This window comes from Dermacentor silvarum, chromosome 9, assembly GCF_013339745.2.
Source record: "Dermacentor silvarum isolate Dsil-2018 chromosome 9, BIME_Dsil_1.4, whole genome shotgun sequence".
NCBI lineage: Eukaryota > Metazoa > Arthropoda > Arachnida > Ixodida > Ixodidae > Dermacentor > Dermacentor silvarum.
In genome coordinates this window covers 85,723,439-85,795,527 of record NC_051162.1, presented here as the reverse complement: position 1 = coordinate 85,795,527, position 72,089 = coordinate 85,723,439, and the positions used below count along the sequence as shown (strand labels likewise).

The 72,089-nt window shown below is 46.6% G+C and overlaps 2 protein-coding genes across 2 annotated transcripts; both read left to right on the top strand.

Moving 5' to 3' along the window:
• Positions 1-18,700: 18,700 nt before the first annotated feature.
• On the top strand, positions 18,701-34,906 carry LOC125940433 (uncharacterized). Its single transcript, XM_049656583.1, has 3 exons — positions 18,701-18,833; positions 31,674-31,856; positions 34,721-34,906. Exons 1-3 carry the CDS (start codon positions 18,729-18,731, stop codon positions 34,826-34,828), a joined length of 396 nt encoding a protein of 131 aa, XP_049512540.1. The 5' UTR covers positions 18,701-18,728; the 3' UTR covers positions 34,829-34,906.
• Positions 34,907-50,201: 15,295 nt separating this feature from the next.
• Positions 50,202-70,760, top strand: LOC119464827 (uncharacterized). The gene is made up of 9 exons (XM_037725731.2): positions 50,202-50,391; positions 55,843-55,889; positions 60,294-60,341; positions 60,972-61,007; positions 61,694-61,796; positions 64,715-64,869; positions 66,647-66,700; positions 69,715-69,750; positions 70,582-70,760. Exons 1-9 carry the CDS (start codon positions 50,331-50,333, stop codon positions 70,627-70,629), a joined length of 588 nt encoding a protein of 195 aa, XP_037581659.1. The 5' UTR covers positions 50,202-50,330; the 3' UTR covers positions 70,630-70,760.
• The last annotated feature ends 1,329 nt before the right edge of the window (positions 70,761-72,089 follow it).

Here is a 72,089-nt window from a genome sequence, read left to right as displayed (position 1 = left end):
TCATCATTCACCTCGTGGATCTGCTGTCATTTTTTTCTCCACTGTGAGTCAATGTTTTGCCTGTACAAATACCTGAACACTCTTGGGCCCCATCTACTTCCATTTTCCTCAGTCGTTCTTCAAAATCAATTTTACTCTGAGCCTCCCTTGCTTCAAAATTTGTCCAGCCCGTATCACCCTGTACAGCTTGATTAGCAGTCTTCCCGTGGGCGCCCAACGCGAGGCGTCCCACTCACCTTTGGTTGCCATCGAGTCCTGATTGTACCCCTGACTTCAAGCAAACAACCGCAGTTCCAAATGTAAGCCCTGGAACCATGACACCTTTCCACATACCCCGGAGCACCTCGTACCTATTGTATCCCTACAGCGTTCTGTGTTTCATTATGGCCGCATTTCTCTTCCCGTTTGCTGTTATTGCTTTCTCCTATGTCTCCAGATATCTATCGCTTTCGTTTACAAATATACCAAGGTATTTGTATTCTTTTACCCGAGGTATTTCCTGGCCCTGAATCAACACTGTCAGTTCACTGTTTTTTCATTCACAGATTTTTCAACGCGAAATTTTAATCCTAACTTCTCACACTCTTCTCCACAGATATCATCCAGACGTTGCATATCACTTTGCTTGTTAGCAAGCAACGCAAGGTCGTCCGCATAAAATAAACCTGGAAGCTGCTGCTCAAGTATTGTGCCGGCTTGTTTGTATGAGAGGTTAAACCCGATATTGATTCCTTCTAGCGCTTATTCCATCCTTACCACGTACATCATAAACAGCAGCGGGGATAAAGGGCAACCCTGTCTCAGTCCCTTGTTGATATCAACTTTATCCTCGCTCGTCATCCCTTCTCATTCAACACAAACAGTATTTTCCCGATAAATCTCCCTCAATAGCTGTATACAGTCGTTGCCTATACTTTCCCCTTCTAGAATATTCCACAAAATGCTGCTATCTACGTTGTCATACACTCCGGTAATATAGCGGAGCGTATAGCGGTTTCCTTTCTTTTCTGCATATTTCAATACACTGAGTAAGGACAAATAAGTTATCATCCAGCCGCCTACCGATTCTGAAACCATTCTGAAGTTCTCCCAATATGCCATTATTCCCTGCCCATGTTTGCAGCTTCAATTTAATCGCCTGAATTGCTAACCTGTATATTACCGATGTAATGGTCAGCGGTCAATAAGAGTAAAATTTATCTTTTCCCCCTTACCTTTATAAATTAATTTCATCCTACTTCGTCTCCAACTGTCTGGTATTCGCCTATGTTGTAAGCATTTTGCTACTGCTTTCAACAGAGCTTCCTTACTTTTTGGTCCTAGCTCATTAATCAGTCTAACGGGAACCTCGTCTAAACCTGTGGCTGTGCGTTTAGGAATTTTCTCTTCAGCTTTCTTACAGTTGAAATTACTCAGCACCAACTCCTTTTCCGTCTGGTTTTCGCTCATTCTCTTTTTTTTCCCTCAGAAACCACCTCGCCCTTTCCCTTAAATGATTCGGCTGTTATTTTTCGAACATACTTTAATGCCGTGTCCCCTTCAAGTTTATTTCCATCTTCGTCAAGGATATGTTGCTGTACTGCTCTCAACTTCCTGCCTAATACGTTAATGTGGTTCCAAAATATTCTAGGTGCGACTTTCTTATTCTCACATATTTCTGACAACCGACGTTCACTTTCACTTTTAATCTTTGCTTGAACTAATATTTGAACCATGTTGTTTTTTTTTCGTTGTATATTTCCCATTTTCTGTCTATTTCATCCTGCGGCAACTGTGAATGTTTTGCCTGTCTGTGTTATCGTGATGCTTTCTTTCGTTCGTCGATCGCCTCCCGTATCTCCCTGTTCCACCAGCTTTCGGCTTCCTTTTTCCTTTCCAACAAGCATGTTGCTTCTCTTTCCTCATTTCTTTCGTCATTACACTTACAAGCTCACCATATTCCCATTTCTTGCTTGGCAATTTGTCAAGTTCTTTCTCGACTCTTGTGGCTATATTTGCTATTTGTTCATCGTTCAAATTGGGACTGGTCATTCTTCGTTCCTTGCTTTCTTTCCCAATTACATATCCCATTTTCAAAATGATGTGTTTATGGTAACTACCTATGCTGCTATCCCCTTCCTCGTCAATGACCATTTCTTTCAAGTTATTATAAATTCCTTCGGTCATCAGACAGTAATCGATGGTCTATTGCCGCCTTCTCATGTGATCTGGTCACCACATTTTGGCCCCGTGTTCCCGATAACGAGTGCATGTTGCTCACAGAGACCTAGCATTAACCTCCCGTTGTTGTCGTTATAACCGTCTAGATCCTGTATGTGGGCATTCATGTCACCCAACAGGATAATTTCGCCCTCCATCCCGAAACTGTTAATATCCGCGCTTAGGCATTTTACTAACTCCTGTTTCTTCTCTTTGCAATTTTTCCCTTTCCATAAATACGCCACTCCCAGCCAAGTTTTCTTTCCACTGACTGTGCCCTGATAGCCAAAGATGCTCTTGACACTTTCAATTTACTGTTTCCCACTTGGCCCCCTCATGTATGTGCATTCCCAACTCCCCCTCCCTTTCATTCCAATTTGGTTCGGCTGCACCCTTCCCAAACATGATTGTCAATCATTGGTGGCTCTTCTAAGTCTCTAAGGTGCGTTTCTGTAAGCGCGTACACGCCTATTTGTTATCTATTTAACTACTCCTCAATCTCTAACCACTTTTCTTTTCTTCTACCGCCCTGCATGTTTATATAACCTATTGCACAGCGAGCTCTTTTCTTTCTCGTTTTTCTCTTGCTACCGGTGCTGTTAGGCAGAAGTTCCTCTAAGGAACCTTCTTCATTTCTACTTACCCCGGCCTCCTTAGCGTCCGTGGGCCCCCCAAAAAAAGCAATTGCACGACCAGCGAGTCGCCAGCCCACATCACGTCCAAGCCTGTGATCGAAGTGGATTCCGTCACTTTGAACGCCACCATACCTTCTCACTTGCCTGTTCACTTCCACAACCTCGAAAACTTTCTCGCGGCTGACTTGCCAAATTGCCTCATTAGTGGCCGCAACTGCTCTTTGTACGTTAATGTCACGTACAGGTACCTCCGGCACGGTGCATACCACAACCTGCACCCGTGGAGACACTTCGCGTAAGTCGTCTACACCCTTTGCCAAACGCTGGGCTATTTCCGCCCCGTTCCTGCTCAGCACGTCATTTAGGCCGCCCGCTAATATTACAAGGTTGCGTGCCTGGGCATTCTCCGCGAGATTTTCTCTAGCTCGCTTAATGACATCGGCCAATGTCCTGCCTGGAAACGTCCATACCGCCACTCTTTTGTCGCCTTTCACCCACTTGAGTCACCGGTGATTATGACCTTTTCACTCTCCCCTACTGACGAGGTGTCACCCTGCTTTCCTTTGTCCTCCTTGTCCGCGTGATTCGGATGCGACACAGGGCATTGACCCCTGCGTTCCTGCTTTCCCTTCGCTGCAGCGTCACTGTAGATGACCCTCCTTCCAGCATGTTCCACGCATTCTATGTGCGTTGTGGGCACTTCCGGTCCTGTCTCGCTGGGAGCCGGTGTTTCATCGTCACTACCATTTTCGTTCGTAATGTCGGCGCTGTTAAATTTTTCCTCGGCTGCTTGCAATCTTTCTTCCACTGTTTTCCGGGCATCACGTTCCATATTGAGTTCATTTCGCAGCTCTGCGATCCGGTTCACAAGCTCAATCTGGACATCCTCCATTTTCTTTAGCCTAGCATCGACATCACAGTGTCTCTCGATTGGCTCAGTTTCCACGCTATTCTCATCAGTCCCCTCGTCTACCTTGAGAAACCCCACGCACCCTGCTCGCCTTCCCGCCCTTTTCGCCATATGTTGCACTTGGCCTTCTCAAATGCTATCACCGAACCTTCCGAAGCACGTACCAGCAAAAGGCCGATACGCACAGAACCTAAAACCTTAAAGTGCCAGAATTTATTTATCCGCAATTATTCACAATGTATCAACACAAAATGTCGAGCAAACTTAATTCATGACACACGTTCGCACGTGTTCGGACACGTGGCCACGCTTTTACTGTCCTTCAAAAGCAATATTCTCGATACAAATACACACACACGGACTAAAAACACTAATGGCTAATATCCCTGACACTTCCAACCTACTATTTCAAGACTAAAGGACTTAACGCACCACGCGGTCGCACGTGGGGAAACACGTGTCAGGAAACGACGTTCTGACTGTCCTAAAAAACGAAATACAGCCGATACACACACGAAGAAGTAAAAAAAAACAATATCTGATAGCCCTGCCGCTTCCCACCTATTTAAAGGCTAAAAAAACCAGCAAGTCTAACAACAGAAGCATGCTCAAAGCTTGCACAAAAAAAAAAAACTTATGTTTTCGTCGCCACCACGGAGCCCCGGAGAAACACGCCCGTCCACCACGGCATGCCACACTGCAGCGCGGATGGCGGAAGGGGTGGTAGACGCAAGAGGCAAACAAACTATGGTCTCCGAGACGGCACGATGCACAATGTGAGCGAACTCGGTGGCCATTTACAAAGCGAGCTTCCGGCGTTGCCGTCCGCGAGTGCCTCATCCGCGTCCTAAGCAGCCGATCGCTCGCGGGTGCTCCGGCCATTGCAAATGGTGCAGCTTTGTACGGTAATAATCATGTACTCTTTCCAGACAGGGGCATGCAAGAAACGCCGAAGTGCATACTTAAGGCCCGTCCACGTTACCGGCACGCCAACTCGCCGCACGCCGTTTGCCGTTCGCGGGCCGCCGTTCCACGGCGGTTTCGCTCGTGAGCGGCGAGATTTCCTTGCCGTGGACAGGATGGGACCGGTACCCAATTGTGCGGCAGCCGTACAGCGAAGTGGCCAATCAGTGATCGAGGAGTGGTCACTGTGGCACCGACGGCAGCCTCACCGCCGCTGATCGTTCGGCGGCGCCGATATCGTCGCTAGAACTTCTCCGGCTCACTCGAAAGCTAAAGCTGACAGCGTTTCGGAATGAACCACCGACGCTTACAAGCCGCAATATTTTCTTACCGTTGTTGTCGCTCTTCCCAATAATTATACACAACGAAGAAAATGCGCTGATATTAGCGACGCCATCGACTGCGATGCGGGCACAACCAAGCCGGTCGTCTGCCTTCGGTAGCCGTGCACTACAGCTGAGCTCGACAAGTATCGGAGCTCACGTTCGTGCTTAACGTTCGACAGTGGATATCGTTTTTCATACAATGTACAATTTACGCGTCACGTTATCTAGTGGAAAGTATTTTGCTAGGAACAGAAGCTGCTGGTGATGCTATCTATGCCATGGCACTAGTGCTACGTTTTTCAGTACAGACAACCAGCAAACACTGTATATGCTTGCACTAGGGCTACGGACAATTTTTAAGAAATTTTAAAACTACGAGTCCTTATCAAGTAAAAACAGTTGCTCTGTTAGGGCTACATTTTGCAAAACTGGCCGGCTAAATTCGCGGCCAAGGTTCTGGCCACATTGCGCCACGCTTGAAATGTGTCGAAGCCAAGAGTCTCTATTGGTATAGAGCCGTCAATAAACCTCGTTGAGCATGCACGCCGCGTGCCACCCGCCGACGCCGAAAATCCGTCGAAAATCGGTTCCTTGTGGTTGGGCCTTAACAGTGTCAACAACATGCGTTTAGCCGTTCCGTCACGTAGCCAGCGTTTTGACAGCGGTTGTGTGCGGTCACAGAAACAACGCGCACTGTAGTCGATGGCGGCGGTGTTTTGCCCGCTTTCCCACCGAAAGCGTGCGGCGTTGGTGACGTGTTTATGAAGAACGTGCCAACCTTTCCCGTACACCCCTTGGCGGTGTACCGTAGCGACCATAAGACCATGGTCCCTGCGGTCACTAAATAAATGAAAACCACCGGATCATATATATTTCTCACTCTTTTATAGTTGAAATAATGAATTACACCATCATATCTTAATAGTCATAACTGGAAATACATAATTCCCACCATAGTAAAGCTTCGCTGGTGTTCCATCTCCACCCAAGTGGAAGGGTTGACAGTTTCTTGTACATCAGATATGCCTGCGCACGTGGTTAGACAGGTACTAAATCTAGGGGATACATTCACTGACGGCTTCAGCTGGAAGGAAGCAGCCGCTGATGCTAATATGAACACATCTTGTATTTGCAAGTAGTTTACATGAGTTTGTCACAAAGTGAATAGTCGAGTTCCCTGGCGTCTAGGGCAAGCTATAATGCCTAGTTGCGCATTTATCCTTGCGATATTGAATCCTGAGGGAGTTGGCGTGCCATTATGACGAAGCGCAGCGCAACACACGTAGGACAAAAAAAAAGAAGAGACAGCACAAGCACGGAACTATTATCTGCGACTTTATTTACACAATTATCACACACAGTTGTTATTTCAGCGTCTGTCTCGCCTGTTTCGTGCCCTTTGTTATGCACTGGCTTTCCTCCCCTTGCGAGATGTGTCCTATAGATAATTTGCACTGACCACCATCTTTTGGTATATTTGTGTAAACAAGAATCGTGGCAAGGAACCTCTCGGGCCGAGTCACAAATCGATATTGTGTGTGTGTGAGAATGCGTACACTGACGTCATCGTGGCCACCATGTTTGGGTACTAGCACGGTGGGAAAGCTGCAACGTGACGTCATGTGGCAACTACCTGCCCTATATGTACTATGGAATGTTATCTCAATGACTTCAAACCGTAATGAGCTTCTCTATCTCAGTGCTTCAAGCACAGCTGGCCCCGCCACGCATGAACCCCGATTTCTAGCTGTTGAATAATAAAAGCTTACAGCTAAGATATCACTGTCGATATTGCTGTCTCTATCATAGCTGTGACATTATGATAGCTTTAGCAATTGCTATTTCTTCGGGTTAATTTTTTTTTCAATCGCCGCGCTGAGTTAATGGCTCTAGATCATAGCAGCGTCCAGCAAGAAGTCTTGAGTGCGAAACTCCCTTGGACTAGCGCACCCCCGTTGCGGCAGAAGGCAATAAAAGAAACACTTTCTCGGAGAATTCGGCTTCTAATGCGATATGAATCCTGTGTTATTCCCTATAAAATGTTCCTAAATGATAATTTTGAAACCTGAATACCTAGCGGCCCTGAAAAGCGGGAGCGATTGGCAAACAGGTAGGCAGTAGAAATGACATAACTTCAAAGCAGTGCAGTACATAAATAGAAAATTTGCATCAGAATAAATTTGTTACCTTTGTGGTGCATAAGCATTGGATGAGGTTACACGCTGAACAAAACGAAAGAGCACAATTGTACGCATGGCCGTTAGTTGTGCGTACAATTTAACGAATTTGTTCACCAAAGCTTCGCTTCATATATACTTTAATATGTGCGTTTGATCTTCATAATGGTTTTCTCTCTCCGCATCTCGACGTAAGTGCTTCCTCCGAGTTGGACTGCTCACCTGCCCACGTGGCAGTGAACGAGAGGGACGTCGAAAGGCCTTACTCCAACTTCACCGCGGCGCTAGTATTCCTCCTTCATGCGACTCTATACGCGAGACCCCGACGCCAAACCCATTGTAAGAGCCAAGTAAGATAGGCCCACATACTCATTCGTAGCGACTCTAATTCGATAGAATCAACACAATTGTGCCCGCTTTTGAACCACACTAAATCTACAGCGAGGACACATTTATCGTGCGCAGCTATAAGGATGAGCCCAACAAGTGCCCCTTTGATTGCACTGCATGACTGATTTGGCCCCGTTTACTTGGCGAGGCACCTATGCCAAACCCGAAGACGCATTGAAGCTTGGCTTGAAAGTGCGATAGACATGGCGCCTCGCCAAGCACGACGTCATGTGGAACCGCACCCGTAAGACTCTCGGCGAAACGTTGCAAACTTTTCTTTCGCATTTCTGCGTATGATTAATTGTATTTGCAATTTGGTGCATGTCGTTCTTATAGGACGTAGCCAACGCTGGAAGAAATATTTGCGGGCAGGCACTCTACGGGCTTAACGAACGGAACGTGTGTGCTTTGGATATTCACGAGGCACTAAATAGGACAGAAGAATTGATGAAGTCCTGCCAGTTCACAGAGTGTGACGTGGCGGTGCTGCTTACCAGGTATGCAGGTTTTATAGAAAATATTTGCGAGCGTCCTTTGCGTGTCATTTTTTTTCGGAACGCGCACTTAAGCGATCGCGTTTCCTGCACACGCCTGTCATCTTTTTTCTTTGCAGCTGTTGGTTTGTACTCCATCGTCAGTAATCTGAATGGTCAGATGTTAAAACTGTTAGGCTTCATTTAAAAATTTCCTACATTTAGGACCCTGCAGAGCAGCCTGCCGGCAGTAGAAGGCGATGTCATGTATTATTAGCGCACTCAAGTATTCCTTTTTCTTTTTTTTAAGGCGAGCGGCCCACTCACTGCCTGGAAATAACATCGATTCTATTACGGGTATCGCAATTCCAGAATATTTAATATGTATCTCTGATGAAATAATTTTGTTATAATTTATTCACAAATCATAACAAACGTATGAAAAACAACGTTTGAATATCAAATCAAATAACCAAAAAATTTATCACAACTAAAGAAATGGAGGTGAAAAGCCAATGAGTCAGTGCCTTGCGTCCCGTGAAAAAGCTTCTTTAGATCATTCAATACGTCGCATGTAATTAACAAACAGAAGTAAATCAACGTGTCGCTAGTAGATAGCACGTACGTAGTTGGGCAATGAAAACAACAGCGAAACCCCGGGATATGAAAAATGCTACTTCCGTCGTGTAGAAATACGCAGAAGGCTTTGCAGCTTTTACAGCAATAAATTACGGAAAATTGCCATCCTTGTCACTCACAAAAACAAATTAAATGTGATGTTCCTCTGAAAAGACCACGACATGGTTCAACGTGGCGATTTGGGTCAGCGAAGCCGCATTCATATGTGAAAATAACGGTTATGCCATCAAATAGCAGACATGCCAATGTTTCCTACCAATGCAATTCATCATAGAAAGTGAGCCGCTGCTAATGTTTGTCCTTAGAAAGTTTTACCTTATCCATCATAAACAAGTTAGCGTTTGTGCAACACGGGTTTACCGAAGAGCCATAGGGCAGTATACAACACTGGTCGCGGCATTTGTGAGGCAGAGTTTGACCAGAGAGCACACCAAACCTTGTTTGTTCCATTCGTAAGAGCTTTACTCTTTAGGCTGTAAAACGTTTATACTGTACAATACAGCGACAATGAGAAAAGCCGTAATTGAAAACTATGCAATCATTATGACCACGTGGGTCGCACGGAAACCTCAGACATGAGATTTTCACAAAGACAACAATGAAAGTTGTCTTTGTGATCCTAATCCTAATCTGTGAACATCGAAAGCTTTACACCGCGTAAGAAATTGTCATTTCGAACATTTAAACAGGAGAGGATAATATTGTCGTAGAAGAAAGCAAAATCTTCTAACTTCGAACGCCTGTAGAGGTTAAAACGAGGTTGTTTACATCATTAAAGGAGCACTCCGTGAATTGTTTTTTAAGTGTGCAGTGTGCGAAATACAGACGTTTTGTGCCTTTACAACAGCGATAGGTGACAGAAAAATTTCCCTTTTTCTAGCGAAGACCTGGCGGTGAAAGTCAACGACACATTCGTCAATACGAAAATCCACGGTAGGTGGTACTCTTTCTCCGATGTCACACTAAAAATAGCTGCTGCACCCGTACCGTAACTGTGCGGCTATAGTGTTCTGATTGTGAGCAGGAGGTCTTAGGTTGTATTCACGTACGCGCCGACTAAATATAGAGGAGGGAAGAAATCTACAAAATACCGCCCACAGCGAATTCAACCCACAATGAGAAGAACGTATAAACTGAACACACTCTATGCGCGTGTTGCAAGAATTGCAGAAATGGCAATATTATCCCCATTCAACGACCAATATGCGCAGTGGCGTAGTTCCATGTCATCGTGCGGTTAGATATGGCACTAGATGAGTTTATGTAGAGCATCCTGTATATTCTTATTACAGAAATGTTTCTCACGACATGCAGTAGCGTGTCATTATACACATCTGCTCTAAAGGCATTATTTGCCATTTTTAAATTGAAGCAATATGTAACTTTTTTGGTAGCAATAATCGCGCTTTCGTGTTTGCGTTATCTTTGTTTAGTTTAGTTTAGACACTTCTGCTGAGAAGTTACCCACTTTGTGTGTGCGCGTGTGTCCGTGCCTGTGTTATTCAGTTCATTTCCTTCAATTCACCTTTCCTACTTAACCTTATTGAGTTCTGAGGTTCTCTCCTGGTGCTTTTTTTAATGTACGCCTTCTACCTTGTTAGTGACCCCCTTCTTTTTATGTTTTAAAGCAGTAGCTGCTATGGCCTCACTTTCATAGTCGTTTTGATGTCTGCCGATTCATCCCGTGTCCGTTCCTGAAATGGGGAACCTATGTTAAGGCAAAACTTTCTTTGCCTCTTCCACCAACTTGCTTCGCTGCTGCTGGCTGCTGTCTGGTCGAATAACTCTTGCCGAACACGTGTATCATACTAAAGATAATATCATTGACACACCCGTCATCCCCGTACTATTTTCATTCGTGCTGACTGCTGGCTAGAACCCTGCACAGTCGGCCAGTACTAGACATAGTGCAAACAAACCCCGTATATAGCACGAAGGCCGCCCGCGGTCCGGAGAAGAGTGCAAACAAGCACCGGATATATGTGAATAGTGGCGGCCCGTGACCGCATGTGAGCTCCAGCACCAGCACACCTTCGTTATTAAGCCATCGTCATTTCCTCGTCTTCATGCCACTGTGATAATTTATTCGTTGCCATGTCATCGCCATCTCTCCACTGTTTTCCCTCTGTCACTGTCGTTGCGTGGTCATTTCATCGTCATCACGCGGCCACCTTCAAGCCATTGTGGTCTTTGCGTCCTAATCAGTCTGTCGCCATCATTCTATCGCCGTGATACTATCGCCGTCATCGCGTCATCACAGAGTCGCCGTCATGCCGTATATGGGTCGTGCCATCGTGGTCACTTTGTCGCAGTGATTGCACCGTCGTCAACCCATTGTCTGATGACGACTGTATGCCGTAGTCGTCATACAGTGACCATGCCATTGTCCATTGGCATGCTGTCGCCGCCATTCCAGCTCCGTCGTTCTCTTCGTCACACCATAATCTTCATTACTTCGTCGTCATACCATTGGCATCGTTCCAGGATCGGAATCAAGTTGTCGGCATGCCAGCATCTACACACCATCCTCATACCATTTTCATAACTTCAGCGTCATCATCTCATGGTTGTCATGCAGTCATCATGCCGTAATGACAGTTTCATCATAGTCATGTTGTTGTAAGGATTCCAGTGTCGTCATGCCGTTATCATCATGCCTTCGCCATCATTTCATTGCCGTCGGTGCGTCGTCATCATACCGTCACCTTTCGGTCATCAAATTAAAATGTAGTGACTGTTACAAATTAATTTTTTTAAATGGTGTAACAACTTTGTATAAAAACTGTGGAAATAATACTCACTTATTAAGTTAACGACTCTCTATCTCTCTCTCTGCATTAAGAAACAAAAGTTTACATTATTGTAGACTTCACTTATTATTACATCTAAAGCGGTCGAGAATTGATGTGTGATACACAGGTATAAAATACACCTTTAATTGGTGCGTAGGACTTTTGCTACGCCCTCGTGCTACGCCCTCGTGCATATGTAACGTTATCAGGTAAGCTGAAAAGCAATATGTTGACCTTCCTGCCTTTCCCTTATGACTTTTCTCTCTCGCGCGCTCTGAAAAGTCATGCATCAAGTTAGACCGCTTTAGATGCTGTTAGAGATGCAGTGTGCAAATCTCTGATACCTCTTTTTGGTGGACAGTCCAACTTTGTCAATTTCATGCTTCAATATTCCTTTATCTTACCGAGTTTAAGCAATTTTCGTAAAACCTTTTGCCTGCTACATTTCGTAGAATACCACTTTCTCTTACTCTAAAAAGTTTCTCGCAAGTTGGTTCAGCAGTCTTCTCATTCAAAATATTTCCTTGTCTTACACTCATCTCAAAAGAAAAAAAAAGGAGTTGGACATGACCTAACGCTTCGTTTTAATTTCAAGGGTAGTGGACAGTTCTACAAAAACTTATCTGGTGAGGTAGAATAATCGGAAAACACAAAGGCGTCAGTCAAAGACAAAACAGAAAGTCAAAGGTTCATTGTAGTTTGGCAGCGCATACGGGGTTCCGAAATGTCCAAGCTCAATGAACTTTGCACTTAATTATCAGGAACCATATTGTTTTCTTCTAATCGCAAGCACGTTTTGCGAGTATGATTGCATTCTCTCATTAACTGAATTTCCCCCACAAACATGTCACTGAAACTAATTTTGCAGGTGTGGCTTCCCTTGCTGGCGTTTGCACGGATCAGAAGGTTGCAGTGGTAGAAGACAAGCCACACAAATACAGCGGAATACTTACGATGGCTCATGAGGTCGCACATGCGTATGTTGGTTCCCAATGCAAATATAAAATGCATTCAGTAATCATCGTCACCAATTATACAAGTCAGATTAATCCAGCGCAGCCCAAATTCTTTTCGTGCTGTATCGAACACTGTGAAACGCTATAAAATTGTCGATTTTCACCATATTTTTGTTCTGGGCCAATCAGAAAGGGCGTAGCCAGCTTCTGAGCCTGTAAAAGATTTGATAGTGTGGCTTGATTTGGCGGTGTCCACAACACGCTTGCTTTAGTGTAATGCGAAGTTTTTATTATTATTTTCCTATTTTGTGTCAGCCTTAGTGCAAGCGAAGGTTCCCCAAGCTCTATGCCTAGAAGGTACAGATCTTCGGCTCGCTGCCGAGGCTAGAACCCGCTGACATGCCGTAGCAACGTGCGGAACATTTGGAAGCGATTACGGCGGCAGGACGCAGAGAGAATGCTACATATTGTTACGCGAATGATGGATTGAACTCTAAGGACTATTTACAAAGTTTATTTCTAAAGATAACTACAGCGCTAGCCAGTTCAGCGGGAAGCTCGAGACTCAGGAGCAGTTCGTCGTCTTCGTCGGGCCGCCAGCGTGCATTGTCGAAAAGAGACACGCAATATGCATGTAGCTATAACCCCGGCGGCAGAATCACCGTCCCGGCGCGTCTAAATTTAGTTGTTGATGAGAGAGCAATAGAGTTTGAGGCGTGCGACATGCACAGCGTCAGTGTAATTCGGGGCAGATGAGGCACTGGTACTGACTGGGGCGATTTCATAAGTAATTGGAATCACGGCATGCAGCACTCGGTATGGGCCAGTGTACCGATACAGGAGTTTTTCTGAGAGTCCAAAGTGACAGGTGGGGGACCATATCAGTACCAGAGATTCAGGCAAAAAGTGCACGTCTCTGTGCTGTCGATCGTACATACGCCGCTGGTTCTCTTTAGAGGTCGGGAGGCTGAGCGTGGGCGATTTGTCGTGCTTTTTCTGCTCTGGTGATGGCGTCAAGTGCATATTCGCTGGCCTTTGTTGCGGCGGATGGAATGCATGTGTCCAATCGAAATGTTAGTTCTCGGCCGAACAAGAGAATGAACGGAGAATAAGCAGCAGTGTCATGGTGCGAATAATTATAACAAGTGTGACATAGGGTACAGCAAGGTCCCAATCAGTTTGGTTGGACGAGACAAACTTTCCAAGCATGTCTGTCAGTGTTCGACTCAGACGCTCCGTGAGATCATTAGTTTGTGGATGGTAAGACGTAGTCAGCTTGTGCCTGGTTGAGCAGGACTGCAGGATGTCGGCGATTACTTTCGAAAGGAATATCCGGCCACAGTGAGTGAGCAGTTGGCGTGGAGTTTCATGTTGCAAAATCACGTCGTCTAAGATAAAATCGTCTACATCTGCAGCGCAGCTCGTTGGAAGCGCTCTGGTGATTGCGTAGCACGCAGCGTAATTTGTCGCCACAGCGACCCACTTGTTGCCAGACGGCCGGGACGTCGAGCGGTTGAAGGTACCCGGTAGGAAGCATCGATGGTGTTTCTCGGCGTTGGTATTTCTCACACACCGGAATGCATTTCCGGACGGAGCGGGCAAGGCCAGGCCAAAAGAAGCGTCGGCGAACGAGGTCGTAGATGCGGGAGACGCCGAGGTGACTGGCGATTGGTAAGTCGTGAAGTTGACGGATAACCGCTGACCGGAGCTGCTTAGGAATGATAACAAGTAGCGCAGGACCAATGGGTCAAACGTTGTGGTGGTATAATACACCATCCCCGAGGACAAACATGTGAAGGGCCGAATCGGAAGGCGAATATTCCAAGCGATCAATGATGGTGCGCAAGGTGGCATCACGGCTTGCTCGTCGGCGACATGGAGTAGTTGAGAAACTGAGAAAACGCAAGCGTCAGTATCAGTGTCAGTAATGGCGGGTGGTTCGTCCACTGGATAACGTGATTAACAGTCTGCGACTTGATGCAGGTGGCTCGACTTGTACGCTGCTGTATAAAATATTCTGGTAGGCGCAGAGCCCACCAGCCAAGCCACCAGGTCGGATCCTTGAGTGACGAAAGCCAGCAGAGCGCGTGATGGTCCGTTATTATCGAGAAGTGCGTGAATAAAAATACGGGGGTAATTTAGAAATCGCCCCGACGAGAGCCAGATATTCACTCTCTGTAACCAAATAGTGCGCTCCGCTGCTGTAAGTAGGTATCTAGCGTAGGCGGTAACAGGATCTTGTCCCCGTTTGCGTTAGGCTAAGACGGCTCCAATCCCGTAACCACTGGCATCGCTACGGACCTCTGTAGAAGAGGGCGGGACAAAGTAGGCCAGTATAGGTGGCGTGTTGAGAATGGTGTAAAGGTGGGCCAGAGTGGCAGCTTGAGCGGGACCACACGCCAACAGCTCATCCTTCAGAAGATCAGTAAGTGGTCGGGCAATCGCTGAGAAATCTTTCACGGGCCGTCGGATGTAGGAGCATATTCCTACAAACCGTCTGACGTCTTCGAAGACTGACGTACAGGAAAAGACGTGACAGCACGAATTTTCTCCCATTCTCATTGAATACGGGAAGCGTCCACGAGGTGGCCCAGCACTGTAATCTGCCGATGACCGAAGGCACACTTCGATGAATTCAAATGGGGCACATTCCTTGAGGAAAACTCAAATGTCTCAAATGTAGGGGGAAATATGAGAACGTCGTCTAGGTAGCAAATGCATGTTGACCATTTTAACACTTGAAGCAGAGTCCATCATAAGCTTGCTGGGTCATTGCTGGGTCATTGGATAGATCGAATGGCATAACTTTGCATTGACATAGACCATCAGGGATTATAAACGCGGTCTTTTCTTGGTCCTTTTCATCCACAGAAATCTGCCAGTAACCATACCGAAGGTCTATTGATGAAAAGTAATCGGCACCACGGAGACAATTGAGGGCTTCGTCAATGCGAGGCAAGGGGCAGACGTCCTTCTTTGGTAATTCGGTTGAGATGCCCATAATCTACGCAAAAATTCCACGTGCCATCTATATGTATAACAAGCACAACGGGCGACGTCCAAGGGCTCTACCAGGGTTCAACAATGCCTTTCGCAAGCATCTTGGTAATTTATCTTGAATATAACCTAACGCTCTGACGCAGAAACTGGATATGGCCGGCGATGAATGGGACTAGCATCACTAGTATTTATGTGATGCTAAACAAATGAAGTCTGGCTCAATTGTCGATCGTTGAGGTCGAAAATGTTGCGGTAGGAAACCAAAAGGCGGCATAGAGCTGCTGCTTGTTCAAGCAATAGGTCCGCAGCAATCATGGAACCAAATGTGGCGTCGAGGCAAATTGCATCCTCTGGACATGCTGAAGAATCGGAGCAGACGTCTACAGAAAAAGTCATGACGCGGTCATCCTCTATAGCACGCAGCGTGGCAACCGTTAAGCCTCGGGGCAGAACTTGCTTTGTCAGGCCAAAATTGATGAATGGGAGGTATGTCCGGTTATCGGCAGCGGTTACGGCGGAGTGGAGCACAGTGATATCGCGCATCAAAAGCACGCTAGGAACATGTGTGACGACGTAATCTCCATCGCGCACAGCGAAAGATGATCTCAAATTAACGAAAGTCAAGGCTTTAGACGGCAGGTGGACGAAGGTGGTCGTACTCATGTTGTTCGGGAGTTCAGCACGAACATGCGGGAGGAGAAGTTCGAAGCAAAGGGTACCGGCAGAAAAGTCGATGAGATGGAATGCGCCGTATGAAAGTCTAGTCTGAGGATAAGGTCATGGGGGCAATTGATCAGCTCTGTAAAATGAACTGCAACGTGGCGGCCGGCGATGCTTATACGGGTAGTACACATTCCAGAGATGGCAACAGTGCTGCCATCAGTGACGCATACGGCAAGTGTAGTAGCAGGCGTGAGAACCTTCTTCCGTCGACGTCGGAGGTTAGCACTCATTATGAACACCTGCACTCCAGTATCAATCAGGTCAAAGAGGACACCATCGACGTGAACATCAAGTAAGTTATGGTTAGTTTAGAGCATCGGTGGAGGATTACGGCACGATGAAAACAACGCAGCCCCACCCCCAGTAGCTGCACGGTCTAGTTTTTCGTCCGGGAAGGTCCATAAATGGTCGGAGATAAATCGCGGCGTGCCTGGGGCGACGGGACCGACGGCGCTGAAGTGATGGCGAGCGAACGGGACGAGTGTCTTCTACAGGAATGCCAGGGGTAGGAGACATACGGCGGGGCGAGTAGCAGCGAGGATCGGTATATTCTCGAGGAGAACAGGAAAAGTAGCTCGAATACGGGGACGTCCAGGAGGTGTGGCAGAGGCGAGCTACGTGGCCAATTCGGTGGCAACAGAAACAAATTGGCTTGACGTCAGGACGTCTCCACTCAGCAGGGTTGCGGACTCTGGGAGGAGAATACAGGTCTTGCGAGGCACAGCTGTCGGCACCGGTTTCGCGTCAGGTCGGGAGACAGAGCATGCAGAAAAAGCGAGGTTGGCAAATTCCTGCCGTGCTACTGTCTCGATGAGGGCAATCGCTGGCGCTGATTGGTCAGGGGTGTGGTGAAGTGGGCGTCGATGAAACAGGGCTGGACTTGTAGCCTCGAGCTCGCGGCAAACAATACGCTTACGTTCTCATTGAAGGGGAGTGCAGTTCGACGCAGGATAACGTCGCAGCCGTATTCGGGAGACGTGAGAACTGTGGAATGACGCAGCGACTGATGATGGCCAACTCGAAGCAGCGGTATTCTTTGACAATGTCGTCGATGGTAGAAACATTGCTGTAAATCAACAAGTTGAAGGCGTCGTCCGCGATCCCTTTAAAGGCGGTACCTACTATGTAAACCTCGGCCATTCTCTCGTCGACTTTCCCACAAAGAGCGGGCATGTCTTGTAAGCAGGAGAAATACGATTCAGTGGAAGATTACACTTTGATAGCAAGCTCTTTTGGCAGTCAGTTCGCCACCGGTCGGGTTCCTAAAGAGGTCGCGTAGCTTGTCCTTGAAGCCGTCGCACCTAGACAGCTCGTCCTCGAGAGTCTGGAACCAGACACGCGTTGTTCCGCCCAAATAGAATATTACATTTGCGAGCATTATGATATGGTCCCAGCGGTTGTTCTGGCTAACACGCTCCTACATTGCTAAGCCAGTCCTCAACGTCAACATTATCTTGTCCGGAGAATATGCCCGGGTCTCGGGGATTGGTAACCGTGACGTACGTTGTTTTTGGAACCGCAGGTATACGAGGTGTTGTACGCCGAGCATGCAGACGAGGTGTCGTCACAGGATGGCCGACCGTCAACGACGAGGTGTCGTCGTTGACGGTCGGCCACGTTTATTTTCAATACGACCGGCCTACGTGTTTCTGTTTCCAGTCACTGATTACTCTGGCGAGTGGCTGTACTTTCGGCTCGAGCATGCTTCCTATGCGTACGATCAAAGCGGGCTCCGAATTATTGCCGTGCGATTGTGGCAGCACTGAGAAGTAACTAGCCGAATTTACCATACCTGAGAGTGCCCGTAGCAAGAAGTACTAATCAATAGCACCATGAACATAAAGAACGGGCCAAACCTGCCAAAGCCACCACATATAGTTCACTGAAATATTGCCTGAGCAGCCTCACCAACCCTTTTTTTTTAAGTAGTACTGTGCAATGCTTGTATTTGCACACGCGTTTGTGGTGTTTAAGGCCTTGAACGTGCAAATGTTTTGGCGTTTTCTTTTCAGGCTTGGCGCGAATCACGATGGCATGCCGGCACCATTCGAGATCGAAGGTTATCCCGACACGCTTAACTGTTCGTGGCAAGATGGATATTTATTGAGCTTTTCGGGCACAGGCGAAAACATGCATTCGCTTTCAAACTGCTCTGAAGCTCAAATCCGTTTTCTTGTCAGGTAGATAAAGACTTCTTTAAATTGTTGCTCCGCGCGAACTGCTACACTCTAGCGCCCATGAATTTAGACTTGTTCTTGAAAGAAATCGGTCGGTTTTTTGTGTTGTGGCATGGCGTGTTTCTCCCATGGCACGTGTGTGTGCGTGTGTATGTTTGTGTGTGTGAGAGAGAGAGGTAGTGTGTCTGGGGAAAGCTGTTTTGTTTACTTGTTATCCATCGCACCTTAAATCTGTTAATTTACGGCCACAACAGAATTGACTGATAACTCGCATAAATGTACAAGAGAACTTAGTTTTGTACGAAATGTGGAGTGACGTCATTGCGTTCTTCCACAGGTCTTTGCCACAGTCTTGTATCGAAGTTCGCATGGAAGCAAACTACTCGAATCGCTTTTACCCCGGGCAAAACATGACGGACGAACAATTTTGTCAAACATTGCATCCGGAACATGCTGATGTGCAGGCCTCTGACGTAAGTAATCATTATAACACCTTAGCTATCCCAGCGAAGTTGTGTTAGTCCAGGTTAAATACGGTTTTTCTTTTTCATAAATTTCCCGTTTTGAATATAGTAGAATTAGAATTGCGCTTTCTACGGGTTAGTCTAACCTCATGGCGTCATTCCAGCACGAATCACAGCAGTGCGGAAAGACAAACGTGAGGTTAACGGAAAAAAAACAACAAACACGGGCCCTGCGTCTTTTCTTCTTTCCGCTAGCCTCACATTCGTCTTTCCGCACTTTGGTGCTTTTTGCTGTAACCATGCCATGAATATAGTGAAAGGTCATCATCCTTTTTACGAACACTCCTTATTACTCAACACTCAGGCTATGAGAGACGCGGTAGACGGGGCCTCCGGTATTGTTTTGACCACTTTCTTTTACAATACGCCCAAAGCATGGTGCCCGAGTTCTTTTATTTTATCGTTATATTTTCCTTTGCATATCGCTCCTTTCTAAATGCGCCTGTCGTGTCCGGGAATAAAATGCGCCACATGAATCCATTTAACTCATTCCACTGCATAATGACACATCAACGTCAGAAGCACTGTCCCAGTGATGTAGTATGCAAAGCTATTCCACAACATTGCGAGTGCAATAACGTTGTTCAACGTAATGAGTGACGCCTGTTCTCACATTGTAATCGCCAAAGCTTCTTGATTTCAATGTGAGTGCTATGCAAACTTCACCGGCAACAATTGCTATTCTATCGCTATGCAGAATTATATCTGTGCTATGCACATTGCCATTGTGAAACCCAACTCAAATGTTTGACATCAAGCTCTCTATTACGCAGACTTCTCTCATAACATTGCGAAGAGAGAGGACCTACCACAGAGAGAAAGGAATGGGTTCGCAGTCGGTAATGGTCGTGGGTCATAAATTTCATTTTGGTTAAAATAATGCGAGAACCAGGCAACTTTACCAACTCTGTCTTACGTCTGCACGTATCTAACAACTATCACGTGTCCAGTGGCTCAAGTTGTCTACTAGCGTGGGCCGCTAGGTGTGTGCTGACTGCTGTCATGCCAAGCAGACTTGGGCCAATATTGTCAATAGACAATTTGTTGCTAGCTGCTGAATGGTCTAGTAGACTAGTTTGGTCACTGCGTACGCGCCACTGGGTATGTGCCCGAACATACAACTTCGGCACTGCGTAGGCGATATTTGTAGTGCGCATTCTTGGCAAATCCCCCGGAATGATTATGCCGGAGAGAGAGAGAGAGAGAAACGAAAAGGGTGAACGTAGGGAGATTCCTACCATAGGGACACGAGAGGTACGCAGCCTGAAGGGGTCCTGAACCAGTCCTCAGGCTTGGTGAAAAAAACGTAGTCCGCGGATAGCATACGCTGCTGTGAACTTCTCAACCGAATATTGCAATCGTGTGCGGCACTTGGACCTCGCAGCGGATCGTGAAACCGCCTTTCTAGCAAACACAGTGTTTTTCAACAGAAGTCTTCTCCTCAATGTTTGCTGGACGTTTTATTTCGAACTATATACCGGATTCTCATACGCTGCTGCTATTGGCAAATAGCTGACATCAATCAAGAAGGGCGGTTTTATTAGTGCGCTTTTTCCGACTGTTACTGTGTATTGACGAAGTTTAATAAACAGGCTGAAGTATGCGAAACTCTGCTTTCGCTGGGCTGCTCCGTAGCGTAGATTAAAGTACTGCACGGGCTCGGGCCTACCCAAAAACCCCTTACCATGGGTAAAGCCCCTGGGTAAAGGGGCAAAAAGCCTGGGCAAAAACCCCTGGGTAAAGTCACGGCAGGCTCGGGCCGGGCCCGGGCCTGAAGCTCCGGACTTCGGATCGGGCCAGGGTTTGAGGTGGCGGGCTCGGGTCGGGTCGGGCTTGTTCTTGCGTGTATGCGTCCATGCGCACGTTGTCGCGAGCGTTTCCGTGCTTACATTTACCGTCGTGGACAAAAAAGGCACAATTCTTTCAACGTCCACGAATGCCTGCCGCTTCAATTTTACTAGTTTCACTATGATTCACTTCAGGAATTGAAAATGCATGCATCCCTGTATGCGCTGACCAAACTGCACGGAACTCTTTATATTGAATGCTATGTTTCGCTGGTTTCTCGATGATATAACCAAGGAATGAATTCAATTAACAATGTGGCGAAATCTTAGTGCTCATTTTATACTATTCCGACGAAGTGCGCCGGAGCTAAAACCTCCTTGAGGTGCGGCCACATTACTCATGTCACAAATACAGGAGCCCTAACAAAGTGCTCGCATTGGTACACCTCTTGGTAGACTGAACACAGCGCTGCGCCGTCCATGCACTTTCTTCCATTCGCCTTGCCTCCTCACGACGTCGTTTCACCGTTTCCATCTGCCTGGCTCTGGACAGGTGATTGCCATCGCAACTGCCGTCGTGTTATTTTTTATGCGTTTCGACTTTTCTCTCGGGATGCGGCAGGGGCTTCTCTTTACAGAAATTACGTGGACAAAGAACGCGAGCGTCTATGGCGTCGTTGACACCTAATATCAGCTCAGTTGTAGCTGCTATGACCGTTTAGAGCGCCGTCTCCACATGACAGCCTGGTATTCCGTAGAAGCTCGTGGAAGTATTCGCTACTGTATTGAATGACACCAAGCATAGGCTAAACCCAGCATAAGCTGACCTCATGATGGCTCGAGCGCAGCCAGAGAATTTCTTAAGCCGGATTTTCGATATGAGCGTGGCAGGTGCCCCATACAAATGAAATTGTCAAATAATTGCTGACTTTTTATGTATAGCTAACAAATATATATATATATATATCTTTTCTTTTTAAAGTAATCAACTTGATACTTTGCTAATCACAACTGCAATCGTAACAGCACATGATGCTATTACATGCATGCAGAGGACAATGAATACATGCTTGAAGAAGTACACTGCTTTTGGGAAACCGAAGCTTGTGTCTTTAAGCACTCCCAAAAGAGCAACGTTTTCAAGAAGTTCCTTTGGGTTGTTTACTACAACACTCTATCTCCAGCAGGACGTTCGCAATGCAAAGAGTGCTAAGGCCTTTCTAAGCTTTGACACCAGTAAGACCGGAACGTCTCACCTACACAGGCACAAGTGTTTAATGGGAAGATTTGCTGTGCTAACGTCCTTCTTTTCTGAAAGGAAGCCTACGGTTCTTGCCAGCCTAAGAGATAGCTTGGCGACAGCGTGCGGCAGATGGTGCGCTAAAGATACGAGGCCCTTCGATGGCATGCGAGACGATGGAGTTTTGAAGTTTGCCAATGAGCTTGTCGCTGCCGGTGCGCGGTACGCAACCATATCCGCCAAAGAATCACTTGCGCACCCTGCTACGGCGTCTCGCAAGGTAGCTGGAGTAGCTGGTCATCTACGAGAAACGCTGACGCCAGTCACCAAAGCAGCGATGGAGGAAGGCCGTTAAGGACTGACGATTATAAGTAAACGGCGTACATCACAGCCACTGCTGACTACGTTAACGACAACCATGAACGACAACCGGGTTTGCTAACGACAACCGGGTTTGCTATTATTTACGAATGATTTTCCCCCCGAGCAAACATCATCAGCTTGGAGCAAGCGTCGTCGGTGTACTTCGACCATACAGGAGCATCAGCTGCGCCGCACACGTCCTCAACACCATCCTCCGCCACATCCTTGAATGGTTTCTTGAATGAGCAGCTGCCACACGTGCGTGGGCAGTTGCAAAATGTGAATGCCGTCGTCACCTTCCGAAAGCAGAGCGGGTTGGCTAGCTAGCTACCTCCCGGTATAAATCAAGAAGTGAGTACCAGATGGAATTCAAAAATCACCACGCTGAATTCTGTGTACACGCAGTACGAGGAGGTTGAAGTACTCCTGGATTCCACAGGAAGCTCGCTCATGGAGTAAGATCGCAAAAGTACTGTAAAGGAGATAATTGACGTTTTGGCACCATTTAAAGAAGCAACTGACATGCTCGAGGAACAATCTACCCTGCCACTATTTCTGCTCTGTCAAACAAAGCTGAACAAGCATTTCACGGTCATGCCAGCTGACGCATGGACAATTGCAGCAAGGGAAACTGAAGTTGAGTGAACTCCACAAGACAACCTGCTATTAAAGTCGGGACAGGTTCTACAAATCATTTTTCCTGATACAAAATCTGATCCAAAACGCCCTGGACGATTCGTACCACTGTATTTGCAAAAAAAAGTACAGTATGCCGCAGCTGAATAAACGCTCCTCGTACCTGTATGTCTGGTGATTTTTTTTCCACCATGACGACACTTTGTAAAATAAATTACTGAAGGTTAAAGTACTTGTTATAGCGAAGCATGCGCCAACAAAACATCAGTTGTTGCTATTTCAAGCACCTTGCTCTCGACGGCCTCCGTCAGGCATGATTTGCGATCCGGCCGGGTCGGGTAGGGTAGGTAAATTTTTTTGTCGGGCTCGGGCCGGGCCTGGGTCTCACTTTGAGTCACCGGGCCGGGCTTGGGAGGGTAAACGTTTGCAATCACCGGGCCCGGGCCGGGCCCGGGTCGATAATAACGGCCTGTGCAGTGCTCTAGCGTAGATAGATACCTCAGCCACCGCGGAGTGCCTCGACGAGCTCTCTCGCTCAGCCCACTGCGGCTCGCTCAAGACAACAGCCTTTGGCTTACGTTTGGCGCGTCGGCACCAAAATCGGGAGTAGTGACGTCTATGTGAAAATCGAAAATCTAATTCGAACTGCACGCCACATTATTGTCAACAATAAGCGCAAGCGCATTATTGTCAACATATTTACGGAATGTTCGGTGAGTGGGGCGCTGTGGGCACGCCCCGCTCCACCGTAGCCTTCGCAGTGCAAGTCATTGAAGAAGGAGGGAAAGCACCGCGAACGCTCTGTATCATTGCCAATAACTCAGGTTCTGCTGAACGCGTTGAAGTACATTTAAAATAGGCTATTTCATTGAAGTATTTCAGCAGGCTCACATTGAAGTATTTCTAAAATAGGCTATTTCAACTTCAAATTCATTTCTCCACTTCGGCAAAAAGTTGTTCAGGGCCCATTTAAAAATGTATGCCGCTTAAAAAAGTGATAGCGTTCTGCCCACAACAAACACTTCCGCGTCGAGAGCGGCCGATTGCAACGATTACAGTGACTAGGCATACTAGGGGGTTTCAACAGGGGTGCAGTGATTGCATCAAGATAGACTGTATTGTGGTATCATTTGACAGTGTGGCTTGCAGCGAGATTGCAACTTCGTACGACTATGGTGGCAATAGCATGTGTCGCTGGATTGCTCTAATGCTAAGCGCATTATTGTCAACAATTCTCGTGACATGGGTTCTGAGGGAGTTTTCCTTTCTTTTTTTTGTAGCCTCGCGGATTGTTTCAGGTAAGAATATAGCAAATGATGCAAATGCGACAATAAGATCATATGCAGTGTGTTTCCGAATAAGGTTTGCCAACATGTTGGCACACTTCCACCTTCAGGCTAATATTTCATTACATGTTGTTTTTCTAGTACAACTCCCGCAGGGGCGTCTGCGTCAGCAGTCGTTTGGTGAGTTGCGCCACCACGTACCCTAGCACACGAGGTTTGGAACCTCCCGCGTCTAACCGTGCGCGGCTTAGCCGTGTCCGGGAAAAAGGGGATCCTGGGGGTTGAGCCAATGCCGGGTGTTTGGACCTTTACGGCCCCTCGGCGGAGGCAACACACACCTTTGGCCTCGGCTTCACGTAGACGGCACCCCCGGACTGACCCACCCGGGGGAAATCGGTAGTTGCCTTTTCCTGTCTCTCTCTCCAATCTTCGTCTTTCTCTCTCGCCTTTTCATCTTTCCTGTCGTCTACTCTCTTCTATATTACTTCCCACCTTCTTGGCAGCGAGGGTTAACCCTGTGTGAGTAGCCGACCTAGGTTATTTCATATTCGGTTATAGTGGTGACGTACAGCTGGCGTCCGCAGGACTTGTTTTTATAAGACCTGTGGCGTCCCCTTGTTGGGCTCCACGGTGGGCGGCTGGCGTTACTACCGAAAACTGTAAATTTTCCATGGATAGCTCCTTTCCTAAGCTCTCTGATCGGCCTCAGAAACGAGGGCGCACCGAAGAAATATTTAAATTTTTTGGTCGCAACCCTGAGAATTTCCCTCGCTATCAAGTAATACACTGTGAGAAACCAGGAAAGACAACGAGAATTATCTCGCCCTTCCTCAGTTTCCAAAAGTCTAACTCAGACATTTGACCGAGGCTATAAGGCAACCAGACTTGCGAGTGGCGACCTTCTCTTGTAACTACATGACAAAAAGCAATATGAAAAACTTTGTAATCTAGTGTCTCTCGGGGACATACCAGTTTCAGTGACCCCACACCACACCATGAACACCATCCGCGGTGTATTTCCGATGATGATCTCATGGAGTTGACCGAGACTGAACTTCTGGAAGAATGGAAAGAACAAAATGTGATCAACGTAAAACGAATCAGAATGAGGCGTGATGGTAAAGAAATTGACACTAAGCACCTAATACTCACATTCGGTTCCAGTGTGCTGCCAAAAACCATCGAGGCAGGTTACATTAAAATTCGAGTAAGGCCGTACATCCCCAACCCTCTCCGTTGCTTCAAATGCCAAAGATTTGGCCACAGTTCGCAGAATTGCCGAGGCCGTCAGACTTGTGCAAAATGCAGTGCGAACGAACATCTCTCTGAATCATGTGAAAACTCTCTCCACTGTGTGAACTGTGATGGGGAGCACGCCGCATACTCGCGGTCGTGCCCCACCTGGAAAAGAGAAAAAGAAATAGTATCAATAAAAGTAAAGGAGAACAAACATATCATTCAAGGAGTAGGCGGGTATCATACCTGCCCAAGAACACCTTTGCCGACGTGGCGCGTCAGGGGGCAGCGACACACCGGTTTCCGGCGGCTGTCCGGCTCACACGCGGTGAGCTGCCAGCGACGCCATCCGCCCCCTCGGCGGCTGCAGCTAGCGCTGCTCCGCCACCTCAGAACAAGGGGCCATCGACCTCCGGGCTGGTGGCCTCAGGGATCTCGTCCATCGAGACGAGGCCCACACGTAAAACAAACCGCTAGCAAGAGCGCGTGCCCAGCGCCTCGCAAGAGGCCATGGACACAACAACCAGCCAGACGGCGCCATCAGCGCCTAAGGAGCGCCGTGAATCTCGCGATCGCTCCAAACAAGAAAAAGCCCTCATCACAGGGCCCGACAAGGGCTCTGTGAAGTAACTGCTCTCTCTTAAACACACAGCACAAAAAACATTCCCACGATGAATACACAAATAATACAGTGGAACGTCAGAGGACTCCTTCACAACCTCGATGACGTTAAAGACATTCTACACAGGTTTAACCCTAAGGTGCTGTGTGTTCAAGAAACGCACCTGAAATGTACACAAACAAATTTTCTCAGACAATGTGCTATTTTTCGCAAAGACCGCGATGACACTGTTGTGTCATCCGGTGGTGTGGCTATCATAGTAGACAGACGTGTTGCCTGCCGGGAATTAAAACTTCGTACGCCCCTAGAGGCAGTTGCTGTCCGAGGGGTTTGTTTGACAAGCTAATCACTATTAGTTCAATATACATCCCTCCCAGCTATTCACTTCATAAAGCGTAATTTCAAGATTACATAGATGAACTTCCTGCTCCATACATAGTTGCCGGAGATTTAAATGCACATAACACATTGTGGGGAGACTCTCGTTGCGGTGCGAGAGGTCGCCTGATTGAAAACTTTCTGTTTTCCTCACGAGCATGTATACAAAATTAGAAAGAGGCAACGTACTACAGCGTGGCGCATAATACATACTCCTCCATAGATTTAAGTATCGTGTCGTGTACGCTAATCCCGTACCTGGAGTGGTCCGTTATCAAAAACCCTTTTGGGAGCGACCACTTCCCAATCATGTTAAGCTTAACAAAACAAGATGTATGCTCACCACACATTCCCCGATGGAAGGTTGACTCGGCTAACTGGGAACTTTTCCAAGAAATAACATATTCAAGCCGGGATAACATTGCCTCTTTTAACATAGACGATGCCTGTGGTGTATATAACAGGTTTTATCATTGACGCTGCTGAAAGGTGCATACAACAATCTAATGGACTGGCTCATGAGCGTCGCCTGCCTTGGTGGAACAAGGAATGCCAAAAAGCACGTAAAAAGCAAAACAAAGAACAGCTAAAAACCTGATAAATTTTAAACAAGCAAAGTCGCAGGGCAGAAGAACGCGTCGACGTGCAAAGAGAGAGAGAGATGGGAAAGGTACATTTTCAGTATTAATTCTTATACGGACGAGACCAAGGTCTGGAATAGCGTAAATAAACTAATAGGCCGGGAGTCACATCCCCTACCCTTAGTAAGTAGCCAAGGTGATAGCCTGGAAGACCAGGCGGATTGTTTAGGTGAACACTTTGAATATGTATCAAGTGAATCGCACTATACAGAAACTTTCCTGAAGTTCAAAGAATGCGAAGAGCGGCAGCCCCTTAACCGCAAATGTTCTCCAAGTGAGGCTTACAATCGACCATTTAGCTTAGCCGAACTTAAAGCGTCTCTCACATGTTGCAACAAGTCGGCGCCAGGTGGCGATCGTATTATGTATGAAATGGTTAGATACCTACACCCTGAAACACTGAAAACACTCTTGTCTCTTTTTCATGCCATGTGGGCGGCTGGGTGTATCCCGTCCTCAAGGAAAGAAGCCATAGTCTTCGCGATTCTTAAACAAGGCAAAGACCCGTCCTTAGCCAGCAGCTACTGGCCAATAGCTCTAACGAGCTGCCTGTGCAAGCTGTATGAAAAAATCGTAAACTGGCGCTTAATCTGTTTCCTAAAAAATAACAAAATACTAGACCCCTTCCAGTGCGGCTTCCGAGAAGGTATGTCGACAATAGACCACCTTGTTCGCATCGAGGCAAACATCCGAGATGCATTTATTCATAAACAGTTTTTCTTTCTGTATTTCTAGATTTAAAGAAAGCGTACGACACGACATGGCGCTTCGGGATTCTGCGAGATCTTTCTGCGATGGGGGTCCGCGGAAATATGTTAAACACAGTCGAAAGCTACCTGTCTCACCGCACGTTTCGTGTAAGAGTAGGCAATGTTTTATCTAGAACATTCACCCAGGAGGCTGGCGTGCCGCAAGGGGGTGTGCTTAGTTGCACACTCTTTATTGTCAAAATGAACTACCTGTATACAGTCATTCCACGCAGCATGTTTTATTCTGTGTATGTAGATGATGTACAGATAGGTTACAAATCATGTAACATCGATATTTGTGAACGACAGGTGCAGCTTGGATTAAACAAATTGTCTAAATGGGCGGATGTAAATGGGTTTAAGATAAACACACAGAAAAGTACATGCATACTATTCTCAAACAAAAGAGGCGTGACACCGGTGCCAAATCTCACGATCAATCGAGAGGCACTCTCCATGAGCAGTGAGCACAAATTCCTGGGCATAATTCTGGACTCTAAGCTTACTTTCATCCCCCATCTTAAATATCTGAAGGCGAAATGTCTGAAGACTATGAACCTTTTAAAAATTCTCTCGCACACAACATGGGGTAGTGATCGAAAATGCCTCCTAAACTTGTACAAGTCTCGTCCGCTCGCGCCTTGATTACGGAGCTATCATTTACAATTCTGCAACACCAAGTGCATTAAAAATACTACACCCCGTTCACCATCTGGGCATCCGCCTCGCGACCGGTGCTTTCCGAACAAGTCCGATCCAGAGCCTCTATGTAGAGTCGAACGAGTGGTCACTCCATCTGCAGCGTTCATATAGCAGTCTCACATGTTTTCTGACAGTACAAGCAAACAATGAACATCCTTCTTATCCCACCATAAACGATATTACCGCTGCGGCACTCTTCTATAACCGCCACGAAGCGAGGAAACCGTTCTCTTTACGTGTAAGGAATCTTGGTGAGCAAATGGGTGTTCCAGTGCTTGATCATCGTCCTATGGCTCCTGCGAAACTGTTATCGCCGTGGCAGTGGCAGATCATAGAATGTGACACATCGTTTGTAGCGGTCACGAAAGACGCTCCAGAGGCACACATTAAAATGCATTTCCTAGAGCTTCAATCCAAGTACTCGTGTACAGAGTTTTACACAGACGCTTCTAGGTCACATGCCGGTGTTTCTTATGCAGCCGTCGGCCCATCTTTCTCGGAATCCTGTGTACTCCACCTGGAAACAAGCATCTTTACGGCTGAGGCCTATGCAATATTGTCGGCTGTGAATCGTATAACGAAAAGAAAAATTCAAAAAGCAGTTATATTTACAGACTCTCTAAGCGTAGTGAAAGCCCTGATGTCACTCTGCAAACACAAAAATCCTGTACTCATTGAGCTCTATTCCACTCTATGCAGAGCGTATATGTCAAACCAGCATGCCATTATATGCTGGGTGCCGGGCCATAGAGGCATCGAGGGCAATGTTCTTGCCGACCAAATGGCCACGTCAATAACACCGCACACTTTTAACCCTACAGCTGCTGTCACTGTAACAGATTTGAAACCCTTCTTGCGAAAGAAACTGCGAAGCCACTGGCAACGCTTGTGGGACGCTGAAACAGATAATAAGCTTCACCTGATTAAACCACAGTTAGGTTTTTGGCCCCTTGTAATGAAAACACGACGAACTGACGTCCTATTCTGTCGTCTCAGAATAGGACACACGTACGGCACCCACAGTTTTTTGCTGACTGGTGATGAACCACCAACCTGTGGTAGATTTGGAGAGAGGCTGACCGTCCTCCACGTCCTGCTAGAGTGTCGGGAAGCCGAATAAGAGAGAAAGAAACATTTTCCTCTAGCATACCGCCATTGTGTTCCTCTCAATCCTGCAATGTTTCTTGGTGAAGAGCCGCTTTTTATCACTAAAGCTGTACTGGGCTTCCTGAACGATGTGGTCCTGCATGTTAATAGTCCATTCATTTCGTAGCGCATCCTCTCTCTAGAGGATGCTGCTGTGATAGTAGTTCAGCATATATAGCACATGCCTCCAGGCCCTTGCACTTCAAGGGCTCTGTTAAGGCAGAAGTGCTTGTTGAGAACTTTCGCCTCTGACATATTTTAGTATCCCATCATTCTTTCACAATGCATCTCTCGTGTCGATAGCACACTTCATTACTTATTGCCATATTCTTATTACCTATAGATTTTACAGTGACTATTTTAGGCCCCTTTACAGCCATGCCGCATCTGTTTTATTCACACCTTATGATTCATTATTCATACCACTGACAAGCCATTATCATCGCCTTGGCGCTCTTTGGCCACATCTGGCCCTTGCGCCAATAAACTCTAACCATCATCATCATGTAGTACAACCATGTGTCTTGCGTGGGTACCCAATATGCGCGCAACATGCATTGCGGTAAAGTTAGTATACATATCGACCTGCTTCGCTTTGAAACAGTGGGAGAAACCCTCCAAGGTTCTGATACATTACTCCATAACTTCTCCGCAACCGTACTGCAATTGCTGCAAACAAAATAAAAAGAGGGGGGTGTTATAACTTAACACCCCAGGTCCATAAAATGGCTTTATGAAGTCACATTGAAGGTTCGCATCAAAAGATCAGAAATTCACTCTTTCGCAATTATAATTGAACCTAGGAAGTACTGCTAAATTAACCTAATGTGCTATGGTTTCGATTTACGACAGCCCTAAAGTGCAGTGTGCCTAAGGGAACTAGCCAGTTCCATGAGCTGCGCGAATTGCCACCCGAGTTTATCCATGCCATCAAGGAGCACCGAGTGCCGAACAATGTTAGCGATTTCTATGGCCTCGAATGTTTGCGGACAGCTCAATTCTCGTGACTCCGCCCTCCTGTGTATCTGAAGCGGCACTTGCAGTATGGTGACGTTCCGAAACGTTTTACCAGATGTCCATAACATCAGTGTCGCAAGTAAATACCAGTGGAGGACGAGACACTTGTTTACGCATTGTGCTCGCTCCATCGGAGATAGGGATGCACCTGCCGGCCAGGACTGCCAGGCTAGTCCCTGCCTGTAGCGAACACCTTAACCGTTCAACTGATCAACCCACAGTGCTCATACGTTCAAACCGAAGTTCCCGGAAGAAGTGATGTATGTTTGTTTATTTCGTATATACATAGTGCCGTCTTTATTTCGAGACATCGCAGAGCCGGTGCCTAATCAAATATCAAGTCCAACGATACGAAACTGAATGAATAAATAAAACAGCCAAATAACAAGAGCAACACCTACGCAGATATTTAGCTAGATAGGACTATCATGAGCAAAGTATAGCTTTATGAAATATCGAGCGAAGGGCTAAACATGGCTTCATCGATCTGTACGTCGTTAGAGGTGATGCTCATGACTCATTTTCCTGACGTGCCGGAGAACATTGAAATTCCCCATGTCACAGACAGCCAGAACTGCCACTGGGTAGAGGAATTTATCAGCTTGTCAAGGCGCCAATTGATATTTACGGAGCAGTGCTGAGTGGCGTTCAAACGATGACCTACGCTGACCAATGCTTCTGCAAACATCATAGTCCGTCGTCCGACTAGAATTGGTAGGGCTCGCTAAAGAGCGCGTGGTGTTGGGTTGGAGTTGCTTAACGACGCCATCCATTGGCTGCGATGTCTGTGTGATATCGTGCTCGTTTGCTATATGGCTGCAATGTCTGTGTGATGTCGTGCTCGTTTGCTAACTGTATTGCCCACCATGCTTCCTTTTCCTACAACGCCCTTTCGCTTCCTGCCGATGTAAGGTTGGCTTGAGCAGTATTCACTATGACTTGCGCGGTGCTTGATTCTTTCTGTATTTCTTTTTCTATTGAAATAGCCCCACGGCCATAGCTATCAAAAGTGTAAAATAAAATGTTGCTGGAAGCTAAACCTCGGAAGTGTCGAAGAACGAAATGGCATTGATATTGATTTCAGCGCCTACGACAATTACGATTACGGAGATCTCCAGGAGTGCCAGGAGCACAGCATGCTGGAAGCAATGCCGTGTGGAGAGGGCAAGGTACTCGTCATTTAAATTTCACCGCATGTGTTTACTAAGAGACAATATCATCCATTTCTTTATTTGGTGTTTAGTTGTTTGAAGTCAGCATAAAAATGTAGCTTCCAGAATTTCTCAAGGAACACAGCGCACCATTTCATGTCTATTCCAAGCCATGTCTATGCATTTTGCACCGCTATAGACTGTGCGACCTCCCACTTTCGTCGACGCTACTGCCTGGGGCATTAAACGAGTCGCCCATGCAGCTCGCGAAACTGCGGAAGTATTTTCATGAAGCAAATGCGGGAGTTTCTCGAAGCAGTCTATCTTAAGGGAAAAGCTGATATTCAAGAGCCCAATTCAAGAATGTACCTGGATTGCTACGTTATCTGAAATACGCGGAAACGTCGAGCGCCTAGCCTCTCGCGATGTTGGGTGGCTCGTTTTCTTTTTTCCCATACTTTGATCCGCTTGGCGAAATTACATCTCTCTTAATCATTAAACTGCAGCACACACATTAGAAACGAGGACACAAGGCAAAGGTAACACACAGGCACTGGTAATACAGAGGCACGCAGTTATCTTTGCCTTGTGTCCTCGTTTCTAATGTGTGCGCCCTGCAGTTTCATGATGAATAGCTAATTAACTCGCCCAACTTTCAGTACGTTTACAATATATCTCTTCCTCTCTATCTATTTCTGAGACGTCATATTTCTAGTACAAACGAGTGCCGCGAATAAAAAAAAAAAGCACCCGCAGACACAAGCAATTTCTTTTTCGTTGCCATATAATTACTCGAAACAGCAACTATGAGTCATCCCCTACTCCGTTCATCAAATACATATATTTTAATCAGAACAAGCACATTCCAGGAGTAAAAAAAAGTTGTCGCAGTTTCACCTGAAAGGTGAAGCATCAATTGCGATAGCAAATTTGTAGAGAGATATACGGAGTAATGATATTAGCTTTATCAGCTGTATAAACTTGGACATGCAGCAGCACCGGCAACGCGCCGAACTGTTGTCGACGCCGTCGGCATTTTGCCCGCGTTCGCTCAAAATGCGTGCGGCGTTGGTGACTGTTGCCGGAGCCTTTGATATAAATAGGCACTTGGTGCCGCAGCTAAACGTCGCCTCCCTTCCCTCCCCCTTCCCCCCCTCCCCCACGGCCTCTCGCGCATCGGAAGAAGGCGCGTTTGCTCTACATATATGGTGATTGTAAAGGAGGAAAGAGACGCCTACTTCTGCAGCCCTTAAGGAAGCACGGCGCAGAACGCGCGTTTGTTCTCCGCCGTGCGTTCACTCCCCGTGAAAGAGCGCGTCCCTCGCGCCCTTTCACTCGCACATACAGCGTTCGGCGGCGCGCGGCCACGATTTCATCTCCATTGACGTCATACGGAACCTCACGGCGACGGCGACGGCGACGGCGACGCCGACGGCAGAAATCTGCTTTTGAGTGTCCATATAATTGCTATCGCAATAAAATAAGCCGTTTCCCTGAAAACAACAAACCCACGCTGCGCAGCCTAGTTTTACAGCGCACGCTGTTTTGGGCTCAATCCAATAGCCATTTCTGTTGGCGATGTTTTCCGCCACCGGTGTGGATCCATCGCAGTTATCTCCAGGAATGAAAACAAAATGCAGTTCCACTCAACGTGAATACTGGGGCAGTGCGCGGAGCAGTGATTCGCTGGTGTTTCCCTTGTGTTTACTTTGTGTTTGTGAATCCATCATCCGTTCTGACACCTGTGCTAAGGCACAACTGGTGGGAAACCACCTCGCACATGGAGCCAAACCACCACGTACATGAAGCCGAAGCATTTGCTGATGATAGTTGGAAGCTATTTTAACGAATTTCTGTTAATTAATGCGCTTAATGCTTAATTATTTCTGTTTTTAAATTATTCTGAATCATGTTAGTTTATTTTCAAATGGTTGTGATAAATTCTGCACTCGTTTTGATCCCGTTTTGAGCACTTGCTTTTGAGCGTGATCACGCGACAGACGCCGACGCCTACAGCCCGGGCCCCTAAAGTCCTTTGCACTAAAATACACAGTGCCAGCCGGGATCGAACCCGGGACCTCTGCGCTGCAGTCAGCTACTCTGCCACCGCGCCACGCCAACGTTTGCTAGCTGCTGCTGATACATGCCCCATGCAGACATCCTAGCGCAGGAGGAGTCACGCGATGTGAGATGCGTGCCGAGTAGTGTCGATATGTGCACACTTTGCATTGCAGTGTCATGTTATTGCACTAGGTGTCACGACATGCAGCAGTTGCATGGTATCGTGCCAGGTGTCAATGGATGTGACATATGCGCCGCGTAACCTCTGTACCTGTGTTTACTTTTGGACACACGTCACGGCGCCTCCTCGCATGGTACAAACCGTTGCTGAAGAAGCGAATGGTAGAGCTACGTGCGCGGCTGCAGCAACGCAACGTCGGGCTCAACAGACCGCTGTGCGGAGAGCAGCACAAGCCGCAGTTCGCCGTCGACGCCTGGCGGACAGTTCCGTTCTTTCTTGTGAAAACAACGCAAACGGACGGCGTCCTGTGGAGCCGCTCGTTCAGCTTACGCTGTGCCTGTGCTACGTGTACCGCGCAAGCCTGGGACTTAGTAAATTTACTAACTCTTGCGGAGAGACTATATAGTATTGCTATGGCCAATCAGTCAAGCTCGGTAGTTCCTTCGCAGGCGACCGAGAAGCACCAGGCCATACGATGTGCGTAGGATATTTAGTTACGTGCACATGAATGCAAAGGTTAAGGTACCGAAGAAAAGCATAAAAAAGGAACTGGGTAGTATCGCCGCAGCGCCGTATCGGAAAGGGTGTCCATATTGCCTTAGTCATTGTGCGCATCGCCTTTCTTTACTCTCTTTTACAGACGTGCTGGCAAGGTGTTTGCGGAGAACACAATTGGACCGAGATATACAACAATTCGCAAACTTTCCGCACATTTCAGGACCAGGTGTTTTACACACGGACGACGTAAGATTGACTAACTAACTCTGCTTTTGCGAATAGAAGCCTCAAAGAGTCAGATCCCGCGGGATGTTGAGTGCCGTACAAGTAAAATGCCAAAATATGTTCAGAGGAGCAACTTTAATAAAGTAACTTATTCATTGAGTTGTGTCGATAAATTAATTTGTATGTATGTTTCTATATATGGAAGCTAGCAGTGTTACTCCTGTGTACTTCCCTTTTCTTCTTCCGTCTTATTTTACGCTGTTTGAACAGAATTCAAAAGTCCAGAAGAAGTCGCCTCAAACCAAATGATGCCAATTTATTCCTTATCTAAATCAATGTAATGCTTTCGGCGCGGTGCAAGCGCGTTCGCGACTTGCTGATTCTTCATAGGCGAATTGGGAAAACGATGACTGGTAAGATAATTCGTCACACGGTTGAAATATGGCACTGCGTCCATCCATGATAGCTCGCATGTTCTCAACCAGCCCCCTAGCAGCAGCGCATTACGCTGCACCATGGAGGAACGAGAAGCTTTCTTTCTCCATTTACTCCATCTATGGGGATGGAGTAAATGGAGATGGAAAACTTTTCGTTCCTCCATTCCTCCAATGGCTCACGACTGGTCGTGGCTGCACTTCGGCTATAGTGTACTAGAATACGGTTGAGTGGGACGAGTGGCTGGGGCTGCGCATGCTTTGCAGTGAGGCGCCCGACGTGGAAAAATACTGTGGCGGCGCTGCGATAAAAGTGGATTGGGCCGCATCAAGTTCGCGCGTCGGAAACTGTTGGCGATAATGTTCGGCAGGGTCATTCGTACTGCTTTGCGCGCTGGTATTTGCGTTCAGACCGCTCAAATGGTGATCATAATTTCATATGACATGTATTTATGCCTTAATAATAAATTATTTCATTCTCTTCGGTATTTTATTTATTTTTAATGCCGCTCGGTGATCTTTTTCGGTCTCGGGCCGGGTTCAGGCCGGTTTCGAGCCGGGCCGGGCTCAGGCCTAAAGTAAAAGGGTGGCGGGCCGGGCCGGGCGGGTAACGTAGATTATTTCCGGGCCCGGGCCGGGCTCGGGTTTCGCCCTAAAACATTTGGTCAGGCTCGGGCGGGCAGCCTAACGTTAAAACGAACCCGGGCCGGGCTGAAAAAATCGGCCCGTGCAGTGCTCTATAGCGCAAACTACAATAAACGTGAACATGATTATAACGTTCGATGGGCTGGCACTTCGGATAGAAGTACGTGCTGAACAAATTATGGTTATCCTGCCTAAATCTCTTGATACTGTACTACATGAAAAATTAAACTCGATGCCTTCTTCTACCCAACGCAACACATATTTAGACAAGAAAAAGGTTGTGCTGAATTCCTAGTGCCAGTGGGTCTTCTTTTTTGCACATGTTAACAATACATTTGTCGTAGTATGTTGTATTACAATTCCTCATGGCACACTTTTCTTTCGGTGTACCACATTTGTAACTTGGTATTTCATTCCATTGTGTTATTGATGTGCACACGAGCTGCTGCGGCATGCAAATGATTACTGTGTCACAATGACTGCGCTGTGCAATGTGATGTTTACTACGCCTTTTCTCCTCTTGTTGATTGTGTTTATCATACCTGTGGTATGCAAGATACTTCACGTCACCTTTACTATTCCGCAATGTACAGGGTCATCCACTCTTAGTACGAACACGGCGCCGCGTGGCCGCGCTCCGCGGAGCGCCAGCGCACATGGCGCGGTCGCGCATCGAAGCTAAGCGGCGCAAGCGCACAGGGGCTTGGAGGCGGGGCTTCGTGTCGTCTGCTAAAGCGCGCGAGCGAGCCGTGTTTGTGCCGCCTGTTGTCTGCTAAAGCAAAGCGCGCTCGCGCACTTTAGCAGACGACACGAAGCACCGCCTCCATGCGCCTGTGCGCCTGCGCCGCTTAGCTTCGATGCGCGGCCACGCCATGTGTGCTGGCGCTCCGCGGAGCCCGGCCACGCGGCGCCGTGTTCGTACTAAGAGTGGACGACCCTGTACATCACAATATGTAGTTCTGAACAGACAGTTTCATGTCGTTTAGGTACTGCCGAAATTGTTGCTTCTTGGATTGCTCAGGCTTGTCAAGCAGTCGTGGTGACTGCTTTTTAGAGCGCAGCTCTTAGGCGCCCGTTCCTACGGCGAGCATCGGCGGCGGCGGCGTAACCGAGCGAACAAGCACAGCGAAAGATGAAAGCGAATGCGGAGCGCAACGGGGGAAGAAATACCCGAAGAGGAAGGCGGGGAGGATGGTGCAGCGTAACCATGAGGTGGAAAGCGGAGGAAGGTATGGCGAAAGTGTGAGAAGGAAAGCGTAGTTCGGCGACGATGGCTACGAGATGGCGCCAGAGTAGCACGCGTCCTCTGGTCGGTCTGTCGGTGGCGGCTGCTGTGATTCGCGCCCGCGCTTCACCCACGCGCTGTCTCTCGCGATCTCCAGATTAGCGAGGCAGTCGCGACACACTTCGGTCCGTTTGCAATGTGCCGCAGGAGGCAGATTGTCTACGCCAGCCAATATATCGCGAAATGAAAACACGCATAGAGCTTCGCTTAAATTTCGCATTAGGAAGTATCGTAATCATCGATTAATTTTTGCCAACCTTAGCTTATTTTCTAAAAAACACGCAAATGAGCGCATTGATTGGTTGATTGGAGTGAGCTGAAAATGCAAGCTCTCAAGTGTGTGCTAGTCAAGTGGCTGGCACAACTTGACGAAACATTTGTGTGTTATTTTGTGTGTTTGTTGTGTGCCCAAGCTGAAGTTAGCCCGTTTTGTACCTTTCTGTGCCCTTGATGTATATGATGGCACGCGTTTGGTTAGGCGACACTGAATGAGGCTGGGGAGAATTGGTGGTCATTGCGCGCTGTCACCTTGCTATTCCCTCGTCAGTCGCGATTTTTTCTTTTCCAATTACGTAATTTTATTGTTTTATTTCGATAGCAATTACATGGACACTTCAAGCGGATTTCTGCCATCGGCGTCGCCGTCGCCGTGAGGTTCCGTATAAAGTCCAAGGGCGATAGTCTTCGCCGCACGCCGTATGTGCGAGTGAAAGTGCGCGTGGGACGCGCTCTATCACGGAGAGCGAACTCACGGCGGAGAGCAAACGCGACTTCCGTGGCGCGAAAGGCCGTGGGGGTATGGGAGGGAGCGAGGGGGGGGGGGTGACGCTGTGCTGCGGCACCAAATGCGTATCTTGCAACCGGGTGCAAGGGTAACTGGAGACTCAGTCTCGCACACGAAAGGAGGAAAGCGGAAAGGCAGCACGGGAGGGAGGGGGGCAGCTTCTACTCTGCCAACAACTGCGCTTGTACTGTGCCCGTATCTTGAACGCTATCTCCACACGGCTCTGACCTTTGCATGCGCTGTGCATTCACCGCTCAGTTTCCGTTGAAGCAATAGACCGCACGAACCTCTTCGCTCGCTGCGGCGGCTGCGCTTGCTGCCAGCGTTTTGTGAAACTTGTTGGCTCGCTTCGTTAATCTGGTGTCCTCCCAAGGGCCCAGTAACACTTTCTCACTCAATGCACTGTCGATAATTAGCGCTGATGAAGAGGTCCAGCTAATGCCTTTCATAGCCATATTGAGGACTACAAGTAATGTGCTTCACTGTCTCAGGCGCATTTCGCATATCGCATTTTGGCGAGTCCATGCGCTAGATGCAAAGTAAATATTGTCGTGTAAAGAGAGAGAGAAAATGATTTAATGAAAGGCAGGGAGGTTAACCAGGACTGAGCCCGGTTGGCTACCCTACACTGGGGGAAGGAAAAAGGGGAGAGAGAGATTAAGAGAAGAATAGAAAGTCCACTGTTGATATCGCCGACATAGCAACAGATCTCTGTTCTATCACTGATTATCAATCAGTCCGGGTCATAGACGGTCACTCAGTCCTGTAGTTTTTAAAATCGCAGCAGCGCTTTTGTGGCCTTTTGCAGCTGTGATATTCGAGGCCATGGTCCCAAGATCTTGCTCAAAGTGAACGGTCTTCTATCTAGCCTATTGAGAACGTTGCAGAGGTCATGTCTTTCGTTTTGAAGAGATGGACAGTAGCATAGTAGGTGTTCTATAGTCTCATCGACACCGCAGGCATTACACTCGGCGCTATCAGCCATTACAATCAAACACGTGTAAGCATTGGTGAATGCAACACCCAAGCGTAAGCGGCACAGCATTGTTTCCTCATTTCGAGGAAGTCCAGGCAACAGCCGCAGCTGCATAGATGGGTCGAGAGAATGCAACCAATGTTGGGCGAATTCCGTTGTATGCCACTTCTCCAATGTCATAGTTTGCGCCAGCTTGCTTAGGTGTTGGGCTGCGTCAGTCCTCGATAAAGGTACAGAAACAATATTTGCTCCTTCGTGTGCTTTCCTAGCAGCTTCGTCGGCGATGTCGTTGCCGGTGATACCGCAATGACTCGGCAGCCACTGAAACACGACGTCGTGTCCTTTTGCGATCGTATGGTGGTGCATTTCTCGTATCTCCGAGACGAGTTGTTCGCAGGACCCGCGAAGGAGAGCTGACAAAAGACATTGTAGGGCCGCCTTTGAATCACATAATATTACCCACCGATTAGCCGGTTGGTTGTTAATATAATCAATGGCACCTCGGAGGGCAACAAGCTCCGAAGCGGTCGATGATGTCACGTGAGAAGTCTTGTATGTGATGCTCATTGATCGTGATGGTATAACCACTGCGCCGGTGGAGCTGGTCTGAGTGGAAGAGCCATCCGTATATATGTGGATTCGGTCAGAGTAGAAAGAGTGCAAGCAATCGAGAGCTGCTTGCTTCAAGGCCAAAGTGGGCAGGTCCGTCTTCTTTCTTATTCCTGGAACGTAAAGGCGCACTTCAGGTTGTTTTAAACACCACAACGCTGACGGTGAACGTGTCGAGGGTGTGAACCCCGATGGTAGGGAGGCACTATGAATGCTGACCACGTTGGAGAATGACGCCCGTGGTCGTCGTTCTGGCAGGGAGGCAAGAGAGCTTGATTGCATCCGTGAAACGTGGCGAATATGGGCCCTAAGCGTGTCGATGGTCATGTAAGTTGTGATCGGATGGTCTTGAGCCGTGATAACTGTTCCTGCTGTTGAGGCGCTCCGCGGAAGGCCGAGGCAAACACGTAATGCCTGTGCTTGCACGCTCTGAAGGGCTCGAAGATTTGATTTGCATGTTTTAGCAAGCACGGGAGAGCTATAGCGTAGGAAGCCGATAAAAAGTGCTCGGTACAACTGTAGCATAGAGCTCACTGATGATCCCCACGCTTTACCGGCGATGAATATGAAAACGTGAACCATAGATGTGAGCTTCTTCTTCAAGTGGGCAACCTGAGGGCTCCAGGAGAGGTCTCGGTCAACAAAGACACCCAAAAACCGATGATTTCTCTTGTAGGAGATACGCTGGCCATTGATGCACACTGGATAACCAGACATCGCTTTTCGCGTAAAAGCGACTAACGCACATTTTTCTGTCGAGATGGTTAGGCCTTGTGTGCAAAGATAGTCAGTTGCCTGTGTTGCTGCCTTCTGCAACCTTGCACGAACCTGCGGGCGAGTCACCGCTGATGCCCAGATGCAGATGTCGTCGGCGTAGATGGAGACACTCACTGTTTCCGGTAGGGAATCGGCCAGCCCAAGAAGTGTGAGGTTAAAGAGAATAGGGCTTAGAACACCGCCTTGAGGAACGCCACGGCATGTGTAGTGGTCAGTAGTCGGACCATCTTCTGTGCGTACAAACAAGGACCTTTGTGTCAAGTAGCTTTGGATCCATCGAAATACTCGCCCTCCTATTTCCAATGTCAAAAGTGCGTCTAGGATGGCTTGATGGGAAACGTTGTCGTAGGCGCCTTTCACGTCAAGAAAGAGTGCTACTGATAATCGTTTCCAAGACTTTTGCTGCTCAACAGATGACACTAGATCGATGACATTGTCAATCGATGAACGGCCTCGTCGAAATCCCGCCATAGAGTCAGGGTAAATGTTGTGGTGTTCCAGATACCATTCGAGACGCATGAGGATCATGCGCTCCATGAGTTTTCCGATGCAGCTGGCGAGTGCTATAGGCCGATATGATGACAGTTCTAGCGGTGGCTTTCCTGCTTTTAGCATCGGTACCAAGCGGCTGCGTTTCCATTCCTGTGGAACGACGCCATCATGCCATGACCTATTAAAAAGGTTGAGCAGTTCTCGTCGCGCTTCTCGACGTAGGTGGCGCATAGCATTATATGTGATTCCGTCGGGCCCTGGCGAAGACGAACACCTACATAGCGCCATAGCAGCCTCTAACTCTTCCATAGAAAAAGGAGCGTCCATACTTGTGTCTCGTGGACCAGGAATGTCGCCTAAAACCATGTCAGGGAGTAGAACTGTTCCACCGGCGACTTTCGCACAAAACTCTTCTGCGACGTCTGTCTCACGGCGGTTTTGATGGAGAGCAAGGGCGTTAAATGGGTGTCGTTGCTGGGGACATGAGCGAAGACCCCTTAGGGTACGCCACACACGGGACAGTGGCTTTCGGGGGTCCAGTGACTCACAAAAGCATTTCCATCTTTGATCTTCTAGCTTATCCATCCGGCGCTGTATCTTCTTTTGCATTCGCCGAGCTACTCTAAGGTCAAAAATTGACTTCGAGCGCCTGTACCTCCTTTCAGCTCGACGACGTAGTGCACGAAGTCTTTCCAATTCAATGTCATACTCTGTACGCTTTGATGAATGTGTGAAGCTACGCGTACAATCGTGCATTGCGTCTGCAATGATATCTTCTAGCCTGCGTGCGGTTGGTTTCTTGCATGCGTCTTCCACAAGATCTTCAAAGACTGACCAGTCAATTTGGCGAGATATATTGGGTAATGTAGCTTCTAGTCCATCGATTCTCACATAGGTCGGAATATGATCACTTCCATGGGTTTCTATATCAGTGAACCACTGCACTCTCGAAGTTAGGCAACGTGATACCAGTGTTAAATCTAGGCAGCTGATGTACGTTGTTCCTCGCAGATATGTCGGGCTTCCGTCATTTAGAAGACGCAGGTTGTGGCCTGATGCAAAGGATATGAGTGACCTGCCTCTTGAATTTATCCTGGAGCTTCCCCATATCTGGTGGTGAGCGTTGAAGTCTCCTGTTATTATCCAAGGACCGTGAGTCGCAGCCATAAGATCTTTTAGTCTTTTGCTATCGAATTGACTTGTTGGGGAAAGGTAGACGCCAATAAGTGTAAAAGACAGCCTCTTCTTTTTCACAGTAACACAGACATATTGGTTATCGTCGTGTGGAGGTACGGGCTGGGCGAAATACGTAAGGTCCTTGCGAATGTAAAGCAGAACCTTACTACTTCGGGCACAAGTGGTTGAAACGAAAGGTTCATATCCTGATAGTCTCAAGGTAGTTGATAAATTCGGTTCACAGATGACCAGTACAGGAAAGCGGTTTTCAAACACGAACTGCCGGAAATCCGAAATACGTGACCTCAGGCCTCTCGCATTCCACTGGAATATGGAGGCGCTTCTGACATCATCCCGGAACGATCGCTGCTGTTGTCGACGAGCCATGGTTCCGCTATATAAGTTTTCAAGCACTGGACTTCTGAAGGCTTGCGAGAACCGGATTGATGGCATCCAGCACTTGCAATGCACTCCTAGCTGTTGGTGTCTGCAGCTTGTCCAGAAGAACACGTAGAGGACTCACCAGAGAGCTGAGCATAACAACAATTTGTTGATCCTGGTCTGTCAATTTATCCGGAACAGATGAGGTGTCCCTTGCTGTAGATGTGTGTTCCCGCTCCGTAGGTGCATGTAGCCTCGGGAGTTCAGGCCAAGCGTCAGCTGACGTGTTGTTCGAAGCTCCTTTGTCCTTAGAGCTGACTGCGTTTGGCCTGGGCGGGAGAGGGGGTGGTGATGTACGTGGCTCGCGCGGTACAGAGGCTTTGGAGGTTCTTGAGCGGCGTCGGCGACGTGATCTTCGTCGCTTAATAGATGCTGCCGCTTCTCGGTGAGACGAGTGGTCTCTAACCATTTTCTTTAAAATTGCCATTTCCTTTCGAATGAAGGGGCACTCCTTTGAGGATGCATCATGAGGGCCGCTGCAGTTTGTGCACTTCAGCACACTGGCCTCGCACGTGTCAGTGGTGTGCGGCCCCGTGCATCGAGAACACACGGAAGTGTTTTTGCACACACTACTCACATGGCCTAACTTCATGCACTTCCAGCACTGTAGTGGTTTTGGTACAAAAGGCCGAACTGCGTGTCGGAAGTGGCCCACTTTTACGTGTGTTGGTAGGGATTCGCCCTTAAATATGATCTTTACACACCGTGAAGTGCCGAGACGAAAAACGTTTGCGATGGCGGTGTTTTCTGTAGCCGGCTTGATTAAGATCGACAAATCGGTGTCGGCAATGGTTTCGTCGACATCATAAATTACGCCAGTACTGCTTTCCTTTCCCAGCGGAATATGAGGGTGGACTTTAATCCCGTCAAGTTCAGTGACCTTGCGCAAAGAATCTAACGCAGCCGCATGTTCTACGTCGATCGCTACGACGTTCTTACGGGTATTTACTCTGATGTCCTTGATTTCATTCGGGACCAGTGCCTCTAGATGTGTAGACACGGCTTGCCGGTTGAGGCATCTCAGGTTATCCGTGGCGAGAACTGGCGTGAAAAGGATGGTGAGTACCTCGGTAATCCGTGATGACCTCATGGTGGACGCACTCGAATTCGATGATGTGCTGACCAACCTTCTCTTTGCTTTACGGCTCCGCACCAGCTCGAAGGTGTCGTCACCAGATTCTTCACTGCTGACATAGTACTGCATGGTGTCGTCGCTGTCAGTGTCGCTCTCGGTGCCGTTGCGCTTCCTGGAGGCAGCCGCCGCGGGCACTACTGAGTCCGGCGGACGCGCGTGAGAGTCCATCTCCACCGCAACTAAGCAGGAAACAGCAGTTCACCGGCAAAGTCCAAGAAAATTCACAAAAGAAGTAGAGCTCGAAGACTCGGCGTTCTGCCTGAAAGGCACTTCGTCTTCCTCCCCATTCGTGTAAAGGCAACACTTTCTTAACAAGACGTCGTTTTATGCATTTAAGCACAAAAGTAACTATAACGCCAATTCATTTCTCCGCAAAGTTCGGGGATTAATATGTCGAAACTGGTGTCATCCTGAGAATTAGTTCCAGTTAATCCGCCTTGCGACCTGCACGGCTACAATTTGTAAATTACAATGTGGGCCATAAGGTAATTAGTTAAAAACTTAATTAGTGAATATTGTGTCATTAGCCGATTATGAATTTCAATTTTTCGTGCGACAATGACCGCCGCTTCGAGTAGAACAGTTCATGAACTAGAATTCTGCTATCTGCCACAGGCAACCTTTGAAATTTTTGAAAAGTGTTCGCTGAAACATCCGGTATAGAGTCATACAGATATCGACACACATACGCTGTTTTATCTTTTTTTCCGGGGACCATTTTTCACAACCTAACTACTACTACGAAATTACCGGCTTCTGCAAGACGCACCTACATGTATCCCAACTTTCTCGAATGGTGTCTGCCAATTCGATAGCGAAAGACTTACCTAATCACATTGCGCGCGCAACGGGAATAGTGGCACAATTTTTCGAACGTACGCGAGCGCCAGTGATTACGCTGTGATGTACGGTGAGTCATGCGTAAATAGCCGGCTCACTCGAGACGAATGTCAGTTTACAACGACCGACGACTGCGGTCACCGCTATCGCTGGGCTTTGAGTGCTTCTTGTTTTTGTTTTCGATGCGAAAGCGTTAGATGGGTCATCGAGGGAAAAAGCCGGCGTCCCGCGTCTGTAGCAGGACCTGAATTCTTATTGGCTGCGACTCCCCGACCCGAGCGCGCCTCGACGGAGTTCTCATTGGCTGCGACGCCACGGCACGAGCGCATCTCGATGGATGAGAGCGGGCGAAAGGCAACACCTGCTGCAGAGGCCATAGCGCACCAGGTGTTGCGTGAGAGGGGAAGGACATTACCGCGGTGCCAAATCACCCTCGCTCTCACACGCCTGTGTTATCCGAGCGTTCCTTGTCCACGCAAGCTCTCGTCTAACTGTGCCTCGGTAAGGCCAAATCAAAACGCTCCAAGCGTCTCAACGCACTCGCTCGCCCGCCAGGAGTTCCTAACTCGAAGGACCCGCTCAGCGGCGTTCAATTGGACATTAGTGCTTTCGCATTGACAACTCATAAGAATGGCTTAGGTGTTGTGGGATTTTTCAAGCGAAGCTTGTATTGGCTCGCAAGTTTCGGTGGCGTCGCAATCACACAAAAACTCACGTGTGGCGCATACCCGTATTGCATATGAGGGTCTGAGCCAGGGACAAAAAGAAAGAGCATGTGCGGGGAAAGCTGCGCCGGCGCCGGATCACGTGACGCGCGCGACCAATCAGGGTCGTTTGGTGGGGTGCGGAGAGGGAAAACGAAGAAAATAGGGTTGGCTCGCGCTCCCCCCGGGCTTCCCTCGCCTCTGATCTCTTTCGGCGAATGGAAGGAAAGGCAGCGCGTGGTGCGTTCCGCCGAAGAGGAGGCTGCGTTTGAGCAACGGTGCCGCGAACGCGCTCGGGAAAGGGCTTGTCGTTGACGTGCCGATTTTAACGTGAGGGCTTCCGAAGCTCAGGCGAAACGTCAGCGAAGAGCCGCGGAACCCGAGTTGCGGAAGCGCAATGTTGAGGCCAAATGTCAGCGAAGAGCCGCCGACACCCAGTTGCGGGAGCGCAATGTTCAGATCAAATGTCAGCGTCGTCTTGCCCTCCAGGAACCCGACAACGGTGGTGCACGCCTCGGCAACACTAGCGCCAACTTCCCCGGTGCGACGGCCAGGTTTCAACGCGAGTTTCTCCGACCGGAACTTCGCAGCCAGCTACAGTGCGTGTGACCGGTTGTGGTTCGAGCACAACGTGGTACTCGTCAGTGCAATTCGTTCCGAAGAACACCGAAGAAACACACTACCAAGATTCGCTTAATTACACCCGTTTCCTCAACAAGAGAGGGGCTAGTGATTTTTTATAATTAAATCGCAACGCCATAACAATTAGGCCACCATAGCTGGTGCTCGTTCTTGCTGCAACCACAAGTTCACCAATAATGACTTTAATCCTTAACAACCGCTTTCGGAAATTATATCCATTGTCGTCACTACAGCGTAAAATCATATAGAAATTGAGAAGAGGCCTTTCCAATAAGCTATACATTGAGTCCTAGACCACTAAAGAGGCATATGACGTGGCAGTGTGGTCCGAGGTTTACCGGAGCCCTGATGATAACGATATACACATACGAGATAACACTGAGGTACCTATGCAAACGGCGACAGCGAGCTGCACTATACGAAACTCGTACTGGTGAGTATGACATACACATGAGACAATACGTGCATAAAAGCTACACACCGTCAAGCACAGCAGACTTCCACAGGGAATCAAAACAAGTTCTTTACTCGACAACATTCTCTGTTCACAATAATGCGGAAAACACATCGCTGCGCCAAGTTTTTTGCGCCTTCTTGGTCTGGCTTTGCACAAAGCAATAAAACAGACTCGCGCTGCCACGGCAAGCAAAACGTTTCCAAGCCAAATCCGGCAGACCGTGCATCCTTGCAAACATCACCGCATGCAGTTTCATTCATTTCAATGAAGGTGTCCCTGGTACCATAAAACACGATCTTGCGTTACGTAGATAAAGTTTACTGGCTCTGTTCTTTAATAGCTCCCGTCTCGTTTCATTCTATCTGCATTTTGATGTATGAGAATCTAAAAATTTAACACTCCCGCTGTATTTTTTTAACAGCAGAGCTGTTTAAGCTTTTCGCTTCCATACGTAGCGTATGCAAAAACTTGCCTACCGATGACGTCACTGCGCACAGCTTCGCCTCGCTTCGCATGGCTCCTCCGCCGCCGTCCTAGCGATGACGTCACTGTGCACAGCTGCACCTTGCTTCACCTTGCGATAGCCAATCGATAGCCAAATAGCTAATCGACAATCGATCAATAATCAATAAATTTCGGAAAATGCTGGAGATGACATGGTAGTGCTTAGCCTTGGCCAAATACGTGGCCAACACCTTGCTAGAGCCAATCCATAGCCAATCAATGGCTAATCGATGATTGATCAATAATCAATAAATTCCGGAAGATGCTGGGGATGACTTGGTAATGCTTAGCCTAGCCCAAATAGGTGGCCAATACCTTGGTATAGCCAATCGATAGCCAATCAATAACTAATCAATAATCAATAAACTGTTCATAAATTCCGGAAAATAATGGGGATGCCTTGGTAGTGCTTAGCCTAGCCTAAATACGTGGCCAATACCTTGTAATAGCCAATCAATAGGTAATCAATAATCGATCAATAATCAATAAATTTCGAGAAATGCCGGGGACGACTTGGTAGTGCTAGGTGCCAATCAGCTCCGCTGTTTCTTTAGCCTTGCGCCACCTGTGCAAGCTACGCTAACTTTTTTTCTTTCATTATTCATTTATGAAGATAGGGCTTAGTCCCTTAACCGATGTGAAGGCCGGACGTAGCGGGCGCGTGAGGTGAGTCTCACTCCCCGAAAAACAACGTCTGATCCTGTCCATATTACTGTTTCCTCTTCATCTGTAGCACAGTCCGGTGTAATGGCGAGCTATTCTGCGTACCCTCATGAAATGGTATCCTGACACGTTGCATAGGTGCTCTTCCTTCTTTGAAAAAACCCGCACATGCTGCGCTAGCTTTCCCCGCTGTCCCATCAGCACGTGTCATTGCTTGAACACATACAATTTGGCCCAGGTGTTTCCCTTTACTTGTTGTACAGTGCTGCAGCGACCCGAGGAATACGTACAGGGTTTAAGCATGTATCGATGCATAAAAGGAACGCTGTCCCCCCATCCGGATCCTTGTCTGTAGTAGTTACTCACGCAACATTCAACATGAAGCCCTGCATTTCCGCAGCTCTCGCCTTCCTACTGGCTGAACGAGAAGAAAGGGAACAGAGGGGCTCAATTTTTATTATTCATATAAGAAGCCAACAAACAACGACAACAAGGGCAACATAGGGGAGAATACTTGGACTTACGAGGTGAATTAAAGAAATGGTAAATTATTGGAAATGAAAATGAATCAAAAAACTACTTGCCGCAGGTGGGGAACGATCCCACGTCTACGCATTACGCGTGCGATGCTCTTCCCAATTGAGTTTGGAAGACCATTACTCCGGGTGGCCCGGGCGGCTGCGCGCGCCCTCGGCGCGCTGTATCTTGACAGCCATCTGCCGCGTGGACAGAGTCCGCCCTGCGCTGTGGTTTTTTTTTTTTGGCGGCTTAGTTCCCGTTCACGCGAGCGGCAGCACGAAGGTCAATTCGCTCGCTGCTGCTGCCGCGCTGAAGTTTCCGCGGTCAGCGAGTGAGATGTGTTCATGTTTGCTTGTGCGCGCGTGACACCATGCTTGTTAATTTAGTTAGTATGCCTATGTTTACAAGTTTACACGGCCTGTAAAACGACTACCCTTACTCCGTATAGCTGTCCACTCATTTGCTATCGCAATCGATGCTTCGCCTTACGGGCGAAACTGCGACTTTTTCAAGTTGACAACAAAAAAACAATACAATGTCGACGCTGAGAAAGTACTCACAACGGATAAATAAAGGACGCATAGTAATTTCCTTCAATTTGTCCTCCGGAGCTGGTTTGGTTTGCACTATCGGAAATTCGAAATAAAAAGCGTGAGCGAAACTTGCCTTAAAGAATTAAAAAAAAAACTACGCGGCCGGATAAGCTTTCTTTCAACGGAAGCTACCGGTATTCCACATGATAACTAGCAGACATCCTACACAGCCTTGCGCGGGCTCTATATTCGTTTACGACTAACTCGCTTCCACTGAAATAATGATATGCAGCTTTAACTGTACACCCGACGCCTCAGTCGGACGTTTTTTTTTTTATTTATTGTGTCTTGCAGCGCCATGTATTACCGTCATTGTGCCCGAGTTCCTTACGGCTAACATGGTAAGCCGTGTCTCCTGCGTCAGTTGGTCCTCAGCATCATAATTTTAAGGCGTAAGCGCTCATTCGCAAGTACCCCAGCAAAATCTGTCTCTCATGCGAAAAGTTTAGTGTCTTGTATGTGCACAAAAATGCGTAATTCGTGAAGTTAACACATTTAATCGCTATAACAGTGTAAATATAGATCATGGGTAGCTTTATAAGCAATAAGGAACAATTGAAAAAAATATTGATCACCGATAAACCATTCTCGTCAGGCTGTTTTGAAAGTTCCCGTATTACTGACTTTGTATGCGAAGAAGCCTGCTGTGGGGCTGCTGAGTATAAATATACGAATAACTGATAGATACATATGATAACAGTTTAATAAAAATAATAAATATTTGGTGGCGTTAAAAATAAAACTGGCGGCGTCGCCACCGCCGCCTAAAGGTCGTAACAAAAAGGAGGAAGATAAAATAAAAAAGGGGAAAACAGCTGTGGTGAAACTGGTTGTGACTGCGATCTGGCTCAGTTGTTACGACCGCTTTGAAGGGGCCATGCAGCTTCTTGGCAACTCATCTACACAGCATTTGGTACACGGACTTCATTTCTTTGGCACCGGAAAAGCGATGGGTAGACAAGCATAATCTAGGAAAAGCAAGTACAACCCTACACCGTTGAAGGACGACCGACTTTGAAAGGGAATCAAAAGAGACCACATTCTCAAGAACACTGCCTGTTCGATAGAATGCGGTAAACAAATCTGCACCATGTTTTTGTCTCTTGTCTAGCTAGCTTGCAAAAAAGAAGTAAAATATATTATACTCACACTGACATGGCAAGAAAGTTCAGAGTCAAATATGGCAGACCTGACGCTCTGGTGACACGTCGCCATGATCAGGATATATTCTGTCACCTGGATATATTCATTTCAATAAATATATCCTTGGTCAACAAAAACATCATAGTACGTTACGTACACGGTTCGCTTTCTTCATTCCTTTATTTAACAGCTTCCGACTTGCCTTTGTGCATCTGTGTTTTATTGTACTCGTGTCTAAAAACTGCATCATCTTTTTTATTCATTTACTTATGATGTCGGGGATTAATAACCTCGCTGGTGTAGAGGCCGGACGTAGCAGGCACGTGGTGGCAGTCCCGCTCGATGAAGTACACATGTATTCGCTTCGGCTTTACTGCTGCCTCTTCAGCTGCCGCACATCCGGTTGAAGGGCACGCTGTTCTGTTTTCTCGTGAAATATCATCCCGCCGAGAGTGGAGTAGGTGTTCTTCCTTCTTTGACATCATCCCCAGAAAATGCATCGCTGGCTTTGCACGCTGTCCTCTCGACACGTGCAGTTGCTCTACCCCGGGCAATGTGGCCCAGATGTTTTCCTTTTGCTTGTCTGCCCATGTGCGAGCTGCACCAACCATAATTACATTTACAGGAATTTAGATTTTAGTGAAGCATAAAAGGAGCGTTCTTACACCCAGGTCCTAATCGGCAGTAGTTACTTACGGAACGTTCAACATGAAGTACTTCGTCGCTACGGCTCTCGCCTTCCTTCTTGGCGTGGCGCAAGGGGGGTATGGTAAGTGATGCGGCCAGTCACATGGCAGTCACTGAGCCCTTCAGCTAATGCATTTCGCCGCAAGTGACACTTCAGCTTTGTGGTTTGATGTTAATGACAATGTGTGGTTTGATGTTAATGACAATGTCGATGGGTCAAACTCTGTGTGCACGTCATATATTTGTTATTTTAGGCACTGTTTGCAAATAAACTTTGCGTTAGAGCTAACGACAGTATTTAGCACGTCATCATAATCATCAGCCTATATTTATGTCACTGCAGGACGAAGGCCTCCCCCTGCGATCTCCAATTACCCCTGTGTTGCGCTAGCTGATTCCAACTTGCACCTTCAAATTTCCAAACTTCGTCACCCCACTTTGTTTTCTGCCGTCTTCGAGTGCGCTTTCCTTCTCTTGGTATCCATTCTGTAACCCTAATGGTCCACCGGTTATCCATCCTACGCATTAAATGGCCTGCCCAGCTTCTTTCTCTTAATGTCCATTAGAATATCGGCTATCCCTGTTTGCTCTCTGATCCACACCGCTCTCTTCCTGTTTCGTAACGTTAGGCCAAACATTTTACGTTCCATCGCTCTTTGTGCGGTCCTTAACTTGTTCTCGAGCTTCTTTGTAAGCCTCCAAGTTTCTGCCCCGTATGTAAGCACCGGTAGAATGCAATGATTGCGCACTTTTCTTTTCAACGACAGTGGTAAGCTCCCAGTCAGGATTTGGCAATGCCTATCGTGTGCAATCCAACCCAATTTTATTCTTCTGTAAGTTTCTTTCCCATGATCAGGGTCCCCTGTAAGTAACTCACCTAGATAAACAAACTTCTTTACATACACTAGAGGCTGACAGCGATCCTGAATTATGGTTCCCTTGCCAGGCTATTGAATATTACTTTTGTTTTCTGCATATTAATCTTCAACCCCACTCTCAGACTTTCTCGGTTAAGGTCCTCAATCATCTGTTGTAATTTGTCCCCATTGTTGCTGAATAGGACAATGTCGTCTGCAAAGCGAAGGTTGCTGAGACATTCGTCGTTGACCCTCACTCCTAAGCCTTCCCGGTCTAAGAGCTTGAATACATCTAAGCATGCATGCTTAGAAGCATGCGTTGCAGGAGGCATTGAGCATGCATGCGTTACAGGAGGCATTGGAGACATTGGGTCTCCTTGCCCAATCCCTTTCTTGATAGGCCACCTTCTACTTTTCTAGTGGAGAACAAGATAGTTGCGGAATCCTCGTAGATATTTGCCAAATCGGTTGTGCTAAACTGGTTAACTTCCCAGCCTTTCGTCCTTTCATTCCTTTGATTACGCAAGGCCTCTATGACTGCCGGTATCTCTACTCAATCAAGTGCCTTTTCATATTCTATGAAAGCCATGTAGAGAGGTTGACTGTACTCTGCAGATTTCTCGATTACACGGTTGATGACATGGATATGATCCATCGTAGAATATCCCTTCCTGAAGTCAGCCTGTTCTATGGTTGGCTGAAGTCAAGTGTTGACTTGATTCTATTGGAAATTATGTTGGTCAATATTTTATACAATACTGAAAGCAAGGTAATGAAATCAAGGTTGTGTGAATTTAGCCCGTATGTTAGTCTAAATATTGTAATTTATTGTGATCGCATTAACGTGATCAATCGCCACGAGCCAAGACAAAACGTCATTACATCCGAGGTCAGCAGCTAAACAATGTCCGTTTCCATTGAGCATGCAGAACTACGCTATAAGAATTGAAATCTTTAAAAAATACAGCTGGCTTCAGAATTAGTGAAGGCCATACAGTGCACATTTTGTTTTTCATTTATTTATTATTTTTGAAGCACTATGGCGCCTACACGCGTCGGTGTGGTGAAGTGGATAGAGGCAAAGGAGTCTCTCAGAAGTTCGCCTAGACTTCCCTGCAAGCTTTACCAGAGGGAACTCTAACGATTGTGCTTGTGGACTGAGCTTCACGTGTGGCAGGTCAACCGGCATGGTAACGCAGGGCAGCTGACGAATTTCCCTATATATAGACCTTTTGCGTTCCAATCCATCTGCAGCGCCTATGGGCAAATGTTAATTTTCTTGCTCTGTTTAGAAAACCACAGCACCTCTGAAATTTTGAAAGATAAAGCGTAATAAACAACGCTAGCAAGAGCTCTTGAAGCCACGCAAACGAAGATTAGACAAATCCACGTATTAAGCTCCATTCCCATAGTGGCTGAACGATTCTCTCTAGTGAACGGTTCTCTCTAGTAATCTTGGTAAGAAATTTCGTTAAATACGTTTTCCTATGGCAGCCTTCGAATAAAACAATTGGCGAATTGTGGTCACGCAGTCTAACGCTATATCCGCCCGTCTGACAAACGCATAAATCTGCAATTTACTTCTAAGAAATAGCCTCCGAAAGATGGTGTAATGTCGTAATTCTTTGTTTTGCAATGACGCTTGTAGATTGTCTACAAACAACGGGGGGACTTAAGGGGCCTATAAAGAGGAATATTAGGTTTAGTATATAAATTGCGCTTCCAGAATGCTGAGAAGCTAAATCATAACTTCAGCGAACTATATACGTGAGGCTGAAAAAATGCATTACGTCAAGCCTTGCTGGCTTTTTGTCCACGGTCCTCAACATCGGTTGTATGTTGGAATAAATTTGATTTGATTTCATTTTATATTCAAAATGACAGGTGAGTGTTAGCACACCCTTGATATTTCTACACTAGCATATCGGGATGCCACGGAATTGCACTGCGAGCTCTCTGGTTTGGGCAACTCTTTATTGCGATAAAACGGCCCAATTACAAGAAATGATTCACTGATGACCGTAACGTCACGCTGATATACGGGTGGTGCGGTTTGGGCACTAAATTTGAACAAAGTTAACTAGGCCTTCCGCCTACTCCGCTAGAAATCTATAGATGTAAACTTACACCAATAGAATGAAAACAGACTTTTAATTAACTCTTTATGGTCTAGCCTGATTTAGAGTGTCATCGTTGTGTGCCGTAGTGTTGCAATGTTTCTTCGTATAATGTCGATTGACATTCGCAGGTAACCCGTTGGGGAAATCTGTGGACCACGTTAGGCAAACAATGCATCTTAGCGGTTTTTCTTGTGTGTGTAGGTAGCACACAGAATTTGTAAGGCCAAAAGATGAAGCCAATAAGAAGGCCATGTGCTCTGCAGCAGGCGTTTAAAGAGTCTCTCTACTGCTTAAGTACATTTTCGTAAGAAACTGATCATGTGAGACTGCTTTGAAGTACACGAAAATTCAAGCACTTGAGCGTTTATTGCAGAAAATACTGCGTGGCTTGCGCTTACAAAATGAAGTTTATTATTGTACCAATAACAATACCAGCACAGGCGACTGCTACTTGAAAAACTGTGTACACTAATCATCATCATCATCCGCCTTTATTTATGTCCACTGCAGCACGAAGGCCTCTCCCTGCGATCTCCAATTACCCCTCTCTGGCGCTAGCTGATTCCAACTTGCGCCTGCAAATTTCCCAGCTGCATTACCCCACCTAGTTTTCTGTCGTCCTCGACTGCGCTTCCCTTCTCTTGGTATCCATTCTGTAACTACAATGATCCACCGGTTATCCATCCTACGCATTACGTGGCCTGCTCAGCTCCACTTTTATTGCGATAGCAATTATATGAACACTTTAAACGGATTTCTGCCGTCGGCGTCGCCATCGCCGTGAGGTTCCGTATAGATTCCAAGGGCGATAATATCGTCGCCGCGCGCCGTATACGCGAGTGAAAGCGTGCGGGGAACGCGCGCTATCACGGAGAGCCAACGCACGGCGGAAAGCAAACGCGATTGTCGCGCGAAAGGCCGTAGGGGTATGGGGGGGGGGGGGGGGGGAGGCGGGGCGACGCTGTGCTACGGCACCAAGTGCTTATCTTGCAACCCAGAGCAAGGGGAACTGGCAACGCAATCTCCCACGCGAAACCAAAAAAAAAAGCGGTGAGGCGGCGCGGAAGGGAGGGGGGGGGGGGTGGGGGGGTGGAGCAGCTTCTACTCTGCCAACAAATACGCTTGCACTGGCTGTGGAGGCCGTTCCCCGCACCGTCTCTTATCTCCACACGGCTCTGACCTTTGTATGCGCTGTTCATTCGCCGCTCAGTTTCCGTTGAAGCGATATACCGCACGATTCTTCGCCCGCTGCAGCGGCTGCGCTTGCTGCCAGCGTTTTGACAGTCGTTGTCTGCAGTCATTCAGTGTGATCTATTCATGTTTGCTTGTGCGCGATGACACCACGCTTGTCAATTCAGTTAGAAAGCGAATGTGTCCAAGTTTATGCGGCCTATAAAACTATTCTACTATCCCTACTCTGAATAGCTCTCTACCAATTTTCTATCGCAATTGATGCTTCGCCTTTCGGGCGAAACTGCGACATTTTTCCGCTTAATGTCGACTAAAGTATCGGCTATCCCCGTTTGCTCTCTGATCCACACCGCTCTCTTCCTGTGTCTTAATGTTAGGCCTAACAATTTTCGTTCCATCGCTCTTTGTGCGGTCTTTAACTTGTTCTCGAGATTCTCTGTTAGCCTCCAAGTTTCTACCCCATATGTTAGCAACGGTAGAATGCAATGATTCTACACTTTTCTTTTCAACGACAGTGGTAAGCTCCCCGTCAGGATTTGGTAATGCCTGCCGTAGGCACTTCAGCTCAATTTTAGTGTACACTAATACTGATAGGTAAAACAGACAATTGTTCCGTCTGTCCACAGACCACCACTGAGCATCAAAAGTTGGGATCACTCGACAAAAAAGGGGGAAAACGAAACACACACACACATACAGAATAGAAGAAAGTTTTCTCATTCTTACTTTACTTGCACGCGTAGCGAACACACGTGATGCCAGCTTAATTTTCTGACAGTGGTCGAAGCCGCAATAGAGCTGCACAAGTTCACTTTCTCGAAAACAACTTGCGCTCGCGTAATACTTTAACGTCCTCAATGTTACGATCGCAGAAATGCTTGCGATCCTTGCAGTGCAAGCACCGCCGCTCCTATACTGTTATTCGCCAGGAGAAATCATAAAGCAATCAAAATACTCATACGAACGTTTTAAGAACCATTGAAAGGCGGCACATCACTACAATATTCCATGTGGCAAAAAAAGCTAATATTTGTAAAGTAGTCACAACGGGAAAACAGAGCACGCTATGGAACTTTCTCTCATTGGTCCTGTGCAGGAGATGCTAAGTGAGCTTGAACTATCCAAAAATCGCCGCTGAAAGTTACCTCTGAGAAAATTAAAAAATTATTTTCCTGCCTGGCTAAGTCTCATTTAAAGGCAGTTTCCGTCGCAAAGCATGATAACTGGAAACGACGATCCCATCCTGGTAAGTGTGCGGGGCTTTATGCGTTTCTGACTACCTTGTTTCGACCACAATAATATTACTTCCCTTCAAATGTATACTTGACGTCTTAATTGGGCTTTTATTTTTTTCGTTCTCTGCAGCGCCATGCATTACCATCACTGTGCCCGACTTCCTTACGGCTGACATGGTAAGCGCTTTCTCACATGTCCGCTGGATGTGCACATCGCAATGTGCACTGCCAGGCCAACATATGTAGTGTGGTAAAGAATGCTTTACTTACACTTTACTGCCCCGCTTATCACGCGCATAGTGCACATGCCGCGTATTAGACTATGTGTATATAGTTCATTGTATTATAGCAGAGTGACCTGCCGTCGACCTGTGGCGCCAGTGAGGATACACAGGCTAAGGGCACGCTCTTCTGGACGAACTGTCCTGCTATCTCTTCAATAAAGGTCAATTGTTGGAACTCCTGGTTCGACTAAAAAGCAGACTCAGATAGTGTACATACAGAAAGGCCTCCATGCAAAGATTTATGTTTGCAATACAAGTGGATGCGTCGCGGAATAGTACGCGTTTTCGATACCGCAACTAAAAAAAAGAAAACTAAGAACGCCGCCATTACCGCTAGCGGGAAATGACGCATGACAGATCGCGCGACTCCTCAGGCATGACCTCAAGACTAGGTACCGCCTACCACTGTCCTCGGTGCACTGAAATTTCTCGGAGGCGAACGGCTGGAACTTACTGAATAAGAATAGCGATGCGGGCGAGTTGGTTTAAGTTATGGCGTAAATTTCTGCAGCGCGAATCACTGAAGTGCGGAATGAAAGTTAAAGAAACGCGCTATTTTTGTCCTCTTGAATTCCTTCTTACCTCATTGTTTTTTACCTTTCTTTCTGCACTTCAGTGCTTCGCGCTGCTGGAACTTACGTCACAACCGCTAACCACCAGGTGCATGCGTCGCGTTTACTTAGGTGCTATTTAAATGCTGCTTGTATTAAATTATGCAAATACCAGCCGTGCAGCTTTGCCAAGATTGTTTCAGTAGCATATACTAACACACATTTATTACTAATCTAGGCAAAGTTAAATTTCGTAGCAGCTGGCCTTTAATATCTCCTCCTTTACCGCCAGCCACTGCAACATGTGGAAGTAACCTGCTACGCCAATAAAAGTAAAGACCCTTTACAATAAGTTTTCAAGCAGGTACAATTAGTTCATTGCTTATAGTGGGTGAAGAGAAAATTTTGGATTTCGCGTTATGTGTCGAAATATGTACTATAGGCTAAGGCTCCCTTATGAGGAGGAATGTGCTGATCCATGAAAGAAGGGGGGGGGGGGTCACTAATATATAAGCATCGCATTTTGTATGTTTCAAGAATTTCCTGCTGCTATGGGTGCGTGCTGGTTTCAGATAAAGTTTTACTTTTATTTACTTATGTATTTCACCACACTACCAATCTCAAGGGAGATCCAAGCCAGGAAGGTCACGTACATAAGTATTACTCTACTGAACATTGGGAGAAGAAAAAAATTATTTATTTTATATATCTGTTAAACATTTCGGAGGTCATAATAGACGTCGCCTAGCGCGAACATGTAGCCTGAAAGTTGCCGCTGCAAAACATAAACAATTGTGCCAAACCCCTGACGTTGAAGCTTGAAGGTTATTGGTTCCCACGTCGGTCTAACATGCCTGTGAACTATCATACAGCGAATGAAGAGAGTTTCGTACACAATAAACACAATATATAAATGCAAATATATCAAGCAAGAAAAAGTATAGAGATAAAGAACACTAACTGGTGCTCACTCAGCGTGCTTACAGCAAGCTCATTTTCACAAGTGAATAATACTAGGAATACATTGTGAATTACACGCAATCAATTTGAGTTAAAATGAAACCAACATTCATGGTGAAGCCAAAAGAGGCTGGTCGACAATGTGACTGAGCTTTGTAGAAGTTTTCATCAAGCAGTGACATAAAAGTACCGAAAGACTCAGTGTTCGTTACAGAAGTTTCCAAACTATTCCGTTCAGCATTCACAAAAATGAAATATAATATATAAGTCATCTTTAATCGGTGAAAAAATCGCAAAGCGTTTGTCAATAGTTATGTCGAGTAGGTCTTGCGTTGACAGATGAAGAAAACCTGGACGTATCCCCGTTATTGTGATTATGCAATTATTGAAACAAGAACTTCAATCGTAATAATTTTGCTCTATTTTCTATATAGTTAGCAAACCGGCTGAATTGAATACGTGTTCGCTGATACTTATTAAATGTAAACCAATGTTCCATAAAGTGTATTCTTTTTAATTTCGATAACAATACCTTGTTATAAGAAAACCACACACTAATCGCGTATTCGAGAACAGCACTGATCGGACAAATGTGCCGTAGATAAGTAGGTTTGTTTCCTTCGGAACAACAGGCATCTTAAAGCAGTTCCTGCAGTTATGCGGATGAGGCGTCCCCACTTAAGATCATGAATTATCATTATACCGATTTGTGCTCAATAACTCTAGTGAAGGGGGTTCACAGTGCAGGCTTAGACAGGCGCTTCTTCCTTTTTTTCTCTATTTTGTTTGGGGGGGGGGGGGTGATAATCTCACAAAATTTGTAAGTTCAAGGACATTTGCCAATTATCGCAGTTCTTCACCTGCATTGCTAAATATTTCGTGATCGGTTATCTGGTTGATTTCATCATAAGGAATGCAGGCATCCGCGAACAATGGGAATTTCTTCTTACAGATAGTCACTAAACTGTTTAGTAGGTTACAAGCAATATCGGCTCCAAAACGCTGCTTTGGGGTGCTCCTGGCGAGACAGGTGCTAATGAAGTTCTTTTGTTACTTATCTCAACAAACTGCTATCGATTAGATAAGTAAATCTATATTCATTGTACAATGAGAACATCGCCTAATGTGGAATGGAGTTTTGCAATTACCTTCCTGTGTGAAACGTGATAAAATTCCTTCTAGACAGTCACAAAGTATCAATAACTATTTCGTTCACAGTCATCTAACGGAAGGCTGAAGGCAGAGAATAAGTTCTCCCTACGCGAAAGATTATCACTTTGAGGATCCCAAAGCGTCACTTTTACAGGAAATGGAACCTCGTTGAACGAGAAAAGGGCGCAAAAACGTAGCAAAGCGGCGGCGTCACTTTGTAAGTACGGTACCAGCACCCATGAAGCCCAATGTCCCGCTTATAAACGGTACAGTGTAGCCAACAACTACAGAGAAAACGTTGCGCTGCATGTCAGCATAAGACAACAAGAAGTTTGTACAATTGTCCCTTATTTTGAAATTGTTGTTCAATTGCATTTTTTAAATAAATTATGGGGTTTTACGTGCCATAACCACGATCTGATTATGAGGCATGCCGTAGTGGGGGACTCCGGAAATTTGGACCCACCTGAGGATCTTTAACGTGCACATTTAACGTGCCCCCATCGAAATGCGGCCGCCGTGGCCGGGATTCGACCCCGCGACGTCGTGCTCAGCAGCCCAACATCATAGCCACTGAGCAACCACTGCGGGTCATTGCATTTTTCTACAGAACTAGTACTCATGCTCTCTCTTCAAATAGATCTTGCGCTATGTGCCAGTGTGGCGCCACCTATGGGCGGGCCTATGAATCAAAGATGGCTGCAGTGGCCGGCAGAAGCTCAACAGAACCTCGAAGACCTTCGAGGTTCTCGGCGTAGAATGAGCTTCTGTGCATAAGCGGCCCCATTCGTCAAGAGTGATTTCTGCGGAAGAATAATACAGCCCTTTAATCTCGATTATGACCAGAACTCGGCAATATTTTGATATCAGAGAAACATCTGGCTGCTCAGTTGTGTTTAATTCTCGGTTTATTAGTACAATCGAGCTAATTAGCAGATTGTATATAAACGTACAGAAAGAGGTCTCATAGCTCGTGTGGCAATACTTTATCAATAAATAGATAACATAATGGCAGGACAACTTCCGAAATATACCGGGTGTTTCCACGAAGGCTTTAAGTAATATTTAGAAATTGCCGTTTTGAAACGACAGAACGATTCCTTTCGAGACATGCCCGTCAGTGGTGGCGATAATGAAATGACGGGTGATACAGGATAAATTACTCGGTAATAAGCAGTATTATTTTCATTTCGTCTAAACCTAAATAAATATGTTCAGTCAACAAGTATGCAAAAGTAAAATAAAATGTTAAAAAGCAATGTGTGAAAGAAGTACAATGAGAAGGCATTCGGATGGTCGACACAGGTTATGCCATATGCTAAAGCCTTGTCAGGTTGATCTGGCCGTCAAGATTGATTCAATATTTGTATTTATTGACCTTTCGAATTTTCAGCAGTGTATTCTCTCATCAAATAGTGTAAGAAAAAAACCCTAAAGCAGTGAACTTCTTCCAAGTATTTATTTACGCCGAGGAAGAAACAGTGTTAGATATCTGTCGAAGAAAGACACGCATCCCTTTGTCTGTTGCCACGACCAGCCACCCAGCCTCCTTGGGAACATTGTTTTGCATCTGAATAGTTTTGGTAAACGTCATTGCACTTTGCACTCGAAACTTTGCTTATTTCTTTTACCAGACCCACTGTTACGACCAACAGCCTCTTGACATCTGCACACCGTTCAACGTAAGTCAGCTTGTTTCTTTTTTTTTTCTTTTTTTTACGGTGCAAAACGTTGCCCGTGCCACGAAAAAACACGGAGTGCGAAAAACATAAAAAAGTAACTAACCATATATGTAAGGACATTGTTCATGTAACACATAACACATAATAAAGGATATTGCTCATTTTTAATCACTTGTCTGGCTAGTCATTCCTGTGAAGGATTTTGCAATGTTTATTCATGATGACATCCAGGCTGCGAGTAGTTTCACGTGTTTTCGTACTGAAGAAAGATTCTCAGCGGTGATAGCTGTGCAAACGGGACAGAGACATAAAAACACAATTAGGTTTTTCCTTCATAAGGCATATCGTCGCCCTTCGTTTACATACCCGCTTCGTCTGCACTCTCCCGCGCTTTCTTTGAGTGTTCTGTAGTGGCTCAGCCCTACAATAGGAAACTTCAGCGTAAGAACATGTTTTTCGTTTATTTAGCTACCTGACTACTGCATTACCCGATAACCAGGTTCGCATTTATGAATTTCCTATATTATCCTTATCTAATCGTTGCCTTGGCCACAGAGGGGCGCTGTCCCCACTCTTTGCGAAGCGACACAAAAAAACAATAATAATCCGGCACGCTTATTCTTGTTGCAGGAAAATGACACGGAGAAAGTCCGCGGATTGATCAACGTAAGTGCTCCTAAATATCGGGTGATTTTTATCTGTTTCATCATCTATTACATCTAATGGGACTCCCTATGAAAATGATTCTCCGCTATATCTAGAGTTCGCACCGAGTTCTGTCGAAATGGCTCTGATGTGCATGTGCACGCTAGCTTCAAGCAAGAGTGTGTGATCTCTGTCATTGGTAATGTGTTTGTGAAACAGGCTTTGAGGAGCGATTGTGCGGCGAATTTCAATCGGTGTAGAAGTGGTAATACGTGCTTAAATTCTAGTTACGCTAACCACCGCCCTTTATTTGCTATAGAGAAAAAGCCTGCAGATCTGTTTTTCACTAATCCCAACAGTATCAGTCACATAACTGGCACTGATACTGTGACGATATTTCCAGCTTGTGGTTTGATATCGTGCGCACGAGCATTTTGCCCTATTTAAAAAAAACGCCGTGTGCCTGGAGGTACACAGCTGTTTGCCGCAAAAGTGCAGCAATGATGTCACGCAACTGAGAAAAGCGTTACCTTCACCCGTGGACAGGCGGGGATGTTACACACCGTCTTACATGGTGGAAATAATGAGTTTGGAGCTTCCTGTCAATCAGTAATTCAAAACCACCACTATTTCTTTTTTTGCTAAATATGCTAAAGCCTTCGGAGCCGTTCATTGCGGCGATCGGTTGACTCCTCGGTTACTTGCAGTGCACCAACTACGACACCGAATACAAAGTCCAAGCCCTGGTAGCTGCGCTCAACGATGCCGTGGCGGCCACGCTTCCCGAAGAAGATCGCAACCAAAGCTTATGTACGTTGACAAGAAATTGTTCTTCTCTCCTGTCCTGTTCTGTGGTGCTGATAGCTTATTCGAAATCTTTCACGTCATTCAATAACTTTGTCGAGGAGGCAAGCACAGGTGACTCTTGTTAGATAGCTCATATATTTTATGTCTGACCAACACAGTATAACTTGGCATAAACTCGAAAGCTGTAAACATTTTGGCCGAAACCAGCCCACATGATGTCGACGGTAATAATATTTGCATTGAGGCAATGCACTGAGGACATGCCGAAGTGCCACCACTGAACCACATTCTATATGAGGCGTGTATCCCGCCTGGCTCCTCTCGCGGTTCTGATGATGATGATGACTTATTGTCTTCACCTTTGCAAAGGGAATGAAAAATGGTCATCTAGCCTGCTTGAGTTAATCAGCTATGCTGTACATGCATGCTTTTCAATGATGCATGTTTGCATACATCTCCATAATCTAGGCTCTCTTCCTCAAAACTTCTCTATCTACCTTGCACCGCTACCTATGCCGCTAGCGGATCCGGTCGTATTTCCCTGCTTTTTTTTTCACCAGTACGCTAAACGTCTCTTGCTTATCTCGACTCCGGACCGGTTAATGCCTCCGTCCACTTTAAATCCAAGCGCTTCTGGAAGGTGTACGTTACCTACGGGTCTCACTGGGTGAATCCCTTCGCATTCCATTAGGATGTGCTTAATGGTCTCCGGATTCTTGCAGCAGCACACACATGCCTCATTTTGTCGCGAATATTTGCTCCGGTATGTTGTCCTTAGGCAACCAGCTTAAGCCTCAAATATCAAGACACTGCCCTTAGTGTTATCGTACATATTTTCCCTTCTAGTTTCTTTCTTCTCATTCTTGTAAGTCTTCATGGCTTATTTTTTTTTCATTCCGTGCATCCAATTCATTGCCTGTGTTTCTCTCACTTTCTTTTGATCGCTCCTGGTTGTTTACTCACACTTTTAATTACCCTTTACATGGGTGCCTCTAGACCAGTTGGTAGTGGGATCGAATCCCGACCGCGGCGGCCGCATTTCGACGGCGCGAAATGCAAAAACGCCCGTGTGCTTGCGTTGTAGTGCACGTTAAAGAACCCCAGGTGGTCAAAATTAATCCCGAGCCCTCCACTACGGCGTGCCTCATAATCAGAACTGGTTTTGGCACATAAAACCTCAGAAAGAAGAAGAAGACCAGCTGTGCCATCTGGCCGCACCGCCAGGAAGTCCGTGCATGACATATGTGTGAACATATATCTAAATGTATGTGGCACGGGTTCGGTTCCACCCATCACCGTATAATTTTTTTGCCGTTGAAAAACTGCAGATACCCAGTGACTCAAGTTGGCGTCAGCGAGGTTCACTGAAAAGGGGCGCATACCGAGTGACCCAAGTTAAAGTAAAAGAAGTTCGTTGAAGAGTGGTTGGGCACATACCCTGTCCCAGATACTTTGTGGACCCAAGTTGACGTCGAAGAGGTTAATTAAAGTTCGGCACACACCCAGTTGCACATTGTTGCCAGTGGTGAAGTTGGCATCAAAGAGATTCATTGAACTGCGGCACATACACAGTGCCAGATATCCAGGGAGCCAACTTGTCATGACGGTTCGTTTCAAATCCTGTCCCCTAACCACAACAGCCCTATGCGATTAGAGACATAGGTTCAGAGACAGACAGACCCCGGAAAGAGAGTCAAGTACCCTAAGAATTCTGATCGCGTTAGTAATCTTTCAACGCGATTGACATTCTTTGGGAAGTTCACGCACTTCTCGGTGCGATGTGCGTTTCTAACCCCGAGGGTGGCGATATGGGCATGTTGGTTCTAAGGTTGCTACACGTTCTATCATTGTTCTTGCTAACTTGGGCCACTTAGTATGTGCCCAAATGGGCAGTATCGAGATAGATAACATAGACGATCGGATTTGTGCAATAATAGACAACTTGTCTCACTGGATATTTGGAACTGGACTTGTGACACTAGGTATAGAAACATTCTTGGCCAATCTTCCAGAATGAGTATGTTCCACTGGGCAAGTACCCGGATAGACAAGTAGAAGAGGAAGCAAGAAGTGATGAAGTCGGCAACCGCAAGATTGACGAAGTTACCTAGAGAGATGTAAAAAAAAAAGGTCTGGTTCAAAAGCATCCGAGTGGGAAAAAAATGTGAAGTGAACAGAATGGGCGAAGGAAGTGAAGAAGATGTCAGTAACAGAAAATTGAAGAAGCCGGAAACACAGAAGTGGAAATTTTGACAATACGACGTGTCGCTGGATTGCTTCAATGCTAATCGCATTAACGTCGAAGTTCATCGTGAGATGGGTTCCGCCGGAATTTTTTAGTCACTGCAAAGGCCACCGTGAAACGAATAAAAGCGAAAGAGATGATTATTTTCGCTAGAAGAAACGGAACGACTGTTAATGTTTTTTTTATCGCGAATAACAATTAAGATAGAACTGCGAGTGGTTCAGTGAAATGGTGGCATCTTGGAACAAATGTAGTGTTACGACCTTAGCTGATTTATTTTACCTGCACTTTAGTCATCTTCTTTTTCCGTGTTTGCTTCGTTATGGCACGTAGTCTCTTCATTTTAGCCTCAAATGACCCGTCACTCCCTTTCAAGGTTTTTTTTTATGGGATTGTCCCATTTTAATCATACGCGGCTTAAGTGAAGACTTCAGCTGTGTTGTCCTGATTCTAATTTTTTGAATAAGGTATTCTCAGCTTACTGCTTAAGCGATCTAACCATTTTGATCTCGTCATTATGATTCCTTTATTGAGTTATTTTTGAGATCAGAGTCACGACAATATTTACAGGAAGTTCAGATACCGCCAAGGCGAGAGAGTCAGTGAATCGGCCGCTTCAGTAGTGAGCCTTTGTTGCACGTGCATTGCTGACACTTATTTGTTGTTGTTGTTCTAGATGTCACAGACTTCATTGTGCGGTGGTGTTCCTATGGATTGGCTCTTCCGAGCAATATCTACAATTACACATGCGAGGAGTACCTTGCTATGGTGACAGTTACCTGCGCCGCACCAGTTACTTTGAGTGTTCCTGACGTCAACGACCTGGGGAATGTAAGATAGATGACCGATATTAGGTCTAATATGACTCACGTTTCAGCTTTCCCATATAAAAATTTTCGCAAGTGTTAGTCCCTGTTTTTCGGTCACGGATGCTTCCTAATATATCTGGCAAATTGTTAATTCACCTGACAGTCATTAGAAGCTACAGAGTAAGCCCAGGTGGCTTTCTCAGGAAGAAGGTTTCGCACTTCATTAGGAGTTCTTAGTCAGGCGATCGAAGCTCGGACCAACTCCTTCCTTGGGCCCCCAGTTGCCTTACCATCTGAGCTAACCAATATGTGTTTTTGTTGCATGCAAAATATTAATTGCAGCGAGTGTAACCTGATATGTCAGAATTACACGGGATTCAGCAAATACATCGCACTTCATTGCATTAGGAAAATTGCTATGTTGAAGATAGGGCTAGCTGGTAATACCTATTTGCCGACAGATAGCGCAATAACCCCAGAACACAACAGAAGAGGCGCACACTGTCTGTGTATGTGCGTCTTCGTTTGTATTTTGCGATTATTGCGCTACCCGTCGGCAAGGCTTTAGAATGACTAGGAAAGCCCGTTGGATATAACTAGCAGCGGATTGAAAAAAATTAGCAGTAGCTTGCACTAGTGGCGCAAGGCTAAAGGAGTAGCGGAGCTGATCGGCACCTAGCCCTACCAAGTCATCCCCAGCATTTCCCAGAATTTATTGAATATTGATCGATTACTGATTAGCTATTGATTGGCTATCGCTTGGCCATCGCAAGGTATTGGCCATGTATTTGGGCAAGGCTAAGTACTACCAAGTCATCCCGAGCATTTTCCGTAATTTATTGATTATTTGTCGATTATTGATTACCTATTGATTGGCTATCGATTGGCTATCGCAAGGTATTGGCCACTTATTTGGGATGGGCTAGGCACTACCAAGTCGTCCCCAGCATTTTCCGGGATTTATTGATTATTGATCGATTATCGATTAGCTATTGATTGGCTCTCAATAGGCTATCGCAAGGTATTGGCCACGCATTTGGGCTAGGCTTAATCAGCTTCGCTAGTTCACAGGGGTATGTGCCATTGCGCTTGGACCCTTTCTGCAGTATACCACCAGGATCGGCCCACAATTCCTGTTCGCTCTAGCTGCACGGACTAACGATCGGCTTAAACAGCTCCGCTGTTAAAAGGACAGGCTCATATTCGCACCCAAAAGGGAGGCGGAGAATGACAACTAATCAAAATTAGGTACCAGCACGGTTGAAACTGCGTTAGTTCACGTATGCTCCTTAGGTGAAGGATCATACGACAAAACTGTATTTTCGAGCAGACAGTGGGCTCAGCAGACTATGAGCCTAGCAGATGACACCGCGAGGCCGGATTAACTCACAATTCAAATCACAAGAACCCTAAATGCGTGAAGAACAACGAGGAACACTATAGCACGTGACTTTTGCTAACAAGTAGGTGTAAGTTTGGCTTGTCGATAAAACATGCTTTAAAGTTTTGATAACGCAAGGACACAGGGGACACTTCAGCGCCCTCTTCTCTATTTGGTGGCCTCTGGTGTCCTTGCGTAGTTATCAAAACTTTAAATATTTTGCTGACATCTTAAGGAACTGTTATTTGGAGAATGTGCACTGCCATCATATATAGGACGCGTTTGCGCTAGGTCACTTCGCCAGCGTCATCATGTCGTCTCAAAGAACAAAAGATAGGTGTTCCTTACAAATAAGGTTAACTCTGTAAGTGTTGCTCATCCTGATAATCGACGCTTTTTTTTCTTTTTTATCTCGAAGTGCGCTGAGCAAAATGAAATCGCAAACATCTGCATGGAAGGAGACAGCGTCACAGTAAGTATGACGACACGTTGCCTTAAGTTACTTTGTGGTGTTCAATCTCCCACGCGCAAGCAAGGAAGCGGAAAGCCAGCGCCGGAGGGAGCAGGGGGGGGGGGGGGGCACTTCTCTGCCAACAACCGCGCTCGTCGCTCGTCCGCACAGTCTCTTATCTCTCCCACGCGCAAGCAAGGAAGCGGGAAGCCAGCGCCGGAGGGAGCGGGGGGGGGGGGGGGGGCGCACTTCTACTCTGCCAACAACCGCGCTCGTCGCTCGACCGCACCGTCTCTTATCTCCACACGGCTCTGACCTTTATGCACTGTGCATTCGCCGGTCAGTTTCTGTTGAAGCGATAGACCGCACGTACCTTCGGCCGCTGCAGCGTATGGGCTTGCTGCCAGCGTTTTGACAGTCGTTGTCTGCAGTCATACAGTGTGATCTATTCATGTTTGTTTGTGCGCGCTCACACCACGCTTGTTCATTCAGTTAGTAATAGTCAGGCCACATTTTCCAACGCACGCTACACATGTAATGCTGCCCGGATCGGCAGTGCAGCGCTACAGGTGTGTTATACTTTGTGGTGTTCTTTATCAATGAAAAAGTGTGGTCGGTCGCGGAAGCAATACATTGACTAAATGTACTCCAAAATGTGGAAAACTGGACAAGTGCTCACCAGCGATTAGAATAAACTCGAAAATAATAGTGTGGTCGTTTTAGATCATCTTTACATACAATGTCATCTTTGAGTGAGGAATTAGGTTATTTTTACCTCTCTGCAGAGAGCCATATTTTACATAGGCTTATATTTAGGACTTGTAACTTAAATTTATTCTGCAAGCTCTTGTGTGTTTTGATTACATTTACACTATTTCGCGAAAGTTACAGTAACGAGGACTGCGTCATCTATCACAAAAGAATATAAGCACGACACTGGGCCGAAGTAAAATTACGTGAACATTTTTCACACCTGTACAACATTCATCATGAGTACAAATGGTTCCAAATACATGTCAAAATAATAAATTACTATTTCTCGCTCATAAATCCTTTTCTGAATTGTTGACTCGAATGATTTCGACAGAGTTTCACAATTCCGCCCATAAAGCATTTCACAAGCAGAAAAAATACGCATCGTAACCTCAGCTTTTTAATTTTCAATAACGCAGGATACATTCTGAACAACCCAACGCGGTAGAGAGAGAGAAAGAAAGAAAGAAAGGAAAGACAACGAGGTTAGCCAGTGTAAATACCGGCTTGCTACCCTATACTGGGGAAAGGGGTAAAGGGAATAAAAGGTGATAGAAGAAACAAAAAACAAAAAAATTAAAGTAGGAAAATTCGCGCAATAACGCGACCCTACGCGCTACAACGTTCAAAGCCGGTCGCACAATTCCCAAGCCCTTAAGAACTTCAACAGAGCCCTTAAGGCCTTGAGTGCCGAAGCCCGTCTAGACCAGTGTCCTAAAGCTTTTTCCTCTGTGAGGGGGCGATTGTCCAGTTTTTCAAGCGCCGTCGCGAGCACTTTTCTTGCCACATTGTAGCGGGGACAGTCACAGAGGAGGTGCTTAAATGTCTCCTCGCAGCCACAGTTGTCGCAAGCAGGGCTGTCAGCCATTCCAATGCGGAAGGAATAGGCGTTCGTGAATGCAACGCCGAGCCACAGTCGGCACAGAAGTGTTGCTTCCGCTCGTGGTAACCCTGGTGGAAGACGGAGTTGCAGACGTGGATCCAATCTGTGGAGGCGTGCGTTGCTGAAGTCACTGGTGTTCCACAGAGTCTGCGTAAGCTCGCGTGCGAGGGAACGAAGTTTTGTGGCTGCGTCTGTTCTCGACAGTGGTATCGATACAATAGGGGCACCATCGTGGGCCGATCGGGCAGCGTCATCCGCACTGTGATTTCCCGAAATTCCGCAGTGACCCGGTATCCACTGGTAGATGATGGTGTGCCCCTTGTCGGTTGCGTGATGGTGAAGTAGTCGGATGTCTGCGACTGTGCGTTAGGTCCGTGGTTGAAAGGGGACAGCAGGCACTGGAGAGCTGCCTTCGAGTCACAAAAGATGGACCATGACTGTGATGATTTGGGACCAATAAATTCCAGAGCAGCAGTAGCGCACCCAGGATCTCTGCCAGGAGGGGGGGGGGGGGGGGGGTTGACAGTTTGCCAATACCATCTAAACAGCACTAATTTCGATTTTTTTCACGGGAAATTGTCAAAAAATGTGCTTTTTGCGACTGTGCAGACGATTGCGCGTCTTACATCTTAGTTGCAGCACTCAAATGCGTAAGGAAAGAAAAGGGGTTAAACAAAAGGGGGGCTTAAGTCGGCCTCAGGGGGGGGGGGGGGTTACAACCCCCGCATCACCCCCCCCCCCCCCCCGTCGTTGCGCCACTGCAGAGCAGCACGGATAGCTGCGAGTTCTGCAGCCGTCGATGATGTAATGCGAGAGGTCTTGAATTGGATGGTGACAGATTTCACGGGAATTACCACTGCTCCAGCCCCAACGCGGTAGCCTAGTGGTTACGGTATTGGGCTGCTGAGCTCGAGGTGGCAGGTTCGATACCGACCGTTGTGGCCGCATTTCGGTGAGGCAAAAGGCAAAAACAATCGTGTACTTCAATTTATACAGTCTTTCAAGAACCACGGGTGGCCATAATTATACCGAAGTGCCCCCACTACAGTGTGTCTCTTGATAATATCGAGCTTTTGCCAAGTAAAACCCCGGAATTATATTTAATTTGAACACTTTAATGCAATATCTGTGAGGCCAGATTAGTACAAGGCATGTCTTGGGTTTCACGATTGATACTCTGCAAGTATGCCTGTTATTTTCGTAGGAGTCAAATTCAATGAGAATTTATTTGCGAGCGTTGTTTGCTGCGCAGGTAAAACATGGCGCGTGTAATGCGTTGCGTGTGTGTAGGTTTGTCTGCCGAGATAATGCCAGACAACGCTTAGGCTTTTGACGCAAAATGTCTCGGGGAAAAAAGATACGCGTTGGTTTCACCTAACACTTCCTTTTTTTTCGGCAGTGGCAGACTTTCGCTGACCTGGTTGCCCTGTTGAGGGTAAGCAAATTGTATTTCCGTTCCTACCTTGCCGCAAACGAAAACAACGGCGTAGTTTAATGCCATCGTGCTTCAATATGAAAATTTGGCTCTCACAAAACTTGAAAGGCCTACCAAATTGCGAAAATGTTTGTCATTTTCTAGTAAATTTCAGGGAACGAAGGAAAATGGGAAATATTGTCATTCGAAAGTAGTTATTTCGCCTCTCGAATGATCGGGGCCTTTCAACCTAGTTGTTTACCTTTCTAACTTCAGATAGGCTACTTATTCACGTAATAGTAGGGTGAAATACGTGTTTCGGTGGTCTTTCCGGTTCTCTCGGTGACTGGTTAGGCGCCGTAAACGACCGGTAACGTTAAGGTGAACGAATAGGCCCTTACGCAGTCAATATTCATTTTGTTGAGATGGCATATTTCACTATGTTTATTTTTGAAAGTGTGTCCGGTATAGGTTGATTTCTTGCTTGTTAAATTATTACGACTCACCAAAGCAAATAGATTAGTGAACATATTGCTCAGTGTAAATATATTTAACGTAATGCTGTCACTATGTCTTTGTAACGGTAGACCTCTGGTAGTACATTTAATTTGACAAATTTGCTCGCATAAGTGCTAGAAAAGCTATCGCACATCTCGGGTGGCCACATAGTGGGTGGTGATATTTATCGAATTTCATAGCGCATAGCTATTGTAGCAGTACTAATGCCACGTTTAGCTTTGCATTAAAGTGTTATATTTATAGTGTTTCATTATCCTCTTCACGGAAGCATGGCTTCACATTGATTCCAAGATGTGCATTGGATCGGAATAATTGTTCACCCTTTTTTTTCAGTGCGTCTACTTTAATATCATACCACTACTTCCGTATCCGGAATACTGACGAAGGTGCCACCAAAACCTCCAAGGACGGGCAAAGATTTGTATCCTGTAGAGCAGGAACTGTACATAGTGATAATGTGTATGCACATGTGAATTACAGAGCATAGCATTCAATAAACCAGAGAGCAGTAACATTTTGCCATTGCGTTTGTTTTTCAAGCTAAGAATAAGAGCAAGTGCGCCACTCATTTCCCCTGCCGCAAATCATATATGTGTTGGTTGGTCTCATGCAGCACCACGACGAGCTCTATAAGATTACTAATACAAATGGGACAAGAAATCAAATAAATACTGTGAAAGAGACACTGGGCACCTGCCGGAAAGTTACAGCCAATCTGGATAAAGAAATCCTCTAAATGTTCACCAAAACCAAATTTAAATTATCGCAGTTGAATAAAAATTCCGCCTAGTTCGGGCGATTGAAGCTGGTGTTAGATGGTGGCATTACCGCTTTTCCGGAGCAGTTGTGTTATATATATATATATATATATATATATATATATATATATGCGGTAAGGGCATCGCACGCGTCCATTGAGCTACCGCGGCACCGTTTTCCCAGCCACTTTCTGGGGTATGTATGTTTTACTACTAGAACTAACCCTAGGAGTGTTAGCCAACGCCACCACTGAGAAACCTATAGGCGGCCGATGTGGCACATTCTTTCTGCCGCAGGCGTCACGAGTACATGATCTTTTTGGGTGAAGGCAACTGGTCAATAAACCCACATATGCTACCTGAAGGCATCAATGTTGCCGGATTCGAGCCCTCGTTATGTTCCTATTATGATCTTTGTATTGCTCGGTACGTCGTGCCGAGCAACACAAAGGTCAGAGCAGAGCAGTTCCTTGAGATTCGAAAAAGCAGTCTGTTGAACATGGCCCCAAGTTCACTGAGAACCCTTGAACAGCACAGCTCGGATCGGTGCTGTCAATTCCGATATGCGATGCAGGAAACGTCCAATGTGATTTACGAGGCCAAGGAGGCGACGGGCACCTGTGACATCTTGCAGCACCGGCATAGCTTTTATCGCAGCGACCTTTTCTGGATCAGAAGAGATGCCTTCTGAGCTGACAATGACACCAAGTAACTTCACGCTGCTGACTGCGAAGATGCAATTCTTGTGGTTTAGCGTGACCCCTGCGTTCGTCAGTCGATTCAGGGCTTTTGCAAGTGAAGGTCGTGTTCTGTGCGTGTCTTGCCGAAGAATAGAATATCATCAATTATGTTCACAATCCCCGCTTGACCTTCCAGGATGCGGGACATCTGCCACTGGAAGTACTCCGGATCATTTGCAATCCCAAACGGAAACCGGAGAAAACAGTAACGAACGAATGGGGTTATAAACGTTATGTACTCTTGCGACTCCGGAGACAGCTTGACCTGGTGGAAGCTCGACGTAGCATCCAACTTTGAGAAAATAGTGGCTTCACCCAGCAGACCAAGGCATTGTACGAGCGT

What these genes read in the sequence shown, in the direction of transcription:
- LOC125940433 (XM_049656583.1), top strand. Translation starts at nt 18,729, where the DNA reads ATGGAAGCAAACTACTCGAATCGCTTTTACCCCGGGCAAAACATGACG. An exon ending in CTGATGTGCAGGCCTCTGAC is followed by an intron (nt 18,834 to 31,673) that starts GTAAGTAATCAT and finishes CTATTGAAATAG; the next exon opens with CCCCACGGCCATAGCTATCA. An exon ending in TGCCGTGTGGAGAGGGCAAG is followed by an intron (nt 31,857 to 34,720) that starts GTACTCGTCATT and finishes TCTCTTTTACAG; the next exon opens with ACGTGCTGGCAAGGTGTTTG.
- LOC119464827 (XM_037725731.2), top strand. Translation starts at nt 50,331, where the DNA reads ATGAAGTACTTCGTCGCTACGGCTCTCGCCTTCCTTCTTGGCGTGGCG. An exon ending in CGTGGCGCAAGGGGGGTATG is followed by an intron (nt 50,392 to 55,842) that starts GTAAGTGATGCG and finishes CGTTCTCTGCAG; the next exon opens with CGCCATGCATTACCATCACT. An exon ending in AGATCGCAACCAAAGCTTAT is followed by an intron (nt 61,797 to 64,714) that starts GTACGTTGACAA and finishes TTGTTGTTCTAG; the next exon opens with ATGTCACAGACTTCATTGTG.